The 72,089-nt window shown below is 43.3% G+C and overlaps 1 protein-coding gene across 1 annotated transcript; it reads left to right on the forward strand.

Moving 5' to 3' along the window:
* Positions 1–6,499: 6,499 nt before the first annotated feature.
* On the forward strand, positions 6,500–8,600 carry LOC126458509 (uncharacterized). The gene is made up of 2 exons (XM_050095603.1): positions 6,500–7,352; positions 8,500–8,600. Exons 1-2 carry the CDS (start codon positions 6,519–6,521, stop codon positions 8,557–8,559), a joined length of 894 nt encoding a protein of 297 aa, XP_049951560.1. The 5' UTR covers positions 6,500–6,518; the 3' UTR covers positions 8,560–8,600.
* The last annotated feature ends 63,489 nt before the right edge of the window (positions 8,601–72,089 follow it).

Raw genomic sequence — 72,089 nt, forward strand, 5'->3', positions numbered from 1 at the left:
GTCGGAGCTGAGTGAATTCGAACGTGGGCAAACTGTTGCTGCTCGTACGTTGGGTACTATCGCAACCAAGGAAGCTGAACAATTTTAGTGTTTAAAGAGGCACCTTATTGAAGATTTATACCGCATACAAGGAAAGCTGAGAAACATCATCCAGTAAGTCACAACGTGGACGAAATTGTTTGTTGAGTGATCGTGACAGATGGCCAGGATTGTGTCGAAAAATAAGAGGACGACAGCTGCAAAACTCACTGCTGAACTGAATGTCACGCTCTCGAATCCTGCCAGCCCAAAAACAACATGAAAGGAGTTCCAAGGGCAAGGAACTACAGGACGAGCTGAAATTACGTAATCAATCATGACTGATGCAAATGCCCAAACAGGAAAAAATGGTGCCGAAGCCCAAAACACTTGGAATATGGACAATGGAAGAATGTCATTTGGTTGGATGAGTCTTGATTCAGACTTTTACCCACATCTGGATGAGTTTACGTCCCAAGAGTGAAGCATGGTAGGCTTCAGTGACGATTCTGGCAGCCATATTATGGTACTCCATGGGCCAAATCGGTACTCTACAAGGTCGTACTGCTGCCAGACATAATGTGAAGATTTTTGCCGACTGGGTGCATCCCATGGTACAGTGTTTATTCCATATTGATAAATCTGTGTCCCAGGACGATAGGGTCCCAGTCCACACAGCTCAGATCCTCCCGGATTGGTTTTGTGAGCACGGAGCTGGAACTGCCGAATCTTCCCTGACCACCACGGCCAACAGACCTCAGTATTACTGAGTTTTTTTAGAGAAGATTGCGTGATATCTACCCATCTCCACCACCGTTACCTGAACTTACCACTGTTTAGCAGAAAGATTGGTACAAGTTTCGCTTGAAAACCTTACTGGACCTGCGTTTACCCGTTCCGAGTGGAATGGAAGCTGTTTTGAATCCAAGGGGTTTCCGATACCGTTTTAGATATGTTAATGTGATGTGTTTGTGATGTTCTCCTATATATTTGGTCAACCCCTAGACAAAAATGCGTGAAATACAAAGGTTGGTGAGGAATGCAAATAATGAGGGTTTCCCCTTTCCTAAGAAGCTGCTAAGGAAGTTGGGTGCTTTTCCTAGGTGCAAACTGGCGATAAATTCAAAAATCCAGAATGGGCACTTATACACTCCTGGAAATTGAAATAAGAACACCGTGAATTCATTGTCCCAGGAAGGGGAAACTTTATTGACACATTCCTGGGGTCAGATACATCACATGATCACACTGACAGAACCACAGGCACATAGACACAGGCAACAGAGCATGCTCAATGTCGGCACTAGTACAGTGTATATCCACCTTTCGCAGCAATGCAGGCTGCTATTCTCCCATGGAGACGATCGTAGAGATGCTGGATGTAGTCCTGTGGAACGGCTTACCATGCCATTTCCACCTGGCGCCTCAGTTGGACCAACGTTCGTGCTGGACGTGCAGACCGCGTGAGACGACGCTTCATACAGTCCCAAACATGCTCAATGGGGGACAGATCCGGAGATCTTGCTGGCCAGGGTAGTTGACTTACACCTTCTAGAGCACGTTGGGTGGCACGGGATACATGCGGACGTGCATTGTCCTGTTGGAACAGCAAGTTCCCTTGCCGGTCTAGGAATGGTAGAACGATGGGTTCGATGACGGTTTGGATGTACCGTGCACTATTCAGTGTCCCCTCGACGATCACCAGTGGTGTACGGCCAGTGTAGGAGATCGCTCCCCACACCATGATGCCGGGTGTTGGCCCTGTGTGCCTCGGTCGTATGTAGTCCTGATTGTGGCGCTCACCTGCACGGCGCCAAACACGCATACGACCATCATTGGCACCAAGGCAGAAGCGACTCTCATCGCTGAAGACGACACGTCTCCATTCGTCCCATTCGGGCTGCACGATGTTGGGGCGTGAGCGGAAGAGGGCCTAACGGTGTGCGGGACCGTAGCCTAGCTTCATGGAGACGGTTGCGAATGGTCCTCGCCGATACCCCAGGAGCAACAGTGTCCCTAATTTGCTGGGAAGTGGAGGTGCGGTCCCCTACGGCACTGCGTAGGATCCTACGGTCTTGGCGTGCATCCGTGCGTCGCTGCGGTCCGGTCCCAGGTCGACGGGCACGTGCACCTTCCGCCGACCACTGGCGACAACATCGATGTACTGTGGAGACCTCACGCCCCACGTGTTGAGCAATTCGGCGGTACGTCCACCCGGCCTCCCGCATGCCCACTATACGCCCTCGCTCAAAGTCCGTCAACTGCACATACGGTTCACGTCCACGCTGTCGCGGCATGCTACCAGTGTTAAAGACTGCGATGGAGTTCCGTATGCCACGGCAAACTGGCTGACACTGACGGCAGCGGTGCATAAATGCTGCGCAGCTAGCGCCATTCGACGGCCAACACCGCGGTTCCTGGTGTGTCCGCTGTGCCGTGCGTGTGATCATTGCTTGTACAGCCCTCTCGCAGTGTCCGGAGCAAGTATGGTGGGTCTGACACACCGGTGTCAATGTGTTCTTTTTTCCATTTCCAGGAGTGTACTATCCTGGTTGAAATTCCAAGTAGGTCACAAATTCTAATTATAGAATTCAAGATGGCGACCCTTGGTTACTGGTCCAGTGTACATGATTGCAAATGCAAGACAGTGATTCAGGAGGACCACTGCTTTTTCCACCGTTGCTGTGATGTCAGAATTCCAAGAGATGGATGATGGGGTTCTAGCGCAATATACTTCGTTGCCAGGTGTCTTGTGTAAGTTTAGACACCATGACGGGAGATCTGGGGATACTTCTGCAGTATACTTGGTTTCCGTGTCACTTGTGTTAGGTTTAAAATTCAAGTAAATTTAAAAAATCTTTTGTTTTCCCACTCCGGTGACGTTCCAGGTCACTTGTCCCAAGTTTAAATACTGCTAGCCCTTCTGTCCAAAGTTTAAATAGTACCCCATCAATCTTATGACATCACAATTTAATTGGATTACTCCATCCCAATTGTTTTAAATTTTTAAAAAAATCATCCGTCCTAAGTTTGAAACCTTAAGAACTTCAAAAGTCCACAAACCTCAAGTTAAAAATGATCGGTCATTACTGGAGCAATTGTACCAACTTTAAAACTAATACAACCAGTATGTTTCTTAGTATCTTCCACTGCCGTGCGTAGTAAGATAATCCTATCCTGTTGGAACAATAGCGTCTTTATTTAAACACATTTTGTACCACCCTGGAGAGAGACGTATGTCAACATTGCATTGCCTGAGACAGTGCACACCACTCAACAGATACTCAACGCTGCATTGTGAAGAGGCAGCACGCAGCTATCTAAAAAATTCCTTATCATGAAACAGAATTCACGATTTAACATAACAGCGACACACTGGTTTATATTTATTCTCTTTATTTATAACCATTGATGCCTCATCACCTGTCTAACCAAATATTGCTTTTACATTACGTTTTTTAAACAATGATACAAAACAAGATACTTTTTTTTTAACTGCGTAGGGAGCTTGTTCTCTGCTGGCGAACGTGCGTTTCAGCAGTGCGCATTGCTCCGAACTTTTAACTTCAACGCAGTAGTAATACGTTGCCTATTACAATACTATCCATGAAAACCATTCATTCAGAGTATCTTCCACGTAATACACTACTGGCCATTAAAATTGTTACACCAAGAAGATGACGTGCTACAGACACGAAATTTAACCGACAGGAAGAAGATGCTGTGGTATGCAAATGATTAGCTTTTCACAGCATTCACACAAGGTTGGCGCCGGTGGTGACACCTACAACGTGCCGACATGAGGAAAGTTTCCAACAGATTTCTTATACACAAACAGCAGTTGACCGGCGTTGCCTGGCGAAACGTTGTTGTAATGCCTCGTGTAAGGAAAAGAAATGCGTACCATCACGTTTCCGACTTTGACAAAGGTCGAATTGTAGCCTATCGCGATTGCGGTTTATCGTATTGCGACACTGCTGCTCGCGTTGGTCGAGATCCAATGATTGTTAGCAGAATATGGAATCGGTGGGATCAAGAGGGTAATAAGGAACGCCATGCTGGATCCCAACGGCCTCGTATCACAAGCAGTCGAGATGACAGGCATCTTATCCGCATGGCTGTAACGGATCGTGCAGCCACATCCCGATCACTGAGTCAACAGATGGGGACGTTTGCAAGACAACAACCATCTGCACGAACAGTTCGACGACGTTTGCAGCAGCATGGACTATTAGCTCGGAGACCATGACTGCGGTTACCCCTGACGCTGCATCACAGTCAGGAGCGACTGCGATGGTGTACTCAACGACGAAACTGGGTGCACCAATGGCAAAACATCATTTTTTCGGATGTATCCAGGTTCTGTTCACAGCATCATGATGGTCGCATCCATGTTTGGCGACATCGCGGTGAACGCACATTGGAAGCGCGTATTCGTCATCGCCGTACTGGCGTATCACCCGGCGTGATGGTATGGGGTGCCATTGGTTACACGTCTCGGTCACCTCTTGTTCGCATTGACGGGACTTTGAACAGTGGACGTTACATTTCAGATGTGTTAAGACCCGTGGCTCTACCCTTCATTCGAGCCCTGCGAAACCCTACGATAATGCACGACCGCATTTTGAAGGTCCTGTATGTGCCTTTCTGGATACAGAAAGTGTTCGACTGCTGCCCTGGCCAGCACATTCTCCAGTTCTCTCACCAATTGAAAACGTCTGGTCAATGGTGGTCGAGCAACTGGCTCGTCACAATACGCCAGTCACTACTCTTGATGAACTGTGGAATCGCGTTGAAGCTGCATGGGCAGCTGTACCTGCACACGCCATCCATGCTCTGTTTGACTGAATGCCCAGGCGTATCAAGGCCGTTATTACGGCCAGAGGTGGCTGTTCTGGGTACTGATTTCTCAGGATCTATGCACCCAAATTGCGTGAAAATGTAATCACATGTCAGTTCTAGTATAATATATTTGTCAAATGAGTACCTGTTTATCATCTGCATTTCTTCTAGTTGTAGCAATTTTAATGGCGTGTAGTGTAGCATATCATCAGCATCAGATTGGATTTTTCTTGCTCAAAAGGGTACGACATTAGTGTACGAAAATATATGCCCGAGGGTAGCCTATGGTGATTATTTAGTCAGATACGTGTTGCGATTCGACAGAACCTGTCTAAGCACGCGGTACTCGCCTGATCATGGCATTTCTTGACAGCTACGCTCCGGTGAAGCATCTCATGTCTCCTGCCCTCACAGATCGGCCACGGTGGACGAGGGGACAAGCCGCTGGAGGGGGCGGCGCTGTCCCTGCGTCGCCCACCGACACCGCCCGCCCACTGCCGCGGTTGCCAGGGCTCGCGCTGCCGCCCAGGGGGACCTGGCCGTGGTGGGCACACATGGACCCCTCCTACCCAGAAGCGCTGCTCACTTTCCTCGAAACGCGGCTGCGACGCAACTACCTCCAGGACCTCCGACCTCAGCGGTGTGTAATCAGCAGCGGGACGCAGACCGATGATGTGGCGCGGGTACCGGCCGACGTTCAGAGCCCCAGGCTGCTCGGAACCCCGAAAACCCCTGCCTGTGAGATCCCTCAGTCGAGCGCTGTGGACCGACGCCACGGTTGCGATACAACAGCTGCGTCGGACAAGTCGCGTAATGCTCAGCACTTGCAATCATCCTCGCGGGAAGACGAAAATACCTTCCCGAACTTGAGGACGGCAACATGTTCTCATAGTTCTCAAAATACTCACTCCGCTCAAAACCAGCGAGATCTGGTACAAAAATCTGGAACAAGTGCCACTACTGGGAGCCATCGGCAAGAAGTTGAAAGAGCACCGTTTGTCACAACCAGAATGGAAGCAGCACAGTCCCACAGTGTGTCGACACCTGGTACTCCCAGGTCTCACTTCTCCGGTAAGAGAACGTTCTCCATGAGAGGTGGCGAGTGGGTCGTGGAGCATGAATCGCCCCCGCCTCAAGTGAACCCAGATACAGACAATAACAGGAATTACCCTTTGACTGATCCTAACACCGATAGGATGCTTATAACTAAAGTTCAGAAAACGAAACCGCAGAGTATCTTTAATAAGCTGTTCCGTTTTCAAAGTAAATCCACAGTAAGTAGCAGTACCTCTGTCAAATGTGGTCTACCATGTGACGGGAAAGACACTGCGAAGAACGATTTAACATTAGGAGACCCTTTGTGTAAGGTACCGATAGAGAACGCCTGCGAAAAGAATTTCTTAAAAGTAGACAAAGATCTTATGATATATAATTTTAAGGATACAGACAGATGGACTTTTGTCCCAGACTTCGACAGGAGAATGAGGCACACCGGGCGTAGAGAGTACGCCTATCGAAGATCGTACAGGGCATCGAAATTCGGGGACGAACTGCGATGCCTTTACTTTAACAAATCACCTAGCTTTTCGAGCCTCGTGGATGAGCATTTTTATGACAGCGACAGCACGTCGTCGGATATTAATTTGTTCTTCACGACAATGAACTTTGGTAGCGCGTTCTCAGACGCTGAGAGTTCGTCAGGAAGTGCGAGTTCGACCTACTCCCCACGAAGAACCAAAGACGAGGAGGAGTGTATAGATCTCAGACATGCGTTGACGTCGGCACCAGAAGACGAGCACACCGATAAGAAAGAAGATGCGCCAAGGGAAGAGAGCGCGCATGTCCCTGTGTCGGGAACAGGAAGCCCTAACGACCCTGTTCAGCCCCTCTCTTTGAACAATGAACAACAAACGAGTGTTAGTGGGGTTAAGACGACAACTACTCCTACGGTTGCCAATTACTGTGAAATTCATGACACCTCAAGGGAAAGATTTGAGATAGAGTTTTTGAAAAATGCTGTAATTAAAATGTTCGACATGAATCCACAGCAGCTGAAAGACTACGATAGAAATGTCCCTGCACAAGAGGTGTCGTCTACAACGTCGACACCAAGGGTTTCAGGTAGAACATCTGCACATTCCCCAAGCACGCCCAAGAATATTGGTAGAAAAACTACCCAGTTAATGGCAAAAGAAACTGATGAAGGAATATTTGTAAGAGCGTGGCGAAGTGTTGTGAGGTTTTTCCAGAGAAAAGTGGAACCCACGCAAGGTCCAGGACAACAGGTGAGTAATGAGAGGACTGTGCCATTGTCTAGTGCTACAATTTCGCCCAGGAAAAGAGGACCAAAGGCGTCCGAAGTGAATGAACGTGATCCGAAACGGGACGGCACAACCACGCTTAGAGTTCCGACGCTGTCCCCAATTGACGAGGTACTGGAGCCGACAACGTCAGGCAGTAGTGCCTTTGGTACTGGACCATCCAGCAGCGAGGTAAGCACTCTGTGGTCTCACCTATCAGCTTTTAACAAGCTAATAAGTTGTCTCTTCCTCTATGAATAGATGATGAATGCAGTTAGCTGCTAACTTTGTGTAATGTCTTGTCTGTATAGACGTGTATCTGTTGTCTTTAAGACCCCTTCACCTTCACACATAAATCTATACAGTAATGTAAGGGCCTCCCGTGTCTTGGCTGATCCGTGATACGACAGGCGAAAAGTTATACTAATGGAGGATTATTGATATTATCTCTATTTTCATTCGCTCTCTCTCTTTCTCTCCTTTATCTATCTACAGTTTTTATTATAATATTTTATTACGTGAAATCAGCCAAATAGGATCTTTGGTGGAGTCCTTCGTCTTGGTAACCAGCGGCTGGCTTGCTGTAAAAGATCTTTACATTTATTATTACTGTTAAACACTGTATTCATCGGGAGAATCAATCGTGTGGACAATTTGTTCCTTTTACGAAATATTGCGAATTCCAGATGTGTACGAAGCCTTTTTGGACGATTTAACACAGACTCAGTGATTGCAGGCTCTCTTCGACACAGCTGAAACTTCCCCACTAATTACAGGGCCAACGTGATCATCAAATGGTTCAGAAAAAAACTCATTCGTTCATTCACTCCGGAACAAAAAGTCACAAACCTTATTTATGAAGGAAACTGTGTATTAAATCCATCTCCATTACATGTCCAGATCTCCAGTGATTTCACGTCTTAATTATTTTCCGTTTACACTCTCTTTCTATTCAAACAAACCGCTAGTGGCACACAAGTTAATTCGCTCGATTTAGCGAGAAGAAAAGCAGAATATGTATCTCTCAGAAATACGTCAATCCCCCGATCCCTACTCCCGAAGCTGACCTAGTTACCACTCTAACAACCATGGAGAATGCATATATGCATTCTGTTATTTCAAAGAATAAACGCGCTAGAAATTACTTTGGCGTCGTCTAGCTGTCGCCGCATATGTTACGAGAAAATCAGATCAGATACTTTTCCAAAGTGAATGAATGTGGATGGTTTGATTGACAATGATTAATTGGTGCGTGGTAGAGGGTATTTTCTGTGGGGACGTTACAAGCTGCCTAAGATCTTTGATCACAATGTCTTTAATTAGTCGTCCTTATTTCCAGGTCAATACGTCCAGTAAAAGAAAAGCGTCGACGAACACAATTAGCGACACAGTGAAGTAGGAATACGGACGCTTCGCCATGGGAGCTGTGGAAGCTATTTGATGAAAACGCCACTCATTAACCGCCGTCCATTGTAGCTCCTTGGGTCCGCAAGATGAAGACGATAGTTGTATTGTGACCAGAGCTACAGGAACCTCACACTTCAGGACGGAAACAGTCAGGTGAGGACTTGAGAGCTTTTGAATCCATTTGACTTAGTGGTTTTGAACAATGTGAATTATATTACCATACTTATTGCTGATTTTTACACGGACTTTGTACACTGAAGTGCCGGAGAAAGTGGTACAGGCATGCGTATTCAAATACAGAGATATGTTACCAGGCAGAATACGGCGCTGCGGTCGGCAACGCCTATATGAGACAACAAGTATCTCGCGCAGTTATTAGATCGGTTACTGCTGCTACAATGGTAAGTTATCAAGATTTAAATGAGTTTGAACGCGGTGTTACAATCGGCGCACGAGCGATGGGACACAGTATCTTCGAGGTAGCGATGAAGTGAGAGTTTTCCCGTAAGACCACTTCTCGACTGTACAGCGAATGTCAGGAATCCGGTAAAACATCAAATCTCCGACATCTCTGCGGCCGAAAAAAGATCTTGCAAGTACGGAACCAACGACGACTGAAGAGAATCGATCAACGTGACAGAAGTGAATCCCTCCGCAAATTGCTGCAGATTTCAATGCTGGGCCATCAACAAGTGTCAGCGTGAGAACCGTTCAACGAAACGTCACTGATACGGGATTTCGGAGCTCAAGGCCCACTCGTGTACTCTAGATGACTGCACGACGCAAAGCTTTACGCCTCGCCTGGGCTCATCAACACCGACATCGAACTGTTGATGACTGAAAACATGTTGCCTGGTTGGACGAGTCTCGTTTCAAATTGTATCGACCGGATGGACGTGTTCGGGTATGGAGACAACCTCATGACTCCATGGACCCTGTATGTCTGCAGGGGACTGTTCAAGCAGTTGGAGGTGGTGTAATGGTGTGGGAGTGTGCAGCTGGAGTGATATGGGGCCCCTGATACGTCTAGATACGATTCTGACAGGTGACACATACGTAAGCATCTTGTCTGATCACCTGCATCCATTAATGTACCGGATGATCAAAAAGACAGCATAAATTTGAAAACTGAATAAATCACGGAATAATGTAAATAGAGCGGTACAAATTGACACACATGCTTGGAATGACGTGGGGTTTTATTAGAACCAAAAAAATACAAAAGTTTAAAAAATGACGGACATATGGCGCTTCATCTGATCAGAATAGCAATAATTAGCATAACAAAGTAAGACAAAGCAAAGATGATGTTCTTTACAGGAATGCTCAATATGTCCACCATCATTCCTCAACAATAGCTGTAGTCGAGGGATAATGTTGTGATCACCACTGTAAAGCATGTCCGGGGTCATGGTGAGGCATTGGCGTCGTATGTTGTCTTTCAGCATCTCTAGAGATGTCGGTCGATCACGATACACTTGCGACTTCAGGTAACCCCAAGGCCAATAATCGCACGGACTGAGTTCTGGGGATCTGGGAGGCCAAGCATGACGAAAGTGGCTGTTGAGCACACGATCATCACCAAACGATGCGCGCAAGAGATCTTTTACGCGTCTAGCAGTATGGGGTGCAGCGGCATACTGCATAAACATCGTACGTTCCAGCAGTTGTTTATCAGTCAGGCTGGGGATGATGCGATTCTGTAACATATCGGCGTGCCTCTCAACCGTCACGGTAGCAGTTACAAAACCAGAATCACGCATTTCCTCGAAGAAAAAAGGCCCGATAACGGTAGATGTGGTAAATCCAACCCATACCGTGACTTTCTCGTCGTGAAATGGAGTTTCCACGACAGTTCTAGGATTTTCGGTAGCCCAAATTCTGCATCTGTGGGCGTTGACAGACCCTCGCAGCGTGAAATGATCTTCGTCGGTCCATAACACGTTACTCAACCAATCATCATCTTCCGCCATCTTTTGAAACGCCCACACCACAAATGCCCTCCGCTTCACTAAATCGCCAGGTAACAGTTCATGATTCCGATGGATTTTGTACGGATAGCATCGGAGGGTACGCCTAACTGTCAACCAAACAGTAGTGTATAGAATGCCGGTGCGACGTGCGACCAAACGAGCGCTGACTTCCCCGTGCGTAGACGAATCCGCTACTGTCTCCATTTCTTCCTGAATTGTCTCAGCAGCGTTACGCCTTGTGCTCGGTCGGCCACTACGGGGTCTATCGTCTAAACAACCCGTGGCTTAGAACTTCGAAATCATTCTCGGAACAGGTGCATTTGTCAACGGACATTTACCCGTTCGAATCCCCTTCCTATGGCGATAGGATTGTAACGCTGAACTAGCACATTTCCCATTCTGATAATACAGATTCACTAAAAGCGCCTTTTCAGGTAACGTCAACATGCTGCGACTGCTGGCGCATCTGATTCTCTCTCTCATTACAGCTCCTTTTATACACGATTGTCATGCGCAGTCACTGACGTTTTGCTGTCCAGCGCCATCTGTCGGACATTTTGTGAAATTTGTTTTTTTTTTTGTTCTAATAAAACCCTATGCAATTCCAAGCATGTGTGTCAATTTTTACCTCTCTATCTACATTATTCCGTGGTTTATTAAGTTTTCAAATTTATACTGACTTTTTGATCACCCGGTACATTGTGCATTCCGACGGACTTGGGCAATACCAGCAGGACAGTGAGACACCCCACACGTCCAGAATTTCTACAGACGGGCTCCAGGAACATTCTTCTGAGTTGAAACACTTCCGCTGGCCACCCAACTCCCAAAACACGAAAATTATTGAGCATGCCTGAGCTGCCCTGCAACGTGCTGTTCAGAAGAGATCTCCAGCCCCTCGTACTGTTACCGATGTATGGACAGCCCTGCAGGATTCATGGTGTCAGTTCCCTCCAGCACTACTTCAGACATTAGTCGAGTCCATGCCACGTCGTGTTGCGGCACTTCTGCGTGCTCATGGGGACCCTAAATGACATTGGGTAGGTGTACCAGAGGCTTTGGCTCTTCACTGTAGTCGCTGTGACGCTATTCGTGGACGATGCTTACGTCCTTAGGAGGGTTGGAGCGCCAGAAGATAGTAGCAAAACGCAAGAAGACCTGTAGAGGATCGACAGTAGGCCAATAGATCAACACTTTGATTGCACTCTGGGCGACAAATTACTAGAAAAGTACCGAAAAATATGTAAGAGTATTCCAGAGCGACCTAAACTTAAATTACTAAATAAAATTAGCTGTGGGAGAAGTAGATATCAGGCTGAGGTTCATTGGGAGAATCTTAAGGAAGTGTATTCATTTACGGAAAAATGGTTTACAAGTTATTCGTTCGACCGTGCCACTTCTCCATGTGTAGGGAGAAGTGAAAATCAATTGATACAAAATCTGGGCTACAGAACGGCTATTCGGAAGCATCTAATTAGAACCCTATTCAACAATCCCTGTGATTCATTTGTCGACGAGAATGTAGCCAAGCACTGTGCAAGAAGACAAGGGTAGCCAAGAGACCGCGTAACTTGCTTTCGGTATGTTTTTTTTTGTTTTATTATTGCCTCATAGTAGGGTTCAGAATTCTCCATCTACATTCTATAAAATACAGAAAGAAAATTCTTTAAGTGAAACAAAAAACTAATAACCACAAGCTTTCTGGTCGACAAAGTTTCTTGATTTCTTATTTCCTTTTTAATATATTTTTAAAAATTGTTGACGACTTTTATAGCGAATCTATCGCCACAGAAGACGCTAGTCGCAACTGCAGGACATGCCATAGTGGTGTCAGTATCAAATAATTATTTTCAATATTCTTTATGGGTGCTGACAATATTCGATGTATTGTTTTGGTTATAGCTGTCGAAGAGTCCTTTCGTTATTTGAATTATTTCCTTTTCCTGTCGAATATTTAGGGGGAATCTGGTTTTTTGACCTCGTCCTCTCTTCAGACGCAGAGTTCACACTCATCACAATCTTGTGGGCTCTACATTTTATCACTGCATGAGTGAGAGTGCCAGAGAGTTTTACCACTCTGCCATAGTCACTTTGCCATCGCGTGAATTGGAGAAGCTCTATGAACGCTACAGTGTCACACAACCAGATTTAGTAATTCATGTTGCGAGGAACTTTATCTGTTAGTGACCTGTTACTGTTTTGTATTTGCAGTACATATACGGTATCAGCTGCGTTGTAGATGACGTGAGCACGGCTGATTGCCATGAGGGGGACCCGCGTTCGGTTCCCGATACTGCCAGCGATTTTTCCTTGGTAAGAGGACTGGTATGGGGTGCACTCAGAATCGTGATGCCAATTGAAGGACTAATCGATTGGTTAGAAACCCGACAGCGACTGTGAGAGCGCTGTTCTGACCGCATGCCCTTCCATACCAAATCCAATAATACATTTAGCACAGGATGACACGGCTAACGGTCGGGTCCGATTGATCGGTCTGGAGCCTGTACGCGGAACTTTACCTTCATTCCTATCTCCTTTACTATCTATTCTTTTATATTTGTCTTTATATAGTTCAAGCGAACCCATGAAAGCATCGCAACAGCTAAATGTGTATGGGAATTGGATATACGTCCTGATCTCCTTCTCCCCCCTCTTTTTGTCCAGCTCGTCCGCTCCCCGCTCTTTCTTTATCTCTCCCTCCTCCTCCATCTCTCAATCCATCAATTTCTCGCCCCTCCCTATGTCCATCTCCTTCTCCTCCTATCTCTTTCCATGTCTTCCTCCCTTATCTGTGTGTCCATCTCCTCTTTACCCTTACCAGTGTCCATTCCTCGTCCATCTCTATCCACTTCCTCTTGCCCCCTTTCGCTGACCTAGATCCTTGTTTACTGTTTAAAGCCAACGAAATGTTTATTGCGAACTGAAGTCGCTTAAACGAATTAGTTAGATCTGTTAGGACCATTGAAGTATGTAGTACGAGAGAACTCTCCTGCTGCTGGATCTGTGAAAATAATAGCTACAGAGACAGAATTTAGCGCAGTTTTGATCTGTAAGCGGGTAGAATTACAAAGTTTCGGATCACTTAGATATAGTGCTGTTCTAATCGCAAGCCGGTAATCCATAAATTCAACTTCCTTGTTGTTAAAACTCAATGAGAGGAATAAACCAAAACAGTCTATATTGAAGTAAATTGATAAAGTACGTTTCGAGATTTTTGCTAGTATCTTTGTCCCTTTTATATATGAGAAACAATTTGTATGATGTTTTAACCCTAGGAATATCAACGTATTTTTCATAAGATGCATCACGAGGGGGTGGGAAGGTTCTTTATGCCTTTTCACCAACCATAGCGAAAAAACTTGAAATAAAACTAAATTCGCTAATTCTTGCTGACTTGTACTAAGGACATACTCTTTAAAGAGGTACTGATGTATTAGTAGCGTGATGAACAAGAAAATATCAAACACATTTTCAGCAACATTTTCTGCAAAAGGGAAAAGAGGGAGAGGTTACTTCATGCCCACGCCAAAACAATATTTTAAAAATGCAAATCTCGTTAATTCTTGTTCACTTTTGCTCACAACATACTTTTTAATAAAATATTAATGTTTAACTACGGTCCTAAACCTGAGAATGTTGAACATGATTTTCATTGGGGAAAGCGATATCTACTACTGAGACTTAAATTTTTGCATTAAGTTCAACTGCAAAATTTAAAACATTTACAGAGTATCATATAAAAATCGGTCAAAAGAATTTCGAGATTATTGCTAGCAAATTTTCCATATTATATATTATGCATATTTATACATAACATATACTAAATATATTTATCCTATGCCAGTGCAAATGTTTATTACAATATGGTGTAAAATTTTCAAGTGTATTAGTCGAGGACTTTTCGAAATTTTTGCTAACAGTATTTTCTCTTTCTGAATTATTATACATACATTTGTATACCACATGCCTGTCCAAACGTTTGTAAGAGTATCATTTAAAAATTTGAAGTAAATTGATCAAGTATGTTTCAAGATTTTTAATAATAACTTTGTCCCTTTGCATAGTATATACATATTTACAAACCATTTATATATATTAAGAAAATATGAACGTTTGTTAGAGTATCGTGTAAAAATCTGAAATAAATCGGTCAAGTATTTGTACATTCCGGGATTTTCAGTAAAATGTTACTACTTACATAGTATGAGTAGTGCAGCTTTTAGTACTTAATGGCATAGTTTGTAACATGTTCTCTGTAACATAGGTGGGAAACAACAAATGCTTACTAAATGTTACTTACAAGTTCACCATTATGTTAATCGAAAGGTGGTTTGTGTATGGCGACCGTGGACCCTTTGTTTACATTGGCGACTATGGTGCACTGATGTCTTTGACCTAATGATGTCATCATCCTTATCAGTGACGTCATCACCTTTGTCTGTGGGAAACCATTTCCCATTTCATTTCCCTCCTTATCTCTAGCCAGTCATGGTGCAGTATTAAAAATGAAAGAGCAAATGAAAAACCTAAGAGGGTTCAAAAATGAAAAATTAAGACTTCTACACCCTCCTTATATTCAGCCAGTCACACCAATTATGTAGTTTATACCCCCTCCCCCTCTTCTTACCAACCCATCAGAGCAACCAATTCTGCCAGTGGGAAATTAAAAACAATCACACTCTTTCCCCTCCCGATCTCCAGACAGTCGTAGCGCACAATTCCAAACCGAATATCATGGAAACAAACCAGCTGTATTTTATACCCCATGCCCTCTCCTCCCTAACTCCAGTCAAAGTGTAGTATTTGAAGGATGTTTGGAGATACTGTCAAATTACATTATTTCCAATGTAAACTTCCCCTTTCCATCCTTATCTTTCATCTATATCCACATATACGTGTTTACTCTGTTATTCACAATTAAGTGCCCCGCAGAGGGCTGAATGAACCACCTTCAAGCTGTCCCTCTAACCGCTCCACTCTCGAACGGCGCGCAGGAAAAACGAGCAAACAAATTTTTCTGCGCGAACTCTGATTTCTCTTATTTTATCTTGAGGTTCATTTCTCCCTAAGTAGGTGGGTGCCAACAGAATGGTTTCGCAATCGGGGGAGAAAGATGGTGATTGCAATTTCATGAGAAGATCGCGTCGCAATAAAAAACACCTTTGTTTTAATGATTGTCACTCCAATTCACGTATCATGTCCGCGCCGCTTTCTCTCCTACTTCGCAATAATACAAAACGGGCTGCCCTTCTTTTTACCTTTTCGATGTCATCCGTCAGTCCCACCTGATACGGATCTCACACCGCACAGCAATACATCAGAATAGGGCGGATAAGTGTAGTGTAATCATTCTCTTTAGTAGATATGTTCCACTTTCTAAGTGTTCTGTCAATGAATCGCAGTCTTTGGTTTGCTCTATCCACAAAATTATCTACGTGATCGGTCCAATTTAGGTTATTTGTAATTGTAATCCCCAAGTGTTAGTTGAATTTACAGCGTTCAGATTTGAGTGACTTATCGCGGAATCGAAATTTAGCGGATATCTTTTAGTACTCATGTGAATAACTTCACACTTTTCTTTAGTCAGGGCCAATTGTCACTTTTCGCATCACACAAATATCTTAGCTAAATCATTTTGCAATTCATTTTGGTCATCTTATGACTTTACAACACGGTAAATGATAGCATCATATGCAAATAATCTAAAAGGGCTACCCAGATTGTCTCCTACGTCGTAAATATAGATCATGAACAACAGATGTCCTGTAGCACTTCCTTGGGGAACGCCGGATATTATTTCTGTTTTACTCGATGACTTTCCGTCTATTACTACGAACTGTTACCTTTCTGACAGGAAATCTCACATTTCCATAGACAATTCATTGTCGTCTTCTACATACATTGGAGCTACAATCAGGAATATTCTCTGTTTAAACTGTGTGGAGGCAGAGAGTGCATGGAATGGTTTCCTCATGTTTGATACACTTTCTGATACCTCGAAAACAGTACGTCTTACTTAAAATCAAATGTACTCAGTGTGATGAAGACATATTTTTCTCATAATTCTGAATTCAGTCCTGTTAATCAGAGAGGATATCTCCCTTACGAAAATGTAACTAACCGATTCTTCTGGAAGATAGCTAGTCCTCAATCGATAAGTTAAAAAGGGTGCTAACAGGCAGAACGATAGCAGAGGCTGAGAACAAAACAGCGTGCTATGTTTGGAACGCATTCAGTTGTAAGACACTTGGAGAATACACCAGCATTTTCTGCTTGTGTCATCAGTCTTTTGACTGGTTTGATGCTGCTGCCACGAATTCTTCTCCTGTGCCAAACTTTTTATCTCAGGGAAGAACTTGCAACATACGTCCTCAGTTATTTACTGGATGTATTCCAACGTCTGTCTCCGTCTACACCTTTTACCCTCTACAGCTCCCTCTAGTACCACGCAAATCATTCCCTGACGTGTTAACAGAAGTCCCGTCATCGTGTCCCGTCTTGCTGTTAGTGTTTCCCATACATTCCTTACCTCGCCGATTCCGCACAGAACCTCCTATTCCTTATCAGTCTCCCTAATTTTCAACATTCGTCTGCAGCTCCAGATGTCAAAAGCTTCGATTATCTTCTGTTGCGGTTTTCCGACAGTCCATGTCTCACTACCATAAGGTGCTGTGCTCCTGACGTACATTCTCAGAAATTTCTTTCTCAAATTAAGACTTATGTTTGATGCTAATAGACTTCTCTTGGGCAGGAATGCCCTTTTTGACAGTCCTGGTAACCTTTTTACGACCTTCTTCCTCCGTCCGTCATGGGTCATTTTTCTGCCTTAGTAGCATAAATCCTTAACTTAATCTACTTCATCATAACCAGTTCTGACGCTAAGTTTCTCGCTGTTCTCATTTCTGCTACTTTTCATTACTTTCGTCTTTCTTCGATTTACTCTCAGTCTATACTCTATACTCAGAACACTGTTCATTCCATACTTTCACCGATACCAGTGTCATCAGCGAATTTCTTCACTGCTGTTCTTTCACCCTGAATTTTAGTTCCTCTCTCAAACCTTTCTTTTGTTTCAGTCGTTGCTTCTTCAATGCATAGATTGAACAGCAGAGGCGAAAGACTGCAACCCCATCTTACAGCCTTTTAATCCAAGCATTTCATTCTGGGTCTTTCACTCTTATCGTTCCCTCTTAATTCTTGTAAATACTGTATTTTACCCATATCTCCCTATAGCTTAGCCCCCATTTTTCTTCAGAATTACGAACATCGTGCACTATTTGACATCGTCCAACCCTTTTAGTACGTCAGTAAAGCCTATGAGTGTGTTTTGATTCTGTTTGTGGAGCTGGGCATTCTAATTACCGCTTCACGGCACATTTATTCTCTCATGAAATTCATTGTAAATGATACGCTACAGTTCAAAAGGAACAGTGATGTACGTAATTAGAACAGAAGAAAAAATCATATTTATTACTTAACATTAATGTTGTCTTTAGCACAAAAGTGGTGCAGAATACTGCAGCTAAAATGTTTGATCACTCACTCAGTTACATAATTTATCTGATAGACAGCAAAATAAAATCTGAAAACAAACTGAAAAAGTTTCTCATTGACAACTCCTTCTATTCTGAAAGGAATTTCTGTTATTGTCATATGTAAGAGGTGGTGGGTAGGAATTACTGACTCAAGTCTGTATATTTACACAAAAAAGGCGCTGAATTGTTAAGCATGTAGCCCTATTTACATATTAATTTACGATTCCACATTATTACCATTTATAATGCAAAATGATTCATGGAAAAGACCGATAATGTATGTAGCCCAGGTTTAGATTTCTAGATTTATTGCTTTTATGTTCTTATTTTTGACATCGTTCTGTTTGGTATGCCTTTGAGTCATTTATATGTAGTACGCATTTTTTGAGCCATCCGATGTACTGCTTTGAAAGCACTGCCTATAACTTCGATGTACTTAACTACAATTTTGAAATTATTCTTACTTTTTGTGTGTGTACACTAAGTATGTTGTTTTTTTGTTTTTATTGTTTAGTGTTCCAATGATGATGGTTATAGTAATCGAAACTGGTAAAGAATAATGTTGAATGTGTACAGCAGATAGCTATAAAATGCTTTTCTTCTGGAAATAATGTAATTTGACACTATGTGTACACACCATTTTAATACTCTGATCCTGAGCACGGGGTCCCGGGTTCGATTCCCGGCGGGGTCAGGGATTTTCTCTGCCTTGTGATGACTGGGTGTTGTGTGATGCCCTTAAGTTAGTTAGGTTTAAGTAGTTCTAAGTTCTAGGGGACTGATGACCATAGATGTTAAGTCCCATAGTGCTCAGAGCCATTTGAACCATTTTTTTAATAATCTGATCCAGTTGTTTGGAAAGAGGAAGAGGGATGGGGAGGAGTAAATTGGAAATAATGTAGTCTGAAATCATTTCTACATATCGTTTAAATATGACACTCTGATTGGATGGAGATAGGGAGGATGGAGCGAGGATTATAAAGCACAATTGTCTTGCTTCCATCACCTTGGACTTTCAGTACTGCACTATGACTCTCTGGAGATTGCAAGGGGAAAGGGGAAAGAGAATCTTCAATTTCTCACTAGCATATTTTTAGTATTTTCTACTGCTATGCTCTGGTTGGGTGGAAAAAAAGAGGGAGAAAAGGTTCAAACCACACAACATCTTCTTTGGATTTTAATATTACGCAGTGGTTGGATGGATATAAGAATGGGGAGTGTTTTTAATTTTCCATTAATACAACTGGTCTATCTCTACCATCTTTGGTTATTCCATTTGCTCTTTCATTATTAATATAGTCCTTTGTTGGGTGAAGATAAGGGGGGAGGAGGAAAGGGGTGTATCTATCCCCTGATATGATAAGTGACATAAATGATAAATGTGATAATGTCACTGATAATGTAAATGATTAGAACAGGGATAGTCAACCTTTAATAGCTACAGCCCATTATTTTGTCTCTGTCAGTAGTAAGATTTTCTAAGTGTCTCTCATTCTACACTAATGATGATTTATAAAGTAGGAGAGTAATATTTTTCTTTATAAAATTTGTAAAGCAGAGTTATAGCATGTTAAAACGTATAATAGTAGTTACTTACCAAACGCTATGTGTCAGAATTTTATAAAAACCTAATTAAATTTTTTTAAAACCCCCACTGCCTACGCCCACTATGAATGCAGCATCGCTCATTATTAGCCGATAGGGACCAGTGTCACTACCACTGGTTCAGAATAATGATGTCATTAGGTCAATGACTTCAACGTCATGACTTCAACTTACCAATGAAGAAAGTGGCCCATGTCGCCATAGCCCTACTACTGGGAAAGACAGATAAGTAATTGCAAAATTTCACATGTTCCCAAGATAGCAAATTACCAGGATATTTCAGCAGTTCGACATAGCGAACGTCATGTTTACAAATGCTACAGTACGCCAAAAACGCATTTGAAAATGGTTATTATTCACAGAAGTTGGTCGAGCTAAATCAAATAAACGAAAATCGTAACATAGTACCAAAATTTATACATATCAAAAAACAGCTGTGTTGCAATGGATGTTTCAAAAATGACCGGTATATTTGAAACGGCAATAAAAACTAAACAAGCAGCGATAGAAATACACCATTTGTTGCAATATGCTTGGGACAACAGTACATTTTCAGGCAGACAAACTTTCGAAATTACAGTAGTTACAATTTTCAACAACAGATGGCGCTGCGGTCTGGGAAACTCTATAGTACGATATTTTCCACATATCCACCATGCGTAGCAATAATATGGCGTAGTCTCTGAACCCACAGAAAGAAGTCACAGGGGTTCATGTCTGGCGAATAGGGAGGCCAATCCACGCCGCCTCCTGTATGTTTCGGATAGCCCAAAGCAATCACACGATCATCGAAATATTCATTCAGGAAATTAAAGACGTCGGCCGTGCGATGTGGCCGGGCACCATCTTGCATAATCCATGAGGTGTTCGCAGTGTCGTCTAAGGCAGTTTGTACCGCCACAAATTCACGAAGAATGTCCAGATAGCGTGATGCAGTAATCGTTTCGGATCTGAAAAATGGGCCAATGATTCCTTTGGAAGAAATGGCGGCCCAGACCAGTACTTTTTGAGGATGCATGACGAAGCCATCCAGGTAAAAATAAGCTTCGTCAGTAAACCAAATGCTGCCCACATGCATATCGCCGTCATCAATCCTGTGCACTATATCGTTAGCGAATGTCACTCGTGCAGCAATGGTAGCGGCGCTGAGGGGTTGCCGCGTTTGAATTTTGTATGGACAGAGGTGTAACCTCTGGCGCATGAGACGATACGCGGACGTTGGCGTCATTTGGACCGCAGCTGCAACACGGCGAACGGAAACCCGAGGCCGCTGTTGGATCACCTGCTGCACTAGCTGCACGTTGCCCTCTGTGGTTGCCGTACGTGGTCGCTCTACCTTTCCAGCACGTTCATCCGTCACGTTCCCAGTCCGTTGAAATTTTTCAAACAGATCCTTTATTGTATCGCTTTTCGGTCCTTTGGTTACATTAAACCTCCGTTGAAAACTTCGTCTTGTTGCAACAACACTGTGTTCTAGGCGGTGGAATTCCAACACCAGAAAAATCCTCTGTTCTAAGGAATAAACCATGTTGTCTACAGCACACTTGCACGTTGTGAACAGCACACGCTTACAGCAGAAAAACGACGTACAGAATGGCGCACCCACACTGCGTTGTCTTCTATATCTTTCACATCACTTGCAGCGCCATCTGTTGTTGAAAATTGTAACTACTGTAATTTCGAAAGTTTGTCCGCCTGAAAATGTACTGTTGTCCTAAGCATATTGCAACAAACGGTGTATTTCTATCGCTGCTCGTTTAGTCAAATAAATTAACAAGTCCAATGAATCTTAATTAACCTCAAGCAAGAAACGAGAATACGGTTAAACTGATGTCAGTAAATTCCACATCCAATGACAGGAGTTCCAAATTAAATTCTTCTTCTGGAGCTCTGTTTAAATGTAAATGGGAGTTGAGTACAGGATGGGCAGAGGGCACACGAGCTACGGGAAATAGCCACCGCCCAGCTATTAGGTGAACCACAGGCATTTTCGAAGGACGCAGTCTACCAAGAGTATGAGAACCGGAGGTAGAAAGTCAGAACAGTATATTGCATGTGGGCCAAAATTCACCAAAGACGCACTATCTATGTTATGTCCTACAACACAAGAGACCATTGTATCGTGCTTTTAACATGAGCAGTCCGGTGGTGCTAGAAAGACACGCGGCACCCAGACAAAGATAGAGCGCAATTCTGTAGGCATCCAAATACATCAACGTGTGATGTATTTGGAATTCAAGACTAAAGGCACCACCATGAATTCTGCAAGATCCTCAGGAAACTGAAAGCACGCATTCGAAGAGTTCTTACACACATGGAGAACCCTTCCTTCTACACGATAACGCCACACTACACACGAGAACTGTGGCACGTGCAATAGCCCACACCTGGGATTCAAAATCAGCGATCTTCCCGCATGCAATCCTGACTTGACCCTATCCGATTAAATCCGTTTGCTAGCTTAATAGACACCATCGAGGACTTCAGGACTTCGCTTTGATAGTAATGAATCGATGCCAGCAGAGACAAGAATGTCATTCGTCAAGAATGTCAAACGTTCTATAGTGACGGTATGAAGAAACTGATCTCTCATTGCGAGAAACTTGTTCGTCACCAGAGCAACTATGTTGAGAAATAAATATCTAGAACTGAAGACTGCAGAAGCAGAATATTAGTAAAGTTAGTTTTATTTAAAAAGCACAACATTACTATTCAACACGCCCTCATATTAACTAACTTATAATAAATAAATTTATAGGAACTTCATTCCTGTTTATCTAAAAGCTGCACGCTTCCTTGAGTAGTGGCACTTGTATAATAATGCAATTCTAATAATTATAAAGGAGAAATACACTCACTGCATGATTAAGAGACTAGTGGTGACTAAAGCTCACCAAGCATATAAATCAGATAAGTATACAACAACGATGCATAATAACACCACATTTAGGGCTTAAAATAAGTGTATTTTTATTAAAAAACGAAACAAAATTTTTCGGAATGAATCTGCAGTACTTGCGGATATTTTGTAGAAAAAAAAGAAATGCCGTCTGCATCGCTCCGTGTATTCTTTTATATATATATATATATATATATATATATATATATATATATATATATATATAACGTCTTCTTAGCTACTGTGATAATCAGATGAAAGCACAGAACTTGTAACACAATGTTCAGTGTTGACTCCCAGCTTAAATACGAATTTTACTGAAACCGACATTCAACATTGATTTACAAGTTGGAGGTTTTCATTTGATTATCACGGTAGCTCATATGATGTTGTAAATGAAGGAATATACTGAGCGATGTAGATAGATTTTTTTTTCACATAATTGTAAGTGTAGCTCACTTGCCACTTTTAGTACACTCGCCAATTACAGATGAAATAATTTTGAAAATACAATTTTTCTCTCCTGTAGTGCTGGATTAAGTCGATCTTGACCTCCACCTTCATACGAATGTTCTGGTCATGAGCAAGCAATATGGAACTGGTGTTTTGGCTTGCGGTCTTGCCGCTGCTGCGGTGTACCTCCTTTGTGCAGAAGTATGTGTGAAACTACTGACCAACACTCAGGCATTTCTGTTCGTGCCCGATCTAGGTCGACCGAAGGCGGTGTGGAATGCATGAAGCCACAGTTCTGCGTGGTCTGCCGCGCTTTCCTCGAGACCTTGGTCGACGGGAGCTGACGGTATGCAGGCGCAGCAGGAGCAGCAAGAGGCCGCCGGCGGCGACGTTTCGCACCCGAAAGTTATCATCGTGAGAGGCGGGGTAGGCAGCTGCCGACCAGAGAGCGGGGCGCAGCCTCGCAAGGGCGACGAATGTCGGCGTCCGCTTCAGCCGCATCGTACAGCCCCGTAACCCACTCTACATACCTTTTCGCCACTCCCCGTGCGTCAGCGCGATGCGCATGACAGAACTGGCCGAAATACATCGTAGAGCACTCGTCACGTGTCTGTGAAGTTACGCAAACAAGTAAACAGATGTTTTATATTCGTCACTTCTGTATTCCGGGCTTAATTACAAATCTATTTAACAAGATCTAGTCAACCAGTAACTGAACTAAGAACGAACATAACGTTCCCTTATCTTTTATGTGATTGCAAGTTTGGAAGAAAACTTGTTTGTATTTGTAAAGCAACTATATAACAATTAAGTATTAAACTCATTAGTTAGAGGTTGATACATATGTACTTCTTTTTCCTGGCCTTGATCCCGTATCTTCACGAGGTCGACTTTTTGGATTTGCCCACTTAATTCATTTATTTATTTATGTAACGTGAACTGATTGGGTCATCAGGCCCTCTCTTACATCGCACCAGACTTTCACACATACAGTGTGTTGTGGCGTAACAAGCTAGCTACGCCACACTGAGAAGGGAGCCGAAAGGCACGCGTACACACACGCCGTCTGGCGTCAAGTCTGGAACAGGATAAGTAGTGAATGGTATGCAAGAAAAGTATGCAGCTCCTCGAATACTTAACTTTTAATTATCCTTGTGGTACATCGCTCTTGATAATACAAATAAGACTATCTTCAGATACGGTTAATGGCGCCTTGCTAGGTCGTAGCCATGGACTTAGCTGAAGGCTATTCTAACTGTCTCTCGGCAAATGAGAGAAAGGCTTCGTCAGTGTAGTCGCTAGCAAAGTCGTCGTACAACTGAGGCGAGTGCTATATCGTATCTCGAGACCTGCCTTGTGGTGGCGCTCAGTCTGCGATCACACAGTGGCGACACGCGGGTCCGACATGTACTAAATGGACCGCGGCCGATTTAAGCTACCACCTAGCAAGTGTGGTGTCTGGCGGTGACACCACACAGTGCATACACTGAAGCACCAAAAAATTGCTATAGACATACGTGTTCCAATACAGAGAGACGTAAACAAGCAGAACACGGCGCTTCGGTCGGCAACGCCTATATAAGACACAAAATCACCGGCCCAGTTGTTAGATCACTTACTGCTGCTACAATGGGAGGTTATCAAGATTTAAGTCGTTTGAACTTGGTGTTATAGTCAGCGCACGAGCGGTAGGACACACCATCTCCGACGTAGCGATGAAGTGCAGATTTTCCCATGCGACCATTTCACGAGTGTACTGTGAATATCAGGAATCCGGTAAAACATGAAATCTCGAACATCGCTGCGGCCGGGAAATGATCCTGCAAGAATGGGACCAACGACGACTGAAGACAATCATTTAACTTGACAGAAGTGCAATCCTTCCGCAGATTGCTGCAGATTTCAATGCTGGACTATTAACGAATATCAGCGTGAGAACCATTCAACGAAACATCATCGGTATGGGCTCTCGGAGGCGTACGCCCACTCGTGTACCCTTGATGATTGCACGACACAAAGCATTAAGCCTCGCTTGGGGCCGTCAACACCGACATTGGGCTGTTGATTACTAGAAACAACTTCCCTGGTCGGACGAGACTCGTCTCAAATTGTATCGAGTGGATAGACTTGTACGGATATGGAGATAACCTCATGAACCCATGGATCCATGAATCCTGCATGTCAGCAGCGAACTGTTCAAGCTAGTGGAGGCTTTTTAATGGAGTGGGGCGTGCGCAGTTGGAGTGATATGGGTTCCCTGATACGTCTAGATACCACTTTGACAGATGATACGTACGTAAGCATTCTGGCTGATCACCTGCGTCTATCCATGTCCATTGTGCATTCCAACGGACTTGGGCAATTCTAACAGGATAATGCGACACCGCAAACGTCCGGAACTGCTGCAGAGTTCTTCTGAGATTAAACACTTCCGCTGGCTACCAAACTCCCCAGACTTGAACATTATTGAGCGTATCTGGGATGCCTTGCAACGTGCTGTTCAGAAGAGATTTCCACCCCCTCGTACACTTACGGATTTGTGGACAGCCCTGCAGGATGCATGGTGTCACTTCCCTCCAGCACTGCTTCAGACATTAGTAGAGTCCATGTCATGTCGGGTTGCGGCACTTCCGCGTGCTCGCGGGCGCCCTATGCGATATTAGACCGGTGTACCAGTTTCCTTGGCTCTTCAGTGTATTACACCAAAGTTACCTAAAAAAATATTGAAGTGTGACAACTAATATTACAATGATTTCAGTATCTTCAGTGACGGTGTTAGCAAATTCTACTGACTATGAACTAAAGAAGTTAATAGTGGCATCACTTGTACTACTGCAACCGCAGCCACTCATACTGGTTGGTTGGTTGTGGGGATTAAAGGGACCAGACTGCTACGGTCATCGGTCCCACTCATACTGTTAATAGTAATATTAATAATAATATTAATGAAAATAATTGTGTCGTTAACAAGAGCAATAACAGTGGCAGATGAAGGAACAATTTAGAGGTCTAGAAAACAGATGTTTTCTGATACAGCGAGTTCCCGGTGAAGGAAATTTAAGGAGACTGCACCCGCTAAGAATACTGGTAAATGATGAAGATCGTTTAGGAAATATGGATGTGCAAACAGGGACAATGATAACCCTACTGTTGCTTTCGTGGGTATCTCGTTACTTGTCTTCTGATGCTGGAGATGTTACTTAGTTCCCTAATATAATGCGAGAGGTTGTTCCAGGTTCGGGTCCCTGCTACTGAGAAAGGCTTCGAGAAACTAGGTGAACGATGGAGTGAAACAGAAAGGATTCTACTCTGATGGGATTAGGTGCAACTGCCGCGTTGTTCAGGCAAGAGCATTAACATTGAGGAGTGGTATGAGGAGCAGCGTTCATTAATAAGAAAGTAGAGAAGACAGAGGGTATGAAAATCACTGTCCTTGTCTTCACACAAACAGGAAGATGGTGAAATGTAATCAAAGATTCGAAGAGCACAGATATGGTGGACACAGGCATTCATAACCAGTTCCAGACGCCTTGAGCTTTCCTCAGAAAAGCCCTGAATAATAACATTGCTGTAATCAATAACTGGAAGTATAAGTGTTTGTACAAGTTTCTTATTCAGGTTAAGAGACAATAGTTTTATACGGCATCGACACATGCTAATGCCTTATTGCACAGTGCAGTTATTTGCTCAGTTCAATTTATATTTTCATATATTATTACGACTAGACTCATTTCTGAAGGAGTAGCTGATATTTACACAATTAATGGTTAAAGAGTGTAGGGATACCCGGTATTTCGGGGTAATGAACCTTGAATCACCAACCAGTTCTGATCGGGTGTTGGATGGGTTGAGCTTTAACGCTATATCCTGCGCCCGTTTTGATAGTACACGCAGGTCATTATTAAGATTCTCGGTAGCTATCTTCAGGTCTGTAGGTCTTGCCCTTAGAAAAAATTGGAGTTCAGCAAGGTACATGTGATATTTGCAATAGGACAAGACTGACGATCATCTACGTACAATGAAAAGAGTATAGGACGTATTACCAAACCCTGGTGGACGTCTGACACTATCTGCCACCATTGTGAGTTTGTGGTACCGAACATGACACATTGCTGGCATGAGCAAAACTATTGTACTGCACTTGCCGATAAATTGGCTGCTAAGTTTGTCAAGTAAAATGTCGTAGTCGATGGTGTCAAAGGCTCTTCTGAAATCTAAGAAGTACATGATAGTTTCCTCTTGTGCATCCATGACAAGCTTCGAGTCATCTGTTACCTTTATCAAGATGCGATTCTTACTGGAGCCGAATTGGTATTCATCTAGTACGTTGTCTGTAGTTAGATAATTCGTTATCTCGTCGTAGACTATATGCTCTAAGGCCGTGGACACTGCAGAGGGTGCTGTGGCAGCGTCCCTTTTTATGTAATGGTTTAACTAGTACATGTTTCCAGTCATAAGGGAAAGCACTTGTGGTTAAGAAGCAGTTGAAGTTATTTGTTATAGTGAATAGTTGTTCAGTAATAAGCTTCATCGAATGGATTAAGTGTCCAGTATATGCTGATGTGACACGCATAATGGCATTATTGACGGTGTTGGAAGTAAGTTGGGCCGGCCGTTGTGGCCGGGCGGTTCTAGGCGCTTGAGTCTGGAACCGCGCGACCACTACGGTCGCGGGTTCGAATCCTGCCTCGGGCATGGATGTGCGTGATGTCCTTAGGTTAGTTAGGTTTAAGTAGTTCTAAGTTCTAGGGGACTGATGACCTCAGATGTTGAGTCCCATAGTGCTCAGAGCAAAGAGCCATTTGAAGTAACTTGCTTCAGATAGAATTTTTCCTGACTGCATTCGTATACCCCTATGAAGTAATCAATGAGTGTCTATTTTGTTTGTGGATCATTTGTCGTTGTAGGTAATGTGAAGTACCGGTTCAGTTTATCGGCTGGGACAGTGGGATCAGCTGCAGGTTTAGTTAGGTTTTTCCATAGGACAGTTGGTCCATTTCTGTTGTCAGTTAATATATAAGCAGGCCTGAGTTTTGCATTTCTCAAGGCTTGACTGACTCTCTACCGCTTCTGCTTGTGAGCAACATGATTTTCAGGAGAGGGCTGTTTGTGTGTCCGATGTGTAGCGTGTCTCCTTGAGTTGTTTTAGTTCTTCAGTTAGCCCAGTTGTAGGATTGCTTCTTATTTTTCCGTTTAATAGTAGAGAGTGGCAGGATGGCCTTCCTGTCGCCCCTCCCCCTCTCCCGCCCTTTCTTGGACGTAACATGTGCGTCCCGTCGTCTGTTACCTTGCGTGGATCTGTGAGAACGTTTTCGAAATGTTAGCGTATTGTGTAAGGTAGTCACCTAGACGGATATGGGAAACAGTCTAAACCCGCATCCAGGATGGCCGGGACACAGGCTAATGTCGTTATCCAAACGAGTGGATTCGATCCGTGGCCTGCGCGCCTCCCTGAATCCCAGAAGCAGCCATCTAACGCGCTTGGCTAGCCAGTAGGGTATGTAAACACGTACGTACACCTCTACAAAATTTTACTGATAAAAATACAGATTTTTGTACTAACAAGGAAAAAAATATCCGCGAAATATGGTTAGAGAACCTGTGGTGAAAAAAAAAATCAGTCTACAGATATCGATACGCACGTTAGCAATCTTACATCACAGGCCATCAAAATTGCTACATCACGAAGATGACTTACTACAAACGCAAAATTTCACCGACAGGAGGAAGATGCTGTGATATGCAAGTGATTAGTTTTTCAGAGCATTCACACAACGTTGGCGCCGGTGGCGACACCTACAACGTGCTGACATGAGGAAAGTTTCCAACCGATTTCTCATACACAAACAGCACTTGACCGGCGTTGTCTGGTGGAACGTTTTTGTGATGCCTCGAGTAAGGAGGAGAAATGCGTACCATCACGTTTCCGACTTTGATAAAGGTCGGATTGTAGCCTGCCGCGATTGCAGTTAATCGTGGCGCGACATTGCTGCTCGCGTTGGTCGATATCCAATGACTGTTAGCTGAATATGGAATTGGTGGGTTCAGGAGGGCAATACGGAACGCCGTGCTCGATCCCAACGGCCTCGTATCACTAGCAGTCGAGATGACAGGTATCTTATCCGCATGGCTGTAACGGATCGTGCAGCCACGTCTCGATTACTGAGTCAACAGATGGGGACGTTTGCAAGACAACAACCATTTGCACGAACAGTTCGACGACGTTCGCAGCAGCATGGACTATCAGCTCGGAGACCATGGCAGCGGTTACCCTTGACGCTGCATCAAAGACAGGAGTGCCTGCGATGGTGAACTCAACGACGAATCAGGGTGCATGAATGCCAAAAACATCATTTTTTCGGATAAATCCAGGTTCTGTTTACAGCATCATGATGGTCGCATCCGTGTTTGGCGACATCGCGGTGAATGCACATTACAAGCATGTATTCGTCATCACCCGGCGTGATGATATGGGGTGTCATTGCTTACACGTCTCGGTCACCTCTTGTTCGCATTGACGGCACCTTGAACAGTGGACGTTACATTTCAGATGTGTTACGACCCGTGGCTCCACCCTTCATTCGATCCCTGCGAAACCCTACATTTCAGCATGACAATGCACGACCACATGTTGCAGGTCCTGTACGGGCCTTTCTGGATACAGAAAATGTTCGACTGCTGCCCCGGCCAGCACATTCTCCAGATCTCTCACCAACTGAAAACGTCTGGTAAATGGTGGCCGAGCAACTGGCTCGTCACAACACGCGTCACTACTCTTGATGAACTGTGGTATCGTGTTGAAGCTGCATGGGCAGCTGTACCTGTACACACCATCCAAGCTCTGTTTGACTCAATGCCTAAGTGTATCAAGGCCGTTATTAGGGCCAGAGGTGGTTGTTCTGGGTACTGATTTCTCAGGATCTATCCAACCCAATTGCGTGAAAATGTAATCACATGTCAGTTCTAGTATAATATATTTGTCCAATGAACACCCGTTTATCATCTGCATTTCTTCTTGGTGTAGCAATTTTAATGGCCAGTAGTGTAGCTCTTACACCGTCCATCGCTTTCTTCTTTTAATAAACGATGGAAAGGGTACACTGGTAACACAGTGGATTCACAATCTCGAGGCTAGTAGTTCAAATGCCTGTGCGGCTATTCAGCTTTACGTTTTCCGCAATTTCCCCGGAACGCTCTGACTGCTGTCGCCACGCAGCAGCGCAACTCAGTCGCTGCTGCAGTACTCGTGATTCTTCGTGTTTTAATGTTTCTGTTAATACACACCGATAAAACGAATATCGCACTAGACCAATCTGCGACCACTCTAACCAATGGGCACGTAAATTTCCGGTTTATAAATCACTTTGTTTGCGATGGGAAAGAAACTGACGCCTTCAGTCGGTATCGGGCGTGACATGGAAGACATGATAAGCAGTATTTATTTGGCCTGACTCTACCTACACATAGAAGAAACTAAATTGAAAATATCTGCCGGAACATCAGATAAAATGCGGCTGGCGACTCTTAGCTGGGACATAGTCCAGTCAACGAAGGAAAATTAGCGGAAAAAAATCGTTTAGTAGCAAATTTTGCACAGAGCTAGGAAGAAGTGTCCTCAACAATATGCAGTCCAATAGTCTGTGGGGTTTGAGTAATGGCGTGGGGGGAGGGCCGTTTTAAAGTCACTTTTTTTTTGCTTTTTTCTCGAATAACTCAAAAATGGCGGTCTCAGCGATAACGTTTCCCAGTATAAAATCAAACTACATTAAATGTACTGGAAAACAGTTGCTAGTAATATTTTTCACAAGGACTAATGCTTGTGTTGCAGGGGATGGAAAAACCACAGATTATTAAATATAGTGTTCTAATTGGATAAAGCTGATGTTTATTGTTACGTAAAGTCGGTTAAGAACAAATATTAAATGTGTGTACCATACCTAAGTGCAGTAGAGCTGTATTAAGGGGTGCATTAGACTGAAAAGGGGGCGCGGAGGTTAGATGCGTAAGGGAAGGTAGGTCGTCAGATTGTGGTCTTGCACTTCCCTCCTTCACAAGTCTGCAAAAGGAATAGCGACCAGACTATTCCCCTCTCTCTCTCTCTCTCTCTACGGCACTACGTCACAAAATCCATCTGCAGGGTATTTCACAAATTTATGTCGACCCTTCTCCAGTTCGTCTACTGAATCAATGGTGACGCAGTGTGCAGCCACACCCAGCATTGTTTTTTTTTTCTTCCACGAAGTGCTTTGACTAGCACTACATGGAGTACAGATATCAGTTATTAATAATGCTAATGGAAGAAACACATAAGGACAGAATCTACAGAAATTTCTGCACACTGTTCTACAATGATAAAGTGAAATTTATTCTTAGTCATCCTGTATGGAACTTACAGCGTTCTTCCGGGAAAGACAACTTCCCTGCAACGGGTGCTGCTTGCTTCTCAGTTTAAAAACTGTCTTCAGTTCTCCATCATTTCCTGTGTATTTCTCTTAAGTAACTAGACAAAATAACTTCACAGACCTCGCGTTTATATAGTGGCTTTATTTTTAGCTTACTGATTACTTATTTGCAGTTGTTAAGTGAGCTTTTACGTAAAATACGTTCCTATAAATAATGGTTGAGAAGTGCTTTATTTATAAGTGTGATGGTGTCAGTGACCTATATAGTGTTGGTGGGAAAGAGACTGAATTATTTAAATTGGCATCTTGCCGCTCTCTGTCTCTGACAGCACATTGTAAAGCTACGTAACCATGTTATAGTCATTTGGTGACGAATTAATGAATGACCAGAAAGTTTCTGTGCTTCTACCACCATTAACTGTGTTACTGCTAGACTGCATAAATTTCTTCCACGCAAGAATTACTGGCTCTTGTAAAATGTGCTGCACTGAGTGGAGCAGCTTACCCACATCCACGTTAGGTGGTTGTCACTATATCTGATGGATTAGAACTGATCAAGTTCAAGTCTAGAACAATAATGTGCTACAATGCATTGCTTGACTTACGTTGATATCTCTGTAGTTCTATAACATCTAGGCTACCTACAGCTGTTACAGAGGGAGACAATTTAATTATTTTGTGCCCCTTAAGATTCCGTTAGAGCTGCGGCTGGGGTTGGGCATTTGATACCCTCAAGCTGCGAAAAGTATTCCAGCTATTGATTGTGGAGGCAATGAATCTGACATTGTTGAGTACATGTTGACAGCATGTTACGCTTGGGGTAGTCTCTTCAATGAGATAGACAGCTGATAGGTCCAGCTGTTGAGCTGTTTTGCGTAACAGATCATTTAACAACTGGAAATAAATGCTCAGTAAACTGTAATTCCACTGTATAAGCACGAGATCAGTAAAAATTTTTGGCCATTCACATGAAAAAACTGGAGAGAAAATGCCGGGTAGATAAAGTCTGTCTGTAAACTGAAAGGAAAGCAGTGCTCATGGACGAAGGGGCGGCCTGTCCCGGAAGAGTACGCAGCTATTGCTAGTCTTCCCCACATTCGTAGAACAGTGAAACAACTTGGCACTCTAATTGAAAGCTGTCACTTTCTTTTCATCCATTGCCTGATCAATATGTAACTTCCATGACAAAGATGGCCCACTGCCTTTTGTTTTTCTCGAGGACCCATATAAACACCTCCTTGGGCGACTTATCAGTGTTCATTCTTTTAACATTCCCAAACTATTGAAGGCTTATTCTTCAGTCTGCTCGTTATGGGCTGGCTGCATCACTCCCACTTTTCCCTTACTTTTAATGGTTTCATCTTTAATTACGAGTGACCTACCGGCATCTTCTCTTGAAATCTAATTCCACTGTCCTGATCTTGTTCCTTCTTTTATCTGTAAAGGGCTGTATTTCTGCGCTACATTCTCAATATTTCTAAGGAATGTCCCTTTTTTTGTTTGCTCCAATCAGTCCATGTAGACTTCGTCGCTCTGACGAGTTTGCTCACGCAGGATTACTAAAATGTGTGATAATAATTTTGGTTTTAAACAGAAATTGAAATTAAGTACTGGAAACAAAACTGTTATAATTAACTGGAGCAGACGGCTATTGTGGATGGTGGATACATCTTCGTTAGAGGCCAAATCTACTTCTGGAAAAATACTATTCAGTTTAGAAATACCACCATTAGTTTTGCGGGGCCGGTATCTGTTATTTACGGGCGAAACGGGATCATAGCTTGGAGACTGCGGTCAGATCACTTAAGGTTCCGCGCTTGGATTAAAGTTTGCAAAACGCTTCGTGATGATCGGCAGTTAATCTCAGGGACGCTGTAGCAGGTTTCAAATGAATAAATGACAGAATATTAATTGTATTCCGCCATTGCTTTTCCATGCAACGATCCGCTAAGCTCGTCGTTAGCTGTAACAGTAAAGCATGAAATTATTTCATGTACACCATATTTACTAGGAGAACTGTTAAAATGAGAACTCGTGAGACTTGACTAATTCACATCAATTTAATTGCAAATGCTTCTAAAACTAATACATGACACATCGCATTTTTCTACTTGTCTACACAAAAGAAAGATTAATTAAACGTACGCAAGGAACGCAAGTACAGTACGTCCTATCGATATAAACTCTAACAGACAAGAGAGAGAGATTCGAGCAGATATGCTCTTCACTTACATCTTTTCCGTTTTTTAAAAAAGTAAGAAAACAAAACAAAACAAACGTATTACAATCAGGCTGACTGCCGATATACCTTTGAAATATTAGTTACATTTCACAAAATAATTAACATAATATAGTTAGATTTGAAATTATGTACAGTAAATAAATTGATAAGTGCACATCTCTGTGCTTTCCGTCGTTTTTCAGACCTTACATGTACATGAAATTACGTCGGTCTGCCCATGAATGCTTCAGCTCGTATACCAATCGCTATCTTGATCTCAATATCTTTGTCACAAGTGTCTTCACTGGCTATAGCTGAAACTAAATATTTAAAATTTTCACTTTTTTTTATTTTTCAATCATCGAGAACTACACTCCTGGAAATGGAAAAAAGAACACATTGACACCGGTGTGTCAGACCCACCATACTTGCTCCGGACACTGCGAGAGGGCTGTACAAGCAATGATCACACGCACGGCACAGCGGACACACCAGGAACCGCGGTGTTGGCCGTCGAATGGCGCTAGCTGCGCAGCATTTGTGCACCGCCGCCGTCAGTGTCAGCCAGTTTGCCGTGGCATACGGAGCTCCATCGCAGTCTTTAACACTGGTAGCATGCCGCGACAGCGTGGACGTGAACCGTATGTGCAGTTGACGGACTTTGAGCGAGGGCGTATAGTGGGCATGCGGGAGGCCGGGTGGACGTACCACCGAATTGCTCAACACGTGGGGCGTGAGGTCTCCACAGTACATCGATGTTGTCGCCAGTGGTCGGCGGAAGGTGCACGTGCCCGTCGACCTGGGACCGGACCGCAGAGACGCACGGATGCACGCCAAGACCGTAGGATCCTACGCAGTGCCGTAGGGGACCGCACCGCCACTTCCCAGCAAATTAGGGACACTGTTGCTCCTGGGGTATCGGCGAGGACCATTCGCAACCGTCTCCATGAAGCTGGGCTACGGTCCCGCACACCGTTAGGCCGTCTTCCGCTCACGCCCCAACATCGTGCAGCCCGCCTCCAGTGGTGTCGCGACAGGCGTGAATGGAGGGACGAATGGAGGCGTGTCGTCTTCAGCGATGAGAGTCGCTTCTGCCTTGGTGCCAATGATGGTCGTATGCGTGTTTGGCGCCGTGCAGGTGAGCGCCACAATCAGGACTGCATACGACCGAGGCACACAGGGCCAACACCCGGCATCATGGTGTGGGGAGCGATCTCCTACACTGGCCGTACACCACTGGTGATCGTCGAGGGGACACTGAATAGTGCACGGTACATCCAAACCGTCATCGAACCCATCGTTCTACCATTTCTAGACCGGCAAGGGAACTTGCTGTTCCAACAGGACAATGCCCGTCCGCATGTATCCCGTGCCACCCAACGTGCTCTAGAAGGTGTAAGTCAACTACCCTGGCCAGCAAGATCTCCGGATCTGTCCCCCATTGAGCATGTTTGGGACTGGATGAAGCGTCGTCTCACGCGGTCTGCACGTCCAGCACGAACGCTGGTCCAACTGAGGCGCCAGGTGGAAATGGCATGGCAAGCCGTTCCACAGGACTACATCCAGCATCTCTACGATCGTCTCCATGGGAGAATAGCAGCCTGCATTGCTGCGAAAGGTGGATATACACTGTATTAGTGCCGACATTGTGCATGCTCTGTTGCCTGTGTCTATGTGCCTGTGGTTCTGTCAGTGTGATCATGTGATGTATCTGACCCCAGGAATGTGTCAATAAAGTTTCCCCTTCCTGGGACAATGAATTCACGGTGTTCTTATTTCAATTTCCAGGAGTGTAAATTCCTTACTTGTTTGCTATCACACGTGTGCTCTGTCTTTTCCAAATTAATTTTTTGGTCCAGTCTTGCGTATTCCTTTTGCAGTTTACCCAGCATATGTTCTACATCGTTTTGCTGTTTAACAAAATTATTTCATCATCTGAAGAAAAAGATGTTTGTTTCACCTGATAGAGGTACTCAGTAAACTGAGTCCATAGCGACAGAATGGAAAGAATCATTAATATTCCGATACATAAAATAGGAAACAGGGAAGAATTAAGAATCTATAGAGAATATCATTAATTAACAGAGCCTACAAGATTTTATCCTGTCTATTGCTAAACCGCTTCCAACCACACACAGAAAATATAATGGGGGATAATCAAAAGTGATTTCACAAAAATGGATCAAGACTGACAATACATTTGTAACGAAAATGAAAAAAATATAGAAACGTAAACAAAAATCAATTACTTGTTCATCGATTTTATGAAAACTTACGACTCTATGCACAAGCAAACCCTGTGAAATGTAACGAAGGACGTGAGATTTCCAAGTAAACTTATAAATCTTTATAAAATGTGCACGCATGTTACTATAAGCAGAGTTTTGGTAAATGAAACAAATTCTGACTGCTTTAAAAACAAAATAAAATTTGTGGTAAGATCTAATGGGACAAAACTGCTTAGGTCATCTGTCCCTAAGCTTACATACTACTTAATCTAACTTAAACTAACTTACGGTATGGACAACACACACACCCACGCCCGAGGGAGGACTCGAACCTCCGACGGGGGAAGCCGCGCGGACCGTGGCAAGGCGCCCGAGACCTCGCAGCTACCCCGCGCGGCTCTTGAAAATAAGAATGCACTAAAGCAGAGATGTTTTGTCCCCTCTCCTCTTTAATGTAGCCTTGTATAGACTGTCAGGAAACTCTTGTTAGTACCAGCAGGGAAATAAAGTTAGGATGTGTAGATGATATAGTGCTCACTGGAAAGAGTGAAATACAGATCAGACAGCTATTTGCGGAGCCCACAGAAGTAGTATTCAAGATTAGCCTAAAACGTAAACGATCAGAAACCAAAACTCATTTTAGTGCAAAGATGTAGAGACGAGCAAGGCAACCAATCACATCTAATAATCGGCAAACATAAATTCGATCGCACTGAACAGTTCAAATTTTTGAGCGCAGTGATAGACGAGAAAATTCAGAGACACGTTGAAGTGAAAAGAAGACTGAAAAACGGTAATACAGCCTACTACGCAATACAAAAACTTTTAGGATCTAAACTGTTAACAAGTAAAACTAAAATGAAACTTCTTAACACAATCATCACACCAGTCCTAACCTATGGAGCAGAAATATGGAGTTCAGCTGAAAGGGAAGGACTGCAATTACAAGTGTTTGAAATCAAAGTTTGTGGGAAAATCTTTGATCCATACTACGATAATGAATCGCAAAGCTGGAAGAGAAGACGCGACACAGAAATCCACTTGCTACGGTGACAAGCAACAATAATGAGCATCATAAATTCCAGAAGGCTTTAATTGGCAGGCCATCTGATGAGAATGAAAGAGGATTAAATGGTTTCAAGAATATTCATGGAGAAGTCATGAAATTAAAACAATATGCAACAAGATGGGGGCATAAACAATTGAGAGGAAGTAGCACAAGATAGAAGCATTTGGAGGCAACACATGAGACTGGTACAGGGGCGCCGAATCCCTCAGAAGCCAAGAAGAAGGATATGAAAAAAGTTGAGAGTCCATTCCGTCCTGTTCAACTACCACAGTCGTTCCTGAACATTTTTTGTACCATGTCTCCAGCGGTTTGTCTATGACTAAGAAAACTGTCACATCCTTTTCAATCTTTTCCTTGAATATCTCAGAGAAGGGTTTTGGTACGGACAGTATTACATTGATTTCCCTGTAATTCAAACAAGATTTCCTGTCACCCTTTTTATAGATGTTTATAGATGTTACAAATAAAAGACATGTTCCATTCTCTAGGCATATTTTTCACTTGTTATAAATCGCACGTAAATATTTTCCCATCCTTTCAGCTCCATGTTTCAAGAGTTCCAGCCTAACATTTCTTAAACATGCAGGGTCGTTACTTTCAGCTTTGTTTACAGCTTTCTTCACATCTCCCTTGTTACTTCCTCCTCCGTCGTCTCATAATCTAAAACCATCTCCTTTGTCGTACACTGCTGCCTTGCAAGTGTGCAATGGAATTTGTTATTCGCTAATCTGGTAATATTGCCTGTATCGTTTCTCTGCCTCTTGTAATAGTTCTCATATTTTTTATGGCCTACCATACAAAAATGTATTTGTTGTAACCAGTGGTATTATCGATGCTTGTACAAACATTTTTCCAGTGAGGTTCTTTCTTTTTTTTACCATCGCTTTGATCCTGTTCCTTAGATCAATATATTCTCCTTACTAGATTGAACAGTCTTCCCCAATGACAATTTCAGGTAGAGTTCTTCTTCTCCGTAATCCAATGTTCAGAATATTCTACATATGTGTTACTCTTTGTCACAACACCTAAGCTTCTGTGGACGACGGGGGAGACAGCACTTTTCCAGTGCAACTGTTTTGGTGTACACACCCTAACAAAAATGGCTTGTTTTCCAGCCTATTTTGGTATAATGTCTTAATACTACTGGATTTGGCCTCAGAGGGCCTTTTTTAAATATGGGATCCTGCAGTATTGTTTCTCTCCTGCGTTTTCCTACAGTACATCCCTTTACTTTGAACGGATAAATGATTTCCCATATCACCCTTCCACACTGACGTTGCCTATATACTTTTACATCTTACCCCGAATTATCTGTTTCTGTGAGCTATCACAAGTAAAGTGAAACACACAATTCCTCGCGGTGGGTCTTCCCAAGTAACGTTCATATATCATTGTGTTGAAGTAAGGTGTTGACAACTATGTATTCTTGGTATTTTCGACATATCTGTGTTGCTCTTTGACCAATGATAATTTTTACTTCCTCTCAATAATATCCTACAACATCTGCGTCTTTGTATCCAATCCTGCTGTTTAAATCTTCAAATAATATTACCCTGTTGTGGAAGGTTATTTTTTCCAAGCTGTCATCAACTTTTTAAAAAAACAATTATTCTACTCACTGTAAAGTTTATCGTCACTGTATATATCCCTGTGATAGTAGTAGGTTGTTCATAGACTACGAGGTCCAGCTTTAAATATCGGTCATTTGCTTGGCCCATTTGGATATAATCATTATTGAGACCTCATTTTTTGATCTATGGTGTTTTGATGCACCACGGCAAGTAGGGGTACAGTTACTTCACTTGCGTGTCTGAAAGAACAGACATTATTGACGATCCACAGCTGTACGAAATAATTCGAAGTTTACTTTCTGACTAAGATTTCTTTGACATGAGCTGTATTAGGTATAAATGTAGTGAATGTGGTCCCATCTTATATAATTTTCCTAAAGTGCGTCACTTCGCCTAAAAGGCGAAGACTTCAACTAGCTGGACGACAACTGTTCATTAATAAAGTGATTAACACTGTTTATTCAGACCTGAGTGCCAAATCGTCTCACGTTCCATGAATTTTCCATATATTTCTAGCCCCAGTTTCGGTCCTAGGGAGAAACCTGCGCAACGGACTTCAATTGTTAAACTTCAGAGCGACCGATCAAGCATCACACTTCCCTAATATATTTAGTAATTTTCTCTTGCAGGGCAAAGTATCCAGTGAGTACAGGACGCAAGGGCATGTGCTGGCGAGCACTTCCACGAGAAATTCAACAAGTAGGAAGTTGAATTTCCATCACTTATTCATCATCTTTTAATCTATCAAATGGTATAATCAATCTCAAAAGGTTATATTTGTAACAAGTACGGGGAACCCGGGGCTGAAGTAAGAAAGCAAAACAGTTCGGTGGCTTCAAACATCACGGCACACGATCTCGAAAATAAATTTCCTGAAGAAGAGGATGTACACCTTACACCTACTGTGTTAAAACCGCAATATTGATGACCCATTATCTTATAAATTTTGTGACCTGAAATTCTTAGGAGCTATTATATAACTCATAATCTGATTACTCATCGAGATCCAGGACATATAGACAACCAATTAATTAGGTACAAATATTTAATTACGTTCAATTTTTCTTTAAAAATGCAATCTTTTCGCTCTATATGGAAGAAACTGTGAGAGGTAGATCTGTTTTGGTGGTTCAGTAGCTACAGCGTACTGAGAGGTAATAAAGTGTAAAATTAGGTATAGATATCTCTAATAGTTCCTGAGATAATGGGTCAAATATTTTTAAGAAAGTCGTTTTCAGGAAATCAAGTTCAAAGTCTCGATGTGGATGTAGTGCGTCCCCTACTTCTGAATAAGTTTCGAAAGTATTTTCAGTCCCAGTGGGCTACGTGACTTCAGTTAAAGAAAGGAAACTGTTTAGGTTCTGTCTTCTCGCTATCTCAAGGAAGCCGGATATTCATTGTAACATCATGTTACCCCGAACCTCCTAACACTACTATCCGCTTTTTTCACGAGGGAAAGGCAGGAAGTATCCTGAGACGAGAAAACTGCGGTCTCACACTCATGAAATTCTCGCTCCTCTCGTGGCGTGTTCTGCCGAGAGCGTAGGGGCGTAAATGCCTTCTCATATCTCCCCGTTGCTTTCACAGAGGCATGGTGTCCAGTGGTGCATTGTCTTCCTATGGACACACTGGTGCCGTGCTCCCACTGCGTTTCATCACAAAGCCTATTGCTGCTCGCTAGCCGAGACATGTAAGTGTTCCGTAGAAAAAATTATTCATGACGTGGGAGCGACGGTCAGGTGGTCTAGATTTTCTTCAAATAGTAACGGGGAGAGCTAAAGGCTGCCCTCCGCCGCAGGGAAGCTACCTTTCTGGATGCATTGTCTCCTCTCACTGCACACAATTTCCTTCGGCGAATGGTGTCCTACCTGAAATCACCTTTTTTACAACATATGTTAATGGTGCCCTTCCGTCCGCTTCTCTCTTTTATCTGTCTGTAACACTGCCAGTCCAACAAACGCAGTTCTCAAAAAATAGAGCTACTGCAAGTACTACATGTATTAGAAATCACCGTCGATAATAAAATTAAATGAAGAGAATACGTGGGTAATCTTTAACAAAAATAAAGGAATACGTTATTTGCAAATCAAATTAAATCAATTTTAATTTCTCGACATATATTTTGCGTATCAAATATGGATAACATGAAAGTCAACGAAACCGACAGTTTCGACGTCATTCATGAATTAATAATCTGGTCAACCTGTGGCTGTCTTTTTTTTTCAGTTTCCCAATCAATCCGAATCAGTGATGGGAAATGTACGTTAAATTAGCAGCTCTCTCTCTCTTTGTTGGGAGCCTCGACAGGGCTGCAGTCGTGGCTTCTTCATGGGTCCTGTGTGACACAGGAGAGTGCATGAGTTACACGCTCTTCAGCCATTGTAAGAAGCACATAATCCCACGCTGCTTTGTTTATCGTTGCAGGCCTCATCGTAACTTTGGAAAGTTACACTCACAATATACTATCGCCTGGGCCAGGTGGAATAGATTCTTTAAAAAACAGTGTTTCTCCACCCCTTCCTCCTTCTCAGCTGGGCTTGAGACTAGTTACGGGAGAGTTTAAAGCAGCGTTTGTGTTGGAGTGCATTTTCTGCCACCGACCGTGTCCTGTGTCACTTCCTCATTTCTAACCTACACACTACGACAGTCTCCTATTTTTTATTTGAGTCTGTCTGTCACTTAATGTGATAGTAATTCACGTCTCTTTTCAGTTGTCTCCAAGAACCAACAGCTCGCATCATGAGGGCTTTCTTCTGAGGCTATCCTTCAGAGGACCTCATTAACGTCTACTGTCCTGAAAGCTGGTGGCGTTTTCTGTGAAGTGAGCCGTACACTCGGCCACAAATCATAGAAGGAGAGTATTTAGGGTGTCTGCTGTGAGCGTGAAGCGAGCTATAAATTCACTTATGTAGCTGTGTGGCGCGCCCACTCTCTCAGTACAAATGCCGGGTTTACTTTCGCTATTGCACAGACAAACAGGATTGGGACACTCCTGTACACTTCTTCGTTAAAAACTAGGCTAAGCAAGATCTCTTGCTGCATTTCTTGTACATGCCAACGAAACACAAAATAGTAACGATTTAGCACTTTAAAGCGTTAAATTTACCGGTACATTCCATGAATTAATAACAAGAATGGACACTGGTATCGGAACAACTGGATATTCGTGTAGGACTAGGCACAAGTAGACTCTTCGTCAAACTATAGGATACTTTTTATTTACTGCGAAGAGACATCTCAACAAACGAAGACAAAAAGATCTGCTGCCTATCTTGGCCATTGCTTCAGCCATGATGTGTTAAATCTTAGTGTTCTGCAGCTATCCTTGTTGTGTTTGACGCTGTGGTTGCCACACAGTATAAAATATTTATACGAAATTTACACTTAGGTGGGTGGATAAATGAAGCCACGAATCACAGCATCATCAGCGCTGCTCAACACAAGAGATTACAACTCTGTAGGAATAATTTGGAATAATGCAAGGTGTTAAAAAAGTAGTTCGTATTTTGAGATACGGTAATATAGTAGAAGACAAAAGAAAATGTCGAGTAAAGACGAGCTCTAAATTGCATATCTTTAGAGCTTTGAGCACTTGTTCATCTTCGCTACTGCGGAATACATGTCTTGTACTGTAAGCTCTTTGCTGTTATAAAAGATTTAAAGAATTCAATAAGTAAATGAGGATACGCTGTTCTGTTGTTCTCCAGCATGTAGGAAGCCTCTGTTAGTATTGCTTTTAATGTAAAAGTGTTCACAGATCTGGATAAATGCTGCGCATACACTAGTTGTAACGGAACCAGTTTCAGTTTGGATAAGTTTATAGAATGCTTTGTATACTGTAGTTTTATCTTTGCACTTTCTCGCATAATGAAAGCCTGCGGGAAATGGACATCATTTTGAGCAACCCCTTTTGCGGTGACTCACGAGAGCAGCTAGTACGAAATAGCAAGCAGATTAAATTAGGTCTGCTGTATCACAGTAACACGGCAACGTGTTTTTATTTGTTTACTCATTTGTTCACTACATTCTGCAGATCTTTCGTAACAGCAAAGAGTTTGCAGTAGAAGAGATGTGTTTCACAGCAGTGAAGATGAACAAGTGCTCAAAGCTCTTAAGATATCTGTTTAAGAGCCAACATTTTCCGGCCTTTTTTTCTTGTTTTGATCCAAACTACTCCCACTGAAACTATGAAGTACCTTTTTAACACGCCCTATTGTTCGCGTTTGTGGCACGCTTGCCAAGCAACTAGGGATAATCGGCCACAGCCTGCAGCATAACTATTTGTTTAGGGGTTGACAAGATGGGAGTGAGGATGTGCATGTTGAGGTCGTGAGTTGCCTTCACAGTGACTCCATGTTTGTTATCTCGCTTCCCATCACATAGCTTGCCTGGATTTGTCTTTGGCCTCTGTACTGAGCATCGGTTCTTACCAAAGTGTCCAGAAAATTCCACATAGTAACGATATCGGGTGGCCACTAGACTTCATCTGGAAACCGCTATACTGATACTAGTGCGTAGATTGTTACAAGAAAACTCAGAACGCTTAAATACTTTCGAAGGTTAACTTAATTGCACCAACCTATGTGGATGATGCATCTTAACCGAACAACATAAAATGTCATTCGCCTTATACGCAACATACATTACTCCAAACCTATGAACTAATGCTGCAATGGTGTGAGATACGTATTAACCTCCCATTCCTATCTGAGCCATCTTGTACCACCTCATACAGTACCAGATGCTCCAGAGAAGCACATGCGGTTCCCAGCCCTGTTTGTTAAGAAGTGGCTGAGTTAATCCTCGTCTCTCCCGCTCAGTAGGTGTGCTACAAGGTGATATAACCATGCTACATTCTTCTTGATCGTTACTTAAAACTTCTTATCTTTTTCCTGGAGTTCATTTTGATGAAAGAACATAAATTTGCAACTTCTCATTATTTATTGACAGCAGAACTGCATTCTCGACACGTTTAACCAAAGCAGTTCACAGACATCACTGATCTGTCTTACAAAGAGACTCTCAAGCAGACTCTACAACAACTCAACAACTAACTCGAAGCCTCACTGCATCGAATTATATAGGATTTTAACAATAGCTTCCAAAATATTCCATTATTAATTTTGTACAATTTCAATGTTACAGTTAAAATTTACAAAACGTAAAGACCGACCGGAGTGGCCGTGAGGTTCTAGGCGCTACAGTCTGGAGCCGAGCGACCGCTACGGTCGCAGGTTCGAATCCTGCCTCGGGCATGGATGTGAGTGATGTCCTTAGTTTGGTTAGGTTTAATTAGTTCTAAGTTCTAGGCGACTGATGACCTCAGAAGTTAAGTCGCATAGTGCTCAGAGCCATTTGAAACATTTTTTGAAAACGTAAAGAGATTGATGTTACAGCGTAATAAGGTAAAAAATACAATATTTGAGTAACAATCTTCTCTAGCAACATCTTTGGTTTTTCATAAGAAAAGCGTTCTGAACTTTAATTACAATAATGTCTCTCGTATTATTTTAGTTACGTAATTAATTACAGTTTGGATTTGGTTACTAACATGTAATGATAGTACAGAGCTCGTGCTTTATCCGATTTAATACATAGAACGTACAAATAAGGCCTCAGATTCTGTAAATTGCAAAACTGTGAGATGTAAACAATTGGAGAGTTGATTAGAAATGTAATTACAAGGACTATTAATTGCAGAGGAAGACATAAAAATAAATTACAAATGAAAATACATCGCTTGGTAATAACTTGTAAGCTGTTTCTTATGATAAAGGTGTTTTCTGTGTTAACTCGTCACTCGATTGTAATTATGGAACTTAGAGGCACCGGCCACCTGTGCCAACACTTCCACAGCATTTTAATATTTTCCGCCAAATATTTATCCCTTCAATTTCTTTATTATACATTCAATCCAGCATTTGTACGTAATTTTGTTAATGACAATAGTCTCTTGATAATGATGACAACGCACGACATTCTAGAACATTTCACACGCCTTCGCAATGAATATCAAGTTTTTTTATCAAATAGGAGAGAATGATATATATAAAGACATACATACAAGGCCTTAGGAAGTACTGAATTGCCCGATAACTATCCGGGTACATATAAACAGAAGGTGGTATCAGACATTTCATATTAATTTTGGGGAAGGTGGTACATGCTGAAAAGAAACGCTATGGTTCCAGAGCCCTTTTTAAGTCTCAGACATCTGTGATGTGTATAAGCAAACTGAAGCGTCGATTTAAAATTTGTACTAAGGCCGGGATTGGAAGCATCGTCTTCTGTTTACTAGGCAGATGCGTTAATCACTACACCACTCTGGTACAGTGGCTTTGCGTAACTGCATGGGCTAATGTAGCACGCCTCCCCCCCCCCCCCCCTCTATTCAAGTTCCAACTCACGCCTCAACCCACTTGATATTCCCCCTAATTTCGAACAGCTTTGCAGAGGTTCTCCAGCTGCATTGGACTAGCTCCTCAGCGTAGAACGAAACGGGGGATAATGCCTTAAATTCAAGGATAGGTTCTTTAATGAAATGAACGCCGTCGAGTTTAGGGGAATACAAGTGGACTGAGGCGTCAGTGGGACTTTGGATTGAGAAGGGTAGTCCGTACAGTCGTGCAGAGCCACTGTGCCAGGGTGGTGTAGTGGTTAGCGCATCTGCCCAGAGATCAGGAGACCCGGGTTCGAATCTCATCCTCAAAACAAATTTTCATCCGTCACTTCGGTGTACATATACAGGGTTGATAGTGACCGGGCCATATATCTCACGAAATAAGCATCAAACAAAAAAAAATACAAAGAACGAAACTCGTCTAGCTTGAAGGGGGAAACCAGTTGGCGCTATGGTTGGCCCGCTAGATGGCACTGCCATAGGTCAAACGGTTATAAACAGCGTTTTTTGAAATAGGAACCCCCATTTTTTATTACATATTCGTGTAGTACGTTGTAACCTCCCCACAAAATTTTAAAAAGTATTCTTCTTCAAATGCTAATGGACATAGAGCAAAGTGTAACCTCCCAGCAATGGAATTTAATGACAATGACAATAAATGAAAAATAGCAATCTGAGCCATGTGTAAGCTCCCCACGAAAATGAAAGTCAATTCAATAAAAAATGAAATCTCAGTGACAATGAAAACGCAAATAGACCGAAATGTCGATCTTAGGCCCTGTTCTTACCTCAGTAGAATTGCATCTGCTCTTATTTTTCGCCATAGCTTGGAGGAAATGCATCGCAAAAATTCTTTGAACTTAAGTAAATTTTTTCTTTAAGGAAATCCATGGGAAACTTTCTTTCAATAAAATGTTTGTTTTGTTAAAATGCTTGGTTTGAAAACAAAATTATTATTGGGGCGATTCTTGAACAAACTAATTACACTTAAGACACATTACATTATCAGATGAGCGCAATGCTGCTTCATTACCTTATTTAAAAAATATACCTCGTCCTGAATCTTGACCAGAGGCCCATGTCGACGCCCGCCGACTCCTCACACACAACTGCGACTGTCTCTCGCGCGCTACTACATGCTCTCGCGACTCGCTACGTACAACTGAACTCTCTCGCAACTCGACCGCAACTGCTGACTCCCTACATGCAACTGAACTCTCGCGCGGTCAAGCGCAGACTAGCAACGATAAATAACTCTCTGGTCAGAGATTCTGTCATGCCTCGCCATCGCTGTACTAAATACATACGCGTTTCAACGTAAAGAAATATGAGTGTTTCAGTTGGACCACTTTTTCGCTTTGTGATAGATGGCGCTGTAATAGTCACAAACGTATAAGTACGTGGTATCACGTAACATTCCGCCAGTGCGGACGGTATTTGCTTCGTGATACATTACCCGTGTTAAAATGGACCGTTTACCAATTGCGGGAAAGATCGATATCGTGTTGATGTATGGCTATTGTCATCAAAATGCCCAACGGGCCTGTGCTATGAGATCGCCCGTGGCCATCAAAAAGAACGGGGCGTCTCTCTTGTCTCGGGATATGTCCGGTGCCGCCCCACCGGGAGCTTGCCGTCGGACTGTTGGAGGACGGCGGCCCTGCACTTGTACTGTATTAGGAGTTCCTTCGCAGTGTGATTTCATGTGGTTTGGAGTCAGTGCAATGCACGCTACGGGCGTCTGGCTTGGAGCTGTCCTTGAAGCAACCGATTTGTAACAGTTCGTTGTGTCACTGTGGTGCTGACTGCTGCTCGAATTGCTACTGAAGATGCAGTACGATACGTCGGAGCCATAAGCCGAACCAAACGGTAGTGCCACTTGGCCACCCAGAGCTCGGACTTCTTGCTACCGTATATTCTCGGGACCACCGCTGCCAGGAGCCATATACAGCGGCTACATTCTTACCAATTCCTTCTGCAGTATCGCAGAAGGAACAGCCAGGTTTTCTTAGCAATACTTCACGTTCTCGTTCAAACCCAGTGTGGTGTTCATAATGGCGCTTTTGTCACTTTGTCCAATCTCAATGGTAATTGATGCTCACAACCGCTACAGCGTATTTTTTTTTTAAAAAAAAAGAAAAATAACTGATTTTCATCCTCATAGTGTCGCTACTAGAGCTACTCTTGTGCGACTGGCGCGATCTGTGAACAGACACCTTCTCTCAGATGTAGAAACACGCCTCCAACTTCGTTTTCGTTGCAATTTCTTTCCGTCAGTGTAGTTATGAAGTTCGAAAGTGTTTTTAATGATAGAAAATGAGTGACCCAAGTTGCAATTCAGTCACTAACTACTAACATCAACAGACTGCAATCTAACGGACTCTTAAAACGTTTGTGAAGTGTTATTGGACCTCCAAAGCCATCCGAAAGACCCTTATCATTAGTTCCGGTAAGATTTCCGTTAGAATTTCGAATAGTTTTGCGATCCGACATGCGTCCATGCAGTTACAGAGAGGTCTGAGATTCAAAAATTTCTGAGGAGACAACTAGGTTTGAGTACATAAAAGACTTCATAGTATTGCAGCACACTGACAATTTATGCTGAGGTAGCAATGTGGTTGGCCTTTCGAGATGTTTGGTATGTATAAATACAAGCTGCAAGTGTCGTCACCACGTTCTATTAAACGTGTATCCCCATCATTTCATCATTACATTAAGCCACAGTCCCACAGTCTGCTGATTTTGTTGCCTGTTTAAGAAGATACCGATATACATAGTTTCACACGACTGTTACAAGTTAAATTTTCCTCATCTCCTTCCATCTCAGAGACTCTTGCGACGAATCCACATACTTGCTACAGTAAAAGTACTGAGTGTTAATAATTTATCACACATCACAATCTTTTCTTGTCCACACGCACTCTACCTTGAAATTCGTTGCAGTATGTAAGAGAATGGATTCAAATCGAATCCCTCACCTTGTGCGCTATTATAAAACTTCATAATAGAGTAAAAACCGTACACTTCAACGGTACCAGAAGCCAGACTTTTGTTCTTACTGGTTTGTTTTCTATTTTGGCAGCTATATTTTATTTTAATGAAATTTTATGACTCTTTCTAACCTGTCAAGTTTGTCATGACTTTGTAAAGAATTGTTAAAGTGTTGGTGCACGCTTGCTCCCGTACGGGTCTCGGAGGACTGTACCGTTAGAAGCAAATTTTCAACCACCAGATTTCTGTATGCACAACATGTGTTACGTCATTTGCCATTGTTGACTCGCGCTGATAACAGTTGGCTGATCCACATACCGAAAATTTTACAAAAAATAGGACTATCATATGAGGAGATATAGGAATTGTTGAAGCAGTATTCTGATTCTGCAAACGCACCTAGTGAATATGAATCTTCCAGTGGTGATTATAATGCGGTATATGTCGCTCAAAACTCAGAAGTACACGAAGCTGACGATCATGAAGAATCCCTCTTCAAATACGGAGAAGAACAATTTAGTGTAAATTCTGTTGAGCGTGACTTATTGTTTTCTCGTAATGGGAATGGAATATAGGCTACAGCTCTGCAAGCTGGAATGTCTAGTAGGTGGAGCAAAGAGGATGTTTTGAAAAAAGACCAGGAACCTATTACGAATTGCGATACTGAACAATTTTGTTTTGTGTTGTTCATTCGTTTACCCCTCTTTCACAAAGTGCGTATGTGAACCAACAAGGAAGGTCGAATCGCTTACGAGGACTGTGCGCATATAGATATGCATGGAATGAAAAAGCTTCGTAGTGCTCTGATCCTGACTGGAGTTTACAAGTCAAGAAACATCTATATCAGTCAGCTTTGGAATGTTGAGAGTGGACGACCACAGTTCAATGAAATTATGTCTCGCAGCCGCTTCCATGCTATTCTGAGGGTGTTGCGCTTTGACAATGCAGCAGCCCGACGTGAACGTAGATCAGTAGGAAATTGATGCGTATCAGAAAAGTCTTTGAAATGTGTTAATTATCCTTAGGGACGCCTATGTTCCAGGATGGTGCATGACGGTGCATGAACAGTTGGTCACATTTCGAAGTCGCTGTCCATTTCCACAATGCATCCCATGAAAACCTGGTAGACACGGAACATATTTCTGGGCAATTTGCGACAGTGCAACAAGCTACTGCTTGAAGATGAAAGTGTATTTTGGGAAGGTGGAAGATACCAGAACCGAGCGATTTGGAGAGAAAGTTATGAAAACCCTGGTGATTGAACTTCAAAAGTCTGGACGTAAAATACACTCCTGGAAATTGAAATAAGAACACCGCGAATTCATTGTCCCAGGAAGGGGAAACTTTATTGACACATTCCTGAGGACAGATACATCACATGATCACACTGACAGAACCACGGGCACATAGACACAGGCAACGGAGCATGCACAATGTCGGCACTAGTACAGTGTATATCCACCTTTCGCAGCAATGCAGGCTGCTATTCTCCCATGGAGACGATCGTAGAGATGCTGGATGTAGTCCTGTGGAACGGCTTGCCATGCCATTTCCACCTGGCGCCACAGTTGGACCAGCGTTCGTGCTGGACGTGCAGACCGCGTGAGACGACACGTCATCCAGTCCCAAACATGCTCAATGGAGGACAGATCCGGAGATCTTGCTGGCCAGGGTAGTTGACTTACACCTTCTAGAGCACGTTGGGTGGCACGGGATACATGCGGACGTGCATTGTCCTGTTGGAACAGCAAGTTCCCTTGCCGGTCTAGGAATGGTAGAACGATGGGTTCGATGACGGTTTGGATGCACCGTGCACTATTCAGTGTCCCCTCGACGATCACCAGTGGTGTACGGCCAGTGTAGGAGATCGCTCCCCACACCATGATGCCGGGTGTTGGCCCTGTGTGCCTCGGTCGTATGCAGTCCTGATTGTGGCGCTCACCTGCACGGTGCCAAACACGCATACGACCATCATTGGCACCAAGGCAGAAGCGACTCTCATCGCTGAAGATGACACGTCTCCATTCGTCCCTCCATTCACGCCTGTCGCGACACCACTGGAGGCGGGCTGCACGATGTTGGGGCGTGAGCGGAAGACGGCCTAACGGTGTGCGGGACCGTAGCCCAGCTTCATGGAGACGGTTGCGAATGGTCCTCGCCAATACCCCAGGAGCAACAGTGTCCCTAATTTGCTGGGAAGTGGCGGTGCGGTCCCCTACGGCACTGCGTAGGATCCTACGGTCTTGGCGTGCATCCGTGCGTCGCTGCGGTCCGGTCCCAGGTCGACGGGCACGTACACCTTCCGCCGACCACTGGCGACAACATCGATGTACTGTGGAGACCTCACGCCCCACGTGTTGAGCAATTCGGCGGTACGTCCACCCGGCCTCCCGCATGCCCACTATGCGCCCTCGCTCAAAGTCCGTCAACTGCACATACGGTTCACGTCCACGCTGTCGCGGCATGCTACCAGTGTTAAAGACTGCGATGGAGCTCCGTATGCCACGGCAAACTGGCTGACACTGACGGCGGCGGTGCACAAATGCTGCGCAGCTAGCGCCATTCGACGGCCAACACCACGGTTCCTGGTGTGTCCGCTGGGCCGTGCGTGTGATCATTGCTTCTACAGCCCTCTCGCAGTGTCCGGAGCAAGTATGGTGGGTCTGACACACCGGTGTCAATGTGTTCTTTTTTCCATTTCCAGGAGTGTAGCTTGTGACAATTTTTTTACATCACTCGATTTAGCTCATTGTTTCTCGTCAAAAGATCTGACACTGGCCGGCACTATCCGAGAAACAACGGTGACATGCCTGCCGATTTTATAACACCTAAAAGACGCGAATTGTACTTTACACTATTTGGGTTTCAAGCGGAAGTGACGAGGGCCTCTTATGTTCCTAAGAAAAACTATTACCGTCCTTAGCTCTCTTAATGACCAGCCAACGATGTCACCATCACGAGTAAAGAAGCCTTAAGATATAATGACATACAGTGCCACAACGGACGGCGTTGACACCATTGATCAGAAGATGCGATGCTACAGTGTGAAGAGGAAAACAAGGAACTGGCTGTAGGTTGTTTCTTCCAACATGATCGATGTAAGTGTAATGAAGGCACATATAATTTGGATAATATACCAATAAAAAATGTGACGGTCGACTTTCATCATCAATTTGGAAAAGCGACTAGTGTGAGTAAAAAAAAAAATCAATGAATTCATCAGTAGTACCGGATCAAGGAAGCAAAGTGAAACCACCAGCTAAGAAAAGGAGAAAATGAGAATAAAGTGTAAGAAGAAAGATAGAAAAAGTCAAATTACGCTACTGGCCATTAAAACTGCAACACCACGAAGATGACGTGCTACAGACGCGAAATTTAACCGACAGGAAGCAGATGCTGTGATATGCAAATGATGAACATTTCAGAGCGTTCACACAAGGTTGGCGCCGGAGGCGACACCTACAACGTGCTGACATGAGGAAAATTTCCAACCGATTTCTAATTACACAAACAGCAATTGACCGGCGTTGCCTGGTGAAACGTTGTTGTGATCTCTCGTATAAGGAGGAGAAATGCATACCATCACGTTTCCGACTTTGATAAAGGTCGGATTGTAGCCTATCACGATTGCGGTTTATCGTATTGCGAGATTGCTGCTCGCGTTGGTCGAGATCCAATGACTGTTAGCAGAATATGGAATCGGTGGGTTCAGGAGGGTAATACGGAACGCCGTGCTGGATCCCAACGGCCTCGTATCACTAGCAGTCGAGATGACAGGCATCTTATCCGCATGGTTGTAACGGATCGTGCAGCCATGTCTCGATCCTTGAGTCAACAGATGGGGACGTTTGCAAGACAACTACCATCTGCACGAACAGTTCGATGACGTTGGCAGCAGCATGGACTATCAGCTCGGAGACCATGGCTGCGGTTCTGTTTACAGCATCGTGATGGTCCCATCCGTGTTTGGCGACATCGCGGTGAACGCACATTGGAAGCGTGTATTCGTCATCACCATACTGGCGTATCACCCGGCGTGATGGTATGGGGTGTCATCGCTTACACGTCTCGGTCACCTCTTGTTCGCATTGACGGCACTTTGAACAGTGGACGTTACATTTCAGATGTGTTACGACCCGTGGCTCTACCCTTCATTCGATACCTGCGAAACCCTACATTTCAGCATGACAATGCACGACCACATGTTGCAGGTCCTGTACGGGCCTTTCTGGATACAGAAAATGTTCGACTGCTGCCCCGGCCAGCACATTCTCCAGATCTCTCACCAACTGAAAACGTCTGGTAAATGGTGGCCGAGCAACTGGCTCGTCACAATACGCCAGTCATTACTCTTGATGAACTGTGGTATCGTGTTGAAGCTGCATGGGGAGCTGTACCTGTGCACACCATCCAAGCTCTGTTTGACTAAATGCCCAGGCGCATCAAGGCCGTTATTAGGGCCAGAGGTGGTTGTTCTGGGTACTGATTTCTCACGATCTATGCACCCAAATTCCGTGAAAGTGTAATCACATGTCAGTTCTAGCATAATATATTTGTCCAATGAATACCCGTTTATTGTCTGCATTTCTTCTTGGTGTAGCAGTTTTAATGGCCAGTAGTGTACATGTTATTAGTGCACCAAACCCCCCCCCCTCGCCCACCCCTTCGGAGGTTTGAGTCCCCCCTCGGGCATGGGGTGTGTGTCGTCCTTAGCGTAAGTTCGTTTAAGTTAGATTAAGTAGTGCGTAAGCTTAGGGACCGATGACCTCAGCAGTTTGGTTCCATAAGGTCTTACCACAAATTTCCAATTTCCAATTGCACCATACCTGTATGCTCGAAAATTCTGCTGTTGTCTGTAGACCGTCTGCGAACTTGCAATAAGGATAAAAGCGACCAGTAAAAGTGAAAATATTGTGTATTTTAAACTGTAAACTTTAAGTAAATAAAAATTCATTCACATCATAAGTCGTCGAAACAATGTCCATTTAAACAACACGGGCTTGAGAGGCCCGACTGGTAGGCAACGCTGTAGAGATTTTCTGGTAAGAAGAAAGATAAAAAATTAAAACTGAAAAAGAAATACATGGAGCCCTTTCTTTGACGTTTGGACAGGTATTAGAAAAGCTAGAAGTTTCTATGTTGGAAGACGAATGAAACGTCATTTTCAAACCAAGCTCCTGATACACACTCTCTCATGCTAGCATAGTGCGGGAGTGCATTAGCGCTGTGTAGCATCTCTTAATCTAAATCTCTTGACTGTAGTTTTTCAATTAAGACAGTAACGTATCAGAACATATGGCATTAAATAACTTAATTAAGATACGATTATACTCACCACAAGCTGTTCGTTCTTCAAGACACATTGTTTAGGACACCGGATATAACGCTCTGTGGATAGATTAAATAAATTCAAAGACTGTCCTCTGCTCGAATTGTTGACGCTATTCACGAGCAGCCCAGCTGTTCAACAGATTATCAACTATTATTTTGTGATTTGAACTTAAACTTTTCATAGCCACCTTCTGTTTTTTTAAGCTTTCTCACACAGTGCAAGTGTTGCCTGATGCGATATGAAGTATAGAACGTTTCCATCTGCAGCAAATCATTTTTTTTCTTTTATTTTCAAATGATTGTGTAAATGTACCTCGGATTATGCGGATGGAAACAAACTACCGAAAAGAAACGTACGGTAGATGACATACAGTAAACACTTTCTTTTCAGTTTATTGTTAACGTAACGAATAAAAACGTCACTGACTCGTGGACTAACCTGATACGAGGGCTACTCGTTTACTCGGTCCCGAAATGGAAACCACAGTGAAAATCAAAATGTTTTATTCGCAACAGTTAGTCATACCTTCAAGCTACTTCTCAACATAATCGCAGCTCCGACTGAGACATCTGTCGTAGCGTTGTACCAACTTTGTAATATCTTCGTCATAGAAGGCAACCGTCTGAGCTTTCCACAATTCTTTACGTTGCCTGTGCCTTAATGTTCTCTTAATTATCAGCGATTCATGTGAACAGAGGTGTGAAGCTCAGAGGGAGTCAAGTCCGGGCTGTGTGGTGGGATATCAAGCACTTCTCATCGAAAACAATGCAGGCGCGTCTTCATTGCCTCAGCAGTAAGCTGCCGATAATTGTCGAACAGAAAGAAATGCATGACAGTTTCGTTATGTGGGCTGCATGAAATCTGGCGACATCCCCGAGAAGGCACCCATATTTGGCGGGAGACACCATTTTCCAGGCAATTCTGTGGGCGCACTGACCGCTCAGAACTGAAAAAAGCGACGTTAAGCACTCGACAGGCGTACTAGAGACACTCCCCTCCACATCTGTGCAAAGCTTCTTCATAGTTTCCATTGCACAGCCTTACAGACGTTAATAAACGTAGAGCTCTCATATATAACTATTAGCTGAGCACCTCACATTACACAGTTATGTGTTTAATACAATTCTACTAGTAAGTCTCCTCATTTCCCCTCTCTCTGTCCATCTCCTTTGCCCTGCCCCCTCCCCCACCATGTTCATCTACTTTTCCCCCTCCCTCTGTCTACCTCCTTCGCCACTCTCCATTCCCCATCAGTCTTCTCCTCTCCCTCTAAATCCATCTTGTCACGCCCTTGTATCTCTTCAAAAAATTGTTCAAATGGCTCTGAGCACTATGGGGCTTAACGTCTGAGGTCATAAGCCCCCTAAAACGTAGAACTACTTAAACCTAACTAACCTAAGGACAGCACACACATCCATGACCGAGGCAGGATTCGAACCTGCGACCGTAGCGGTCGCGCGGTTCCAGGCTGTAGCGCCTAGAACCGCTTTTATCTCTTCCTTACCTCTTGTACCTACTCTGCCCCTTTCTCTGCCTCGTGATGACTGGGTGTTGTGTGATGTCCTTAGTTTAGTTAGGTTTAAGTAGTCGTAAGTTCAAGGGGACTAATGACCATAGATGTTAAGTCCCATAGTGCTCAGAGCCATTTGAACCATTTTTTACTCTGCCCCCTTCCCCCCCTGTCTCTGACCGACTCCTCCTCTCCCTTCCTCAGTCCATTTCCTCCTTCTCTCTCTCTCTGTATGTCTCCTACTACCTTTCTCTGTCTATTTCCTCTTCCCCATCTCTCTGACCATCTTCTCCTGCTCCCATTCTCTGCCCATCACCCTCTCTTCCCTTCCTCTGAAAATTTCAATTTCCTCCTCGCCCTCTTCCTATCAACCTCCTCCTCTCCACCATCTGTGTCTATCTCCTCCTTCCCCCTCTCTTTATATCCATTTCTTCCTATACCTATTCTCTCTCCATGTTATCACTCCCACACCAGCATGAAGTTGCTTGTTCTAATCTCCATAGTATTTCTTTCCAGACGTTAAGTAATACGTGCACAAAATTTGGTGGAAATGGATCCGCATACACACATGTCACATATATTTAACATTATTATTTTCATCCATAATGGCTATGCTTGTGAACCATGACTGTGTGGGATAATTATTTATTTCAAGTTTCTGCTACCAGTCACTTTTTATTTTATGCTTAATTTAACAGAATGCAACGTGTTTCGAACATTTTCTGTTCATCTTCAGGCGTTTATACATACATAGAAAAAAGTTACTTAAAAATAAACAATCTTAAATTAGATTAACCTAGAACACTTCATCCACTGTTTTTTACTGTAGCTGCTGGTGTGGAATTTGGGGGGAAGAAGGGGGGCAGTGTATGGCTAGGAATCGAAATCAGTGATGTCTTCTGTTGGTTTTCTTCTTTGTGGTTGACTATGTATATCACAGACTGTACAGGATGCAGATAGATTTGCATCAGTTATGTGTTACGAAAATAGTGTGAAAGGCTTTTATATGATATTTGATCACTTACAATTTCATCATCTTGCTGCTTCATTTGCGTCACTGGTGTAATGGCGGAGCTGTTGGTTGACGTTACACTATTGCACACTGTATTTTGTCACTGATGCCAACGTAATTCACTGCACAAACTGCTTCGATGTCATACACACAACACAAGATGGCGGATTGTAGCATGTGAGTCTGTATCGATTATCGAGGTTTTGTATCGATATTCTTGGTACTGACAGATTTTTAGTTAATTATTTACATTGACATATCTTGAATCTATTGAGTTAGAACTGGCTTAAGACTGTTGAAGAATTTTGAGTTTTTGAATTTGGTTATTTCATTAAGAATGTTATCTGCACGCTTTGTGTTATGTATGAAAATTTCCATTTATTCCATGATATCCATTCTTTTACTTTTTCCTATTTTGTGTAAAATTTCGAGGTTGTCTTCGATTTTCAAAGGGTGGCCTGTGTCTTTAATGTGAGTTGCTACTGTTGATTTGTTACATTTATCAAGCCTGTAGCAGTCTAAAGGTACTTTGAATCGGGTTCTGAAATTACTGCCTGTTTGGCTGATATAATATTTATTACGCTGGCTGCAGGTAATTTTGTAATTGCCAGGTGCATCAAGACTTGTATATAGTGGTTTTATATTGTGAATAAGCTTCCTGCTTAGATTGTTGTTGTCCGCAGCTCGTGGTCGCGCGGTAGCGTTCTCGCTTCCCGCGCCCGGGTTCCCGGGTTCGATTCCCGGCGGGGTCATGGATTTTCTCTGCCTCGTGATGACTGGGTGTTGTGTGATGTCCTTAGGTTAGTTAGGTTTAAGTAGTTCTAAGTTCTAGGGGACTGATGACCATAGATGTTAAGTCCCATAGTGCTCAGAGCCATTTGAACCATTTTTAGATTGTTGTTGGTGCTGAAGCTGATTTTTACTTATGTGTTTTTGAATAGTCTTGCTAATTTGTCAGATACTATTCCAAGATATGGTATTTTTAAATATTTGACTGCTGGGGCACTGTCGGTTGTGAGTGTAGTTTGATGTTGTTTGTTCAGTTTATTTTTTATTTTTTGTGACATGGTATTAATTAGAGAAGGGTCATATCCATTGTTTATTGCAGTATGTTATGGTTTCTAGTTCTTGTTGGAGTTCTGTTTGTTGAAGTGGAAATTTGTGTGCTGTGTACAACATTGATCTATAAGCAGCTTTTTTGTGGGAGGAGGGAAGTGTTGAGAAATTTGGTATAGTGGTGTCACTGCCAGTAGGTTTTCTGTAAACATTGAAAGCTACCTTTTGGTTCTGTTTTGATATTTTTGTTTCAAGGAAAGGTATGGTGTTGTCTTCTTCTTGTTCAAGGGTGAATTGAATATTTTTATGTAGCCTACTGAATTTGTTAAAAAGGTTTGTCACTTCATCCTCTGTGGCATCAAATAGAATGAGGGTGTCAGTAAAAACAACTCTTCAGCTTCGCAGATCTGATGGGAGCCGGCCGCGGTGACTGAACGGTTCTAGGCGCTTCAGTCCGGAACCGTGCGACTGTTACGGTCGCAGGTTCAAATCCTGCCTCGGGCATGGATGTGTGTGATGTCCTTTGATTAGTCAGATTTAAGTAGTTCTAAGTTCTAGAGGACTGATGACCTCAGATGTTAAGTCCCATGGTGCTCAGATCCATTTGAACCATTTTAGATCTGATGGGAAGCTTCGGTGAAACAATAAATACTGCACCAACATACTTCTAGTTTACTTCCAGATGAAGAGAAACCTAAAGACAGAAATAATTCCATGAGCCCCCTTCTAGGAGTACGCGATCCATACCACCAACCAGGTGAAAAAAGTAGAGGAGATTATCAAGATTCTCAAGAACAATAAGGCTTCAAGCAAAAATGACATAGTATCAAAGATGTGGAAACATGCAGATGAACACTCTGAAAAAAGCATCCACAAGATAATACAGGACATGTAGGTTACAGAGATCTTACCAGAAGGATGGATCTCAGCTGTGATCCATTCTCTTCACAAGAAGGGTAGTACGACCGACCTCAGCAACTATAGAAGTATGTCTCTCATATCTGTCACCTACACTAGAGCCCTACGAACTAGAGTCACCAACCAACTTGATTCCCAAGTAGATGAATATTAGGCAGGCTTTCGAGCTAGCAGATATTGGACAGAGCAAATATAAAACCTCATAACGTCCTTACATACCGGACTCGAGGCGGACATCCATGGGTAGCCATTCTATGAAATTTGAAAAGGCATATGATTCGATAGGCAGTCAGGCCCTGATCTTCACCCTACGAGAATTGCTCCTAGATGAGAAGGTCACCAGTCTAACCCAAGCCACTATGCGGAACGTCACCTCCAAGCGAAATTTAGAGGCGAACTCTCTGAGAGTCTCACTGCTGGAAATTTGGACATTTGTGGTAAGTTCTTATGGGACCAAACTGTTGACGTCACCGGTCACTAGGCTTACACATTACTTAATCTAAGGTAAACTAACTTACGCTAAGGACAACACACACCCATCCCCAAGGGAGGACTCGAACCTCCGATGAGGGGAGCCGAGCGAACCGTTGCAAGGCGCCTCGGACCGCACGGCTACCCCGCGCGACAGAGTTTCACCATTCAAACCGGAGTTAGACAAGGCGATGGCCTATCGAGCATGCTCTTCAATTGCATACTGGAGAAAAATATCGCTGAATGCACTAGCACACTGCCATCGGAAACTGGAATGAAGACTGGATACGAGAAAGATAACGTCAATGTACCCTTCCTAACGTTTGCAGATGACCTTGTCTTGTTAGCCATCGATATAGAGTAGGCTACTCACGAACTGCAGTCTCTAGAAGGTAGCAACTGAGACCTGCTTAAGGGTTCGTGTACAATAACCTGGGTTTATAACTAATATGAGTATTAAGGGATCCCCATCTGAGGTTCTATCAGAAGGCTCCAACATACTTAAAGTCCCTGCAGTCAAGTATTTAGGAGAGTGGATTGCAGCAAATGAAAGTGAGAACTTGGCAAAAGATACAAGTTGTGCCAAGCTGGAGACGGACTACCTCTCGTACAAGAACATTTACGTCTCTCAATACCTTTCAAAGAGCCTTAAACTTTTATGTTCAGTGACGGGGCCCTCATATTGCACACCTCTTAACTAACAGAAAGATCCACTCATTACACTAAGGGTTAAGGAACTGAAAACACTAATTAGAGTACTAGGACCAATAAGAGAAGAGGATGGAACCTACAGGTCCAGATACAACAGTGAGATGTGCCATCTGCAAAAAGATATAATCATCTCCAAGAGGAAAAGGCGACTGGGCTTCTGTGGGCATTTGACCCACTTGAATAACTGCAGAGGAACGAATAGTATCTTTACCACGACAGGTAGTGGGAAACCCCAAGAACGAATGGATTACCGCAGTGAAATCAGACCTGGGGCAACTTGAAATTACACTAGAAACCTTGCAGGACCAGTCCAAATTCCGGCAAATCACACGACTATGTGAATTCCCATTGTCACTTGCCGGAAAAAAAGCATAGGAACTAGCAGACCACAGCGGACAGAGGAGAGGAAACTTGCTCACGGCTAGAAGATGAAAGTTTCGGGGCTAAGAAGAACCAAAAAGGCGGGTGAAGAATTAAAACAAGCCCCGTGGTCTTAAGTAGGCCCAAACGAAAAGAAGAAGGTTCTACATATGGATGTAATGATGACGTATACAGGCTGATTCAGCTACCCCTAGTTATGAGTTTCACGTATCCTGCAACACATTCGAATATCATATGCAAGATTTTTATATTCACTCGCTCACTACAAAAATGTTTCAAAGGGCTCTAAGCACTATGGGACTTAACATCTGAGGTCATCAGTCCACTAGACTTAGAACTACTTAAACCTAGCTAACCTAAGGACATCACACACATCCATGCCCGAGGCAGGATTCGAAGCTGCGACCGTAGCAGCAGCCCGGTTCTGGACTGAAGCGCCTAGAACCGCTCGGCTACAACGGCCGGCTCGCTCACAACACCCGAACTACACTCCTGGAAATGGAAAAAAGAACACATTGACACCGGTGTGTCAGACCCACCATACTTGCTCCGGACACTGCGAGAGGGCTGTACAAGCGATGATCACACGCACGGCACAGCAGACACACCAGGAACCGCGGTGTTGGCCGTCGAATGGCGCTAGCTGCGCAGCATTTGTGCACCGCCGCCGTCAGTGTCAGCCAGTTTGCCGTGGCATACGGAGCTCCATCGCAGTCTTTAACACTGGTAGCATGCCGCGACAGCGTGGACGTGAACCGTATGTGCAGTTGACGGACTTTGAACGAGGGCGTATAGTGGGCATGCGGGAGGCCGGGTGGACGTACCGCCGAATTGCTCAACACGTGGGGCGTGAGGTCTCCACAGTACATCGATGTTGTCGCCAGTGGTCGGCGGAAGGTGCACGTGCCCGTCGACCTGGGACCGGACCGCAGCGACGCACGGATGCACGCCAAGACCGTAGGATCCTACGCAGTGCCGTAGGGGACCGCACCGCCACTTCCCAGCAAATTAGGGACACTGTTGCTCCTGGGGTATCGGCGAGGACCATTCGCAACCGTCTCCATGAAGCTGGGCTACGGTCCCGCACACCGTTAGGCCGTCTTCCGCTCACGCCCCAATATCGTGCAGCCCGCCTCCAGTGGTGTCGCGACAGGCGTGAATGGAGGGACGAATGGAGACGTGTCGTCTTCAGCGATGAGAGTCGCTTCTGCCTTGGTGCCAATGATGGTCGTATGCGTGTTTGGCGCCGTGCAGGTGAGCGCCACAATCAGGACTGCATACGACCGAGGCACACAGAGCCAACACCCGGCATCATGGTGTGGGGAGCGATCTCCTACACTGGCCGTACACCACTGGTGATCGTCGAGGGGACACTGAATAGTGCACGGTACATCCAAACCGTCATCGAACCCATCGTTCTACCATTCCTAGACCGGCAAGGGAACTTGCTGTTCCAACAGGACAATGCACGTCCGCATGCATCTCGTGCCACCCAACGTGCTCTAGAAGGTGTAAGTCAACTACCCTGGCCAGCAAGATCTCCGGATCTGTCCCCCATTGAGCATGTTTGGGACTGGATGAAGCGTCGTCTCACGCGGTGTGCACGTCCAGCACGAACGCTGGACCAACTGAGGCGCCAGGTGGAAATGGCATGGCAAGCCGTTCCACAGGACTACATCCAGCATCTCTACGATCGTCTCCATGGGAGAATAGCAGCCTGCATTGCTGCGAAAGGTGGATATACACTGTACTAGTGCCGACATTGTGCACGCTCTGTTGCCTGTGTCTATGTGCCTGTGGTTCTGTCAGTGTGATCATGTGATGTATCTGACCCCAGGAATGTGTCAATAAAGTTTCCCCTTCCTGGGACAATGAATTCACGGTGTTCTTATTTCAATTTCCAGGAGTGTATTAGTGCTACAGGAAAAAATGAACATTAAATTTTTGTAGGAAATTTAATGTAGTTGAATTTTGTACTGGGATACCTTTTCGCTGGAGACTACGATTTTCGAGGTATTAAAGAAAAACTCGTTTAAAGGTCAAATTTGTAAGCTTTTCTTGAAAAATTCGATAACTACGGCCTCTAGCGAAAACATATCCCAGCACAAAACTTAACTACACTGAATTTCCTACAAAAATGTCCTGTTCATTTTTTACTGTAGGATACTGATACTGTACTGGGATACGTTTTCACTAGAGGCCGTAGTTTTCGAATTTTTCAAGAAAAACTCACAAAACTGACCTTCAAACGCGTTTTTCTTCAATAACTCGAAAACCATGGTGTCCAGCGAAAATCATTAACTAACTCAATTATTACTTATTTTTAAGACATATAGGTCTACTATGTGTTTTTTGTTGTTACCACACTGGAAAAGGGAAAAGAAGAAAATCGAAATATTTGAAAATCAGTTTTTGCAAAATGATGCTGAAAGCTTTGCCGACTGATAAAAAGTGATGTGTTTCCCATTTTCGATGCACTAGAGACCAGTTACCTTGCCGACGCTCAATACAGATTACACAGTTCTTCTTTGAGTTTTACAGAATCTTCTTGTTCAATGATCAGGGTCTAGGCCATAGGCCTGTTCCGTCTTCTAAGTATCAGGACATAATTTTCTAGATCTTCGTACAGATCTTATACCTAAAGGTCTGAAATTTAAGGTGTGTTGTGGTAGTCTAGGATGTGGCGTTCTTTGTAGATGTTCTAGCCAGCTTTCTCGTGTTAGACTTGATCTTCTCATTTACAGTGTATACCCCAAGGTTTGCTATAAAGTCTTCATTTCTTGGTCTATCTAATGTTGTGCAACCCTTCACTCCTCTTATAAATTTCATTTCTGCTGCTTGGATTCTACTTCCTTGCATTTTAGTAGTTGTCCAAGTTTCACTTCCAAACATTAATGTAGGGGCGGCCATTGCATTATAAAACTTTATTTTTGTGTGTTTTCTCAACGAGAAAAAATTATTGTCTCTCTCACTCTTATCTGATATCCAGCCGTCGATTTCTCAAGGCTTCAGACCTTCACATAGCTTGAGTTCTTGTGGCAGTTTGATTTTACAGGCATTCTGAAGAATATATTTTAAGATTCTGTGTACAATGCTTCTAGAAGCGGCTGGCTATTGTGATAAAGGGCCGATTGATTTCTCGGGCTAACTTAATCAATGTCCGCTACTGCCGCTACGTCTTTCATAAAACAGGTAGTACAAGCACATCAATGATATTTTTCATCGTTATCGTCAATCTTAAAATTTGCTAAATAATCTATCCACAGCTGCGACATCAGGTGAATTTCGTGCACCGAAAACTGCACAAAATATTTTCTTTTTTTGTTTCCAGTTAAAATTCCCCTCTCATGTAGTGAATTTTATAATAGCGGCACTTCTTTCTCATAATGCCACACGAAATGTAATGGCGGCTAGCGGAAACAGAACTAAAAGATGATGGTGAAATTAATTGTCCTGCGAATCAAATAACGCAGTACCACTGTTTAATTCGAATAATGCTTACTATAAAAAACGACGTGAAGTCAGTCAAACAGCAATCACACACAGGTGTGCACCTACAAGCAATAGTTGATATCGTACATCTGCCTCTGGCAAATCACAGAAGGCGACTGACGACTGACTCCATTTTGTTCATACAGCACTCTTATTATGTATATGCTACGACCGTACAAATCCAGAACATGCATAGATCAATAGAAAAGATGTAATTTTTACACCGGTTGTCCCAGGAGGAATGGGGAATATTCAGGGATATGACAGGAATGATCATTCTAAGAAAAAGAGTCTACTAAGTCTAGCTAACGTGAGCTCTAAAATGCATAATGTGATAACTATGAGCACTTCTTTATCTTCGATACAGTGAAAAAAATCTTTTCTACTGCAAACGCTTTGCTTCCATATTTTGAGAAGTGATAGTATGGATCAACAAAAGAAAAAAACATCCAGTGAACATGCCCTCTTTTAGTGCATACCTTAAGGCGGAAGAGCACTTATTTATCGTCGCCACTGTGAAACGCATCTCTTCTAATAGATACATTGTGATGAAAGGGTTGCGACTTTTTACCCCCTTTTATGATTTAAGATTTCATGGATAGCTAAGGTTGTACAGCTACGTGGGAAATTGATGTTAGTTGTTGCTAAGTTTAATATTTCATATTTCTATGTGATTGTTCAATGCCAGTGTCTCCATGAAGTGTAAATTTGTCGTGGCGCGTGACGCGAATGAATTTATTCTGATGTAGTGGACTTTTTTGGTGTGTGTCATGTGTGACGTTTCACCCTACAATCCCCTTACAGTCCAAATTTCCGCTTATTATTCTTTCAGCTAATCGCCTTCAGCGACGTTAAGTTCAAGAGCGATTCTTGTTTCCATATCAAATCTCCGCTAGTTTGAACCCATATTTTGTGTGGCACTGTTCACCATGTGTTTTTGAATTTGGGTTTCACAGTCATTGGCATTTTCTATTAGCGTACAGTTCACTGGGTGTAACGAATTCTTACGCAAATGCTTGCGAATCTCAGTAAACCGATTTTATTTGGAATAATTGTGCTTTGCTTCACGAAGCGGCTCTGCCCTTATCTTGTCTATCCGAAGATTCTCTCTTTAATTGCGAGGTACTAATTGCACTGAGTATAACGAATCCATGTATGCTGGTCAATCGTTTCGTGTATCGGATTTTACTGAAGTAATTGAATTTTGCTAGGCTTGATTAACTAAATATTTCTCCTACCTTTGTGTGATTGGCTGTTCGGGACGAATAGACCCTGTTGCTTTTATTACTTTCCTAAGCATCAGATCACCCAGTTCTTGCTGATCATTTCATTAATTTGATAAACACTTGAAACTTCGTGGCAGATTAAAACTGCGTGCCGGACGGGACTCGAACTCTGGAGCTTTGCCTTTCGTTGGCAGGTGATCTGCCAACTGAGCTACGCGAGAACGACTCACAACGCATCCTCACTGCTTTACTTCCGCCACTACTTCGTTTCCTACCTTCCATACTAGGGTAGCTGAGTTGGTAGGGCGTTTGCCCGTGAAAGGCAAAGGCACCGGGTTTGAGTCCCCACCTGTCACACGGTTTTAATCCGCTAGGAAGTTTCATATAACTGCACATTTGGCTAAAAAGTGAAAATTCCTTCGAGATAAATATTTCATTGTGCAAGGGGCCTTGGAGAACTTATTGTTGCACTCCGGAATGGTATCGCGAGCTAGTACTAAAAACTTGTTGGAGTTATTCACTGGCGGCACCAGAAGTAAGCCTCCTGAGTCAGTGAATAGCAAACTGCCAGTTAGGAGAAAATGCTGAGCAGGCCTAGGTGAACACGGAAGTGATTGCGACAAGTGGGACTGGCAGAGCGGACCAGGCCGCAAACATCATGGCACAGGCAGATATTATCATTTGGGTGACGGTGCAGTGTGTCACACAAGAGGGCCCAGTTATAACACAAGAGTAACTAGTCAGCCACTGATGCAGCAGAAAATAACGTCCGCAATACGATGTAACGAATGTCTGGAGCCATTAGGAGAGCTGACGAAACGAGAAAACTAGTGCACTTCATGGCAGTACTGCCTCCACCGCAGCACAGCGCACGGAAAGTGCCAACATAAATAAAGGGAGACTTTTCCAACCGTGTACAAACTGTAGGGATTGATCGAGTAGAGGATACGGAACAAAAAAGGTCTAACGATCTTATATCTGGAAATGCATGGTTTTCATGCTAGATACCATTTATTCAATCATACTTTGTTATAGAGACTGTAGCCTAATATGCGCTGTACCATGTAGAGCCACAGTTACAGTACGCATGGTTTCCCCCTGGAGGGTGTTACAACTGCTCACACGTCATGCCATGGCACCCTCTCCTGCCATAGTAACTGGTAATGTTCTGTCCGATTGAATTCTGTTGCTGACGCACCTTGCAGTGGATGTGATACAGCGTTGTACACAATGGTTTCGAATGAAGAACTGGCCAACATGATGTTTACTTGTGGAAAGACAAATGGCAACAGGCGGCGGGGAGGAAGGTAATATCAGGAGACTATCTCCACCGATGACAACAGTAGCATTCAAAGTTTGCAACAGAGTTTCGCCATTTTCCTGAGACAGGGCTGTTTCAGGAAATAGGAAATCATGAAGGACGTACCCGAAATGTTCGAACACCAGACTCGAAGGAAAAATGATTGACGCTGTGGAAAGCGACCGCCATGTCAGTGCCAGGCAGTTGGCCCGCCAGCGTAGGGTAAGTCAGACGAGCATGTGGAATATTCTCGATGACAACTGTTACTACCCTTATCACTTACAGTGTGTGCAGGGCTTACTAGCGACAGACTTTCCACATCGGAAGCAGTTTTGTTACTGGTTCCTTCACCAGGCAACCACGAATCCGGGATTTGTGTCATCCATGCTATCCACAGGTGAGGCCACTTTTGCAGGGAGAGGTATCTTCATCTTTCACAACAGTCATCTATAGGACAGTATGCAGAACCTTCAAGGCACAGTGACAGTGAATCAGCAGCATCGGTGCATACGGAATGTGTGGGCCGGGATAACTGGCAACCGTATTTTGGGACCAATCTTCCTTCTACGTTGCCACAGGCCGGAACTATTGGCGTTTCTTGTGGGTGACTTTGTCTCCCCTGCTGGAAGAAGTGCCACTGATGATTCGAAGGGTTAGGTGGCTGATACGTGATGGTGCTACAGTGCACTTCGCCGTTAATGTCCGGATGCAACTCAATCGTCTCTTCCCTGGCCGATGGATGTTTTGAGGGGATCCAGTTGCACGACCTGCTCATACACCAAATCTCAACCCGTGTGATTGCTGATTAAGGGGCCATTTCAAAAGCATCGTGTGACCAGAACCCATTACAGATGTGGAGACACTTGAGCAGCACATTGGTTCAAATGGCTCTGAGCACTATAGGACTTAACATCGGAGGTCATCAGTCCCCTAAAACTTAGAACTACTTAAACCTAACTAACCTAAGGACATCACACACATCCATGCCCGAGGCAGGATTAGAGCCTGCGACCATAGCAGTCGCGCAGTTCCGGACTGAAGTGCCCAGAACCGCTCAGCCACCGCGGCCGGCGGAGCAGCGTATTCATGCTGCCTTTGACACTATTCTGATGCAGCCTGGCCTCTGTGAACATGTGTTCAGGTACATGGGAACCATTTTCAACATGTACTGTAACTGCGGGTTCTTGGTACAGCGTGTATTAGACCGCAGACTCTGTAACAATGTATGATTGAATAAATGGTTTCTAGCATGTAAACTCCCTAAAGCTTGTACGCAGTGGATAAAATCACCATGTACTATGCCTCTCGTAGTCTCACTCTTAGTTGCAACTGTTCCATAGCATAGGGGAAGCTATGTCAGTCGATCCTGCTACTGCTGACTAGTTCCAGGCACCGCTGGCCCGATTGCTCTGCCATCTCCAGGGGAAGATAATCATGTATTTCTTGTTAATATATGTTTTGTTTTGAATAATAGTTTCTCGACCCTCTCGAGCGTGAATTGGTGCTCCTCATCCCACCATGCTCGGCACACTACAGACAAACACAGGAGTCTTCACTGAATCCCATCATTGGGTTAACTGAACCCCTTCATTATGGTTGTTCATGATGTAATGAATCATTTCGTTGTGGGGAAGCAATTCTACGTAATAAACCTTAAAGTGCTGAAACTGATTCCTAGTTGACTCATGTTTCCCTCATTCTCCACTCCTATCAACATTCTCACACGTGTTAAATGATTATGTAATTACTTTCCCCAAGTGACTTCTCTCATAATTATGGTACCGAGTATATATTCGCGCTTAGTATGAGAAATGAATCCATAGAGAAATGATTGAAGCCATGTGGTCATAAAGAATGCCAAGCGTTCTGTCTGCTGGATAACTTAATGTCTTTATTACCAAATTAAGTACGGATTAATCTTTCTCTTAATATTGATTCAGAACGGCCCCTGCCCATCCGCTATGGAATGTGTAACCTCCCCCCAGTTTTGCACCGAACTATATTATTCACATATGCTGTAGGTGAAGTTAAATTTTAATTATTTTAGCATAATATATATCTTTCCTCCTTGTCATGAGACTCATTGTTGCCCACCTCCATTATTGTGAAAACTACTAAATGAAAACATCTCCTTTCTTAAATGCTGGAATTTATTAATTAAATCACTCAATTTATAAACATTTATGAATATCAAATTCTGTGTGCCATTCTGCCACTCATCTCCGGCCTCGCTACCGAGCAACCTCTCTCTCTAGCCTCTCACACTCAACTTCCACCCACGGACCCCAACACTCAACTACTGCTTACCCACTCACACATTGTTGACTGCACTGCAGTCTTTGCTTAAACCATGTATGATCTCTGTAGAGTGCATAATCGATGCTATGTAAGGGTACTGTACCCTTACATATCCCCACCAAAAAATTAATTTAAGATGAAAAAATGTAATAGTGATATTAGATTTGAATATGAAAGTAGAAAAATTTATAGAAAAATAAAAAAGGAAAAGCTGTAAAATTACATTATTTAGTCAAAACTATTTGCTTATTAATGGAGAACCTCAAGTCATTAAGAATAATTCTCATTTGTGTAAGGAAAATGATGTTTAAGAAATTCAAGTATCACTTAATCACAGTACATTAATAAAATTATATCATTAAATCACTCACTAATTAGCAACAAGATAAGTCAGGTTAATCGCAAATGCTTGTGCACACTACATAATGTCATTGAATTAACATAGCAACATGAAACACAATGCTGTAACGTCCCAAATAAATAGTATGGCTAACTGTGATACACGAATAACAAGTGTCTATTAGCTTTTTCATGAATATTTTTTTAATGAATAAATACTAGTGATCAAATAATCGCTGTATTGAATGAATAGAAACATAGGCCTAACTGAATGAATGTGATCAAAAAATAAACAAAATAATAAACAGACAAATGTAACTACTACACAATATTCACAAGAAAATACTCTATTACTACTCCACATAAATTAACACTCCAAGTGGCAGCATATTTTGAAAATGCGATACTGTAATATTTATGGCACACAGTTTACAGGGTTAGTAATACAAAAAATTTGACAAAAGGCACATACCTTGAAAATTAATCCATAAACAAATAATCACCTTGGAAAACACTTTTTTGTACGTAGCACTTCATATCTAATTACTCTGCTTTAGGTCCCTGCCTATATGTTGAGTCGTAAATCACGCGCAGACACGCTGGTTCACTATGCACTGGGCTGTGGCATCGATGTCGCCGGGGATACACCACCACAATAACAATAACACTTTCACTGTTTACTATGCTTTTTCAATTCCCTATATGATGCGATGCAAAACACACATATTCGTAGCTTTCGATGAATTATAGGGCTGTGGCATCGAAGCCGCCGGAGACTGTAGACTCGTCTCTGCAAATTGGTGGAATTGTAGTAACAGCGTCATAACAGCGACTCCCGCGCCGTGAAGCTTGTTGTTGTTGATCAGCTGGCCGCTGACGTTAGCATCCCATGGTTCCGCGTTCCACACAGCTCGCCAACCTGACAGGCTAGCGCAGCGCTGGAACAGGCGACAGTCGCGCTGCGTGCTAGGTCCTCGTAGGGGTTGGTACATCCTCTACTGCAGTTGTAACATGCGACGACCTCGCTGCGCGCGCATCGCTTCCCGTCGGTGGCTCCACATCGGCTCGCCAACATACAAACACGAACCGGAATTACGGCAGTGGGGAAACAAAATACACTGCGTGCGCACGTCAATCAGTCTGCAGTAACCACAACACTCGCGCCACGCTTTACTATTATTGCTTATAGACGTGTCTCTGACTAAAGCACTGCATAATGTTTAGGTGACGGCATAAAATGCTTGAAACTGATGGCATCTAGCTCACAGTCGCTACCTACTACTGTCCACTGTAACTAACTCACAATAGCTACTGAATATTGTCCATTTATTTTCACACAGGCAATTTTTTTTTACAGAGCATCTCTTGTCTTGCAACACTTCTTATAGATGATATGGTTAAATGTTTTCTACATGTTGTAGGCTATGGTACTGACCGGACTGCACCATTTCAATTTCAACCGAATTAGGGTGAACAAGTTTTCTAATTTTGAATGGTCCTCTGTAGTAGTGATGAAACTTTTTTATCACTTCATTTGCACTTGATGATTTCGTATGAGTTCGAATAAGTACTAAATCACCGACTTTGTACGTAATGGGCTTCACTATCTTGTCATGTGCCAGCTTCCGTTCTTCTGCTCGTTTCATCATCGTCTCCAACGCGATTTTAAAGCGCTCATCTAGCGTAATTTCTTTTTCTTGCGGAAAGGAAATGTATTCATGAAAGATACTGTCAGGTATCTTTCCAAAGAGAACTGTACATGGCGGCAATCCCGTTGAATCATGCGATAAACTATTAATTACTGTTTCAAAATCTGTCAATCGTTCTATCCATCTTTTATGTTTCTTCCCACAATGTGCACGAAATAAACGTCCGAGTTCACGCATTTGACGTTCAGTCGGGTTGGACGCGGGTCTGAAAGACGAAATTGCAATGTACCGAATACCTTCATCATTAATAAAATCTTTCCATAAGTGTGACCGAAATTGTGGACCATTGTCCGATAAAATGCACTCTGGCTTGACAGTATTTACGAAGTATTCTTCCCTGAGTTTATTGATTATGATCTTACTGTAGGCTTTCCTGAGTGGGTAAAGACGTACAAATTTCGTAAAGACATCCATCACAACCAAAATTTGAGTAAAATTCCCTTTTGATCTGGGTAGCGGTCCATAGAGATCGAGAGCTGAAATTTCACCAGGATTTTGAGGTATAATGCTATGCATGAAACCTTTGTGCTGAATCTTAGACACTTTAGTTTTTTGACAGAAATCGCAGGATTTTAGAATTGATCGTACTTTTCGTACCATGACGTTCTCTTGCAATTTTAGTATACATTTACGTGGCCCAAAATGAGCATAGCTCACGTGAACATATCTTATTAATTCATCCACTACATGTTTAGGTATACATAGCCTCCAATGATCAGAATTCAAGTTGCTTCGCCGGTAAAGGATACCATCTTGTTTTAAATAATATTGACGTATCTTTCCACTACTCTCGGCATTCGGATCATCATATTTTTCTTTAACCATCCTCAATATTTCGTCTGCATCCTGTTCCTGTTTGATATTCCGCAGAATCTTGCGTATATGACGCTCGCCTTCGACACCTCGCATAAAATGAATCCTTATATCTTTCTGGCGTGGATGCGCAACGTTAACTGAATCTCGTCCTTCTGATAGCCTTGACAGCGCATCCGGTACGACGTTCTGCTTTCCTGGTATGTACTGAATCTCAAAACTGCATTGCTGGAGCATTAATGACCACCGAGTTAGCCTATTGTGCATCAGTCTGCAATTCATCAAGAATGATAATGCTCTGTGATCTGTCACTACGACAGTATGCCTTCCAAATAGATAAAAACGAAAATTTTCGAGCCGGCCGAAGTGGCCGTGCGGTTAAAGGCGCTGCAGTCTGGAACCGCAAGACCGCTACGGTCGCAGGTTCGAATCCTGCCTCGGGCATGGATGTTTGTGATGTCCTTAGGTTAGTTAGGTTTAACTAGTTCTAAGTTCTAGGGGACTAATGACCTCAGCAGTTGAGTCCCATAGTGCTCAGAGCCATTTGAACCATTTTTGAAAATTTTCGAAGCTCCAAACGATGGCAAGTGCTTCTCTTTCCGTGACAGTATATTTCGCTCCCAGCTTGTGAGTGCGCGTCTCGCAAATGCGATAGTATGATGATCAATAACTCCATCGACTTCAATTAATTGATATAATTCTGCGCCAAGCGCATAATCACTTGAATCGGTGCCAAGGTAAAACTTTTCACTTAAATTATGGTGGTGAAGGATAGATGCTTCACACAGTTGGTTTTTTATTGAATCAAACGCTTCCTGATGTTCATGAGTCCATTTCCATATAGCATCCTTTTTCAGCAAGTCCATTAAGACAAGTGAAGATAGGCAGCATCCAGAATGAAAACGACGATAAAAATTACAGAAACCAAAAAACGACTTAAGTTGCTTGCGGCACTTATGTGACGGAAAATTTCTTACTGTGTCCATTTTTTTGGATCCGGTTCAATCCCCCACGACGAAAGAATATGCCCAAGGAATTTTATTTGCGACTTGGCGAATTCCGATTTTTCCAGGTTAACAGTCACTCCAGCTTTCCTAAATGCTTCAAGTATCCGATGAACAATTTCCCAATGTTGTTCCCATGAAGCTGTGCTAATCAAGATATCGTCAACATAAAGCGTTACATGTTTCAACAAATCTTCGCCTAAAACTTTATCCAGTGCTCTCATAAAAGCCGCTGAAGAAATCGAGAGGCCGAAAGGCATTCTCTGAAATTGGTAACTTCTGTTGACTGGTACTTAAGTAAATAAATTAGTGAAATCAAAGTGAAGTAGAAATTAGAATACAAATGAAAAACTTGGTTTAGTTTAGAGAGTTACATACTGGCAAACAGCGGGCAGAACAGCAGAGCAGAAGAGACAATGACTGTGAAGTCAGCAAGTTCCACATAAGCGGACGCTGTCGATTCAGCCATCAGGGCACCGCCCAACCGGCTCACATGTTTCTCAGTTGTCACATGTGAACAAAGGCCCTCGCCTACATTCCAAGAGCCAATGACCGACGTTAAGAAGATTCTTCGAGAAGCTTTTCAACGTGACAGAAGAGGCA

This window comes from Schistocerca serialis, chromosome 2, assembly GCF_023864345.2.
Source record: "Schistocerca serialis cubense isolate TAMUIC-IGC-003099 chromosome 2, iqSchSeri2.2, whole genome shotgun sequence".
Lineage (NCBI taxonomy): Eukaryota > Metazoa > Arthropoda > Insecta > Orthoptera > Acrididae > Schistocerca > Schistocerca serialis.

Excerpts from the sequence above, each read along its gene's own strand:
- LOC126458509 (XM_050095603.1), top strand. The coding sequence starts at position 6,519 with ATGAACTTTGGTAGCGCGTTCTCAGACGCTGAGAGTTCGTCAGGAAGT. Across the intron at positions 7,353-8,499 it reads CTGGACCATCCAGCAGCGAG|GTCAATACGTCCAGTAAAAG; the intron begins GTAAGCACTCTG and ends CCTTATTTCCAG.